Source organism: Spermophilus citellus (genome assembly GCF_964194105.1).
Source record: "Spermophilus citellus genome assembly, contig: SCAFFOLD_114, whole genome shotgun sequence".
NCBI classification, from domain to species: Eukaryota; Metazoa; Chordata; class Mammalia; order Rodentia; family Sciuridae; genus Spermophilus; species Spermophilus citellus.
The window spans coordinates 1,256,486-1,328,574 of NW_027672907.1; the positions used below are offsets into that span (position 1 = coordinate 1,256,486).

At 40.4% G+C, this 72,089-nt stretch overlaps 2 protein-coding genes across 2 annotated transcripts; one reads left to right on the top strand and one right to left on the bottom strand.

Moving 5' to 3' along the window:
• Window positions 1–631: 631 nt before the first annotated feature.
• Window positions 632–31,432, bottom strand: LOC308640378 (uncharacterized protein). The gene is made up of 4 exons (XM_081312309.1): window positions 31,303–31,432; window positions 18,497–18,636; window positions 17,933–18,058; window positions 632–1,168 (listed from the first exon to the last, which is right to left on the bottom strand). The coding sequence occupies exons 1-4, from the start codon at window positions 31,350–31,352 to the stop codon at window positions 807–809; spliced, it is 678 nt and encodes a 225-aa protein (XP_081168435.1). The 5' UTR covers window positions 31,353–31,432; the 3' UTR covers window positions 632–806.
• A 29,368-nt stretch (window positions 31,433–60,800) lies between these two features.
• On the top strand, window positions 60,801–68,434 carry LOC308640374 (intermembrane lipid transfer protein VPS13C-like). The gene is made up of 9 exons (XM_081312306.1): window positions 60,801–61,026; window positions 62,238–62,330; window positions 63,093–63,458; window positions 63,876–63,962; window positions 65,269–65,418; window positions 65,581–65,845; window positions 66,255–66,414; window positions 67,350–67,471; window positions 68,182–68,434. Exons 1-8 carry the CDS (start codon window positions 60,832–60,834, stop codon window positions 67,426–67,428), a joined length of 1,395 nt encoding a protein of 464 aa, XP_081168432.1. The 5' UTR covers window positions 60,801–60,831; the 3' UTR covers window positions 67,429–67,471; window positions 68,182–68,434.
• Window positions 68,435–72,089: the final 3,655 nt, after the last annotated feature.

A 72,089-nucleotide genomic window follows, 5' to 3' on the forward strand; every position in this document is an offset into this window, starting at 1 on the left:
CTGCATATATTTATATACACCCTTCTATTTTATAGTATATTTTGTCACTTAAACAGTACTTAACAGTAGTGTGTTAAGACCTTTCACTATGACCAAGAAATTGTTCAGTATAGCTTTACAGTTCTACCAGTTTTTGCTCATGTATTTCAAAGCTATAGAAAAAAGTACTATGAATATTAAATCTGTTTGATGGAAACTTCATATTATTAACAAGAAATATATTCATGACTGTCCACTTGAAGCTTTAAACCTTAATCCCATCTTGCCTGATAACAATACTGCTATCCAAGTTTTCTCTTTCTCAAACGTTGGCTTGATGCATAATTTATGCATCATCTTCAACATTGCTACATCAATTATTTGAGGTGTTGTTTAAAAATGAGTCACAGTCCCTTAGTCAATAAGCTTAACATTTGACACAAATACTAATGGTTTGAGTTTATTCCTGTCATGTTATTGTCTTAGTATTTAGTTTAAAAAAAAAACTGACTTGAAATACTAAAAAAAAAATTCCCCCTATTAAGGCCATTTATTCCCATTTCTGTTGAAAATGGAAATGCTTGTGCTTATCAGATATTTCAGAATTTTCTAATAAAAACAATATTTTTATGTAACTGCAATACTCAAGAATTTTTTTAATCTGTATTTAAGAAAAACCCATTGCTAGTTTGCTAACAGTATTATTTCTAATATGGGCCAATAAAATTACATCTGTTACATTGTTTTTAAAAAACTACATAATTTTAGTTTTAAAGGCATTCATATCTGAAAATTCAATTTCATATATTTTTATTTTCTAATTTATATCACACTCTTTTACAGTCACACACCCAAAAATGATCATGTAATGAATAATTTTCCAAATTAAGTGACATGGCATGCGATATTTTAAAAATTTGGGGTGGTGATATTAGTACTCTTAAAAACAAACAAACAAAAACAAAAACATAAGGAGTATGGTTCATGTATGCATACCTCCCACCGCCTTCTTTACAGTTGGGACAGGTGCAAGCTACCCTCCGAAGTCTTTTTCCTTCTTGATGTTGTTGGTCCCCTTCTTCATCTACCACCTGTACTCTTAAGTGTGTTAGATCATTGGTATTCAATGTAGAATCACCACTGAGCTGCCACTCTTCAGGATCAGGTTCTTCTTCCTTGATCCTAATATCTAAAGAAAAAAACAAATGCAAATGAGAAGCAGCCCACTGGCCCTGAAAGAAAGCATGAGAGCTAAACTTCTCTAACTGAATATTAGGTAAAAACTAAACAAAACAAAAAAGTAAGTCTTTGTTCCTCCTGGCTTATTGTTTTCAAAACAATTTTATTCTAAATAGCAAAGATAGGGCTGGGGATGTGGCTCAAGCGGTAGTGCGCTCGCCTGGCATGCGTGCAGCCCGGGTTCGATCCTCAGCACCACATACAAACAAAGATGTAGTGTCCGTCGAGAACTAAGAAAAAATAAATAAATATTAAAATTCTCTCTCTGTCCCCCCCTCTCTCTCACTCTCTCTCTAAAAAAAAAAAAAAAGAAAAGAAAGAAAAATAGCAAAGATAAACCAAAAATGGGAATAAAGCCAGCAGGACAGCTTACTTTTTAAAGAATTCAATTAGAGTGAAATTTCAGTTAAGAATTTATTGGTCAATAAATCCAGTGATCAATGTAAACTGACACAAATTCTAATGCCTTTAATCTCTCATAATTTACATCTATAATCTCACAGTTTATATCTATTCTGCCTATCTGTAGGTAATATATGGGATGCAAAAGGCAGCATTCATTTGAAACTATTGCTTACAAACTCAAGCTTTAAAAGTCAACCATTAAGGGCTGAGGCTATAGCTTATTGGTCAAGCGCCTGCCTGGCATGTGTGAGGCACTGGGTTCAATCCTCAGCATCACATAAAGATAAAGATACAGTGTGTGTTATCTACAACTAAAAAAATATTTAAAGAAAAAAAAAAGTCAACCATTACTACCAGGCGCAGTGGCACACACCTGTAATCCCAGCAGCTCAGGAGGCTGAGGCAGGATGATTTCGAGTTCAAAGCCAGCCAGCCTTAGCAAAAGTGAGGCGCTAAGCAACTCAGTGAGACTCTGTCTTAAAAAAAAAATCGGGCTGGGGGTGTGGCTCAATGGTTGAGAGTCCCTGCGTTCAATCCCTGGTACCAAAAAAAAAAAAAGTCAACTATTATTAAAATGATCTATAATGTCCACAACATTACTATAAGAAGGACATATAGCAATAAGAGACAGTTTCTATTTGAGAAGTTTTACCATCCTGGGGAACAAAATGAGCATGCAATAATTGAAGAATAGGTATGGCAGGAAGCTGTGTTACTTTCTCAGCAGAAATGACTATTATAAATAATGCTGTAATAATACAACATCATTTTCTAAGTGAAAGTAAGAGAACTAATCAAGTTTTTTTTTCATCTCAGAAAACTGATTTTTTAAAAAAATGATGATTTAGAACACTGAATTAACCTCCTTTGATAAAACAAATTCCTGCACATTTTTAATGTAGCTCAATAGAAGATCATGTGCTTAGTGCATTTAAGGACCTGGGTTCAAACTCCAGCACCATTCTCCCACCCACCAAAAAAAACCCTGTCAAATAACTTCTGACTTTACATTAATAAAAATTAGAACATATAATCAACAATAAAAAAAACTGCATCAAACAGGTTTAAACTATTTTTTTTAAACCAAAATAACCACTCCAAAAATCAAGGGGGGAAATTAAATGAAAGATTTTGGCCTAGGCAACTAAATAGATGGTAAAATAGGAACTACTACTAGATAAGGTCCAGGTGGAGAAGGACAGTTGTTAATTCGATCATTGAGTTTTAACTATTTGAGATATAGAGAAGTAAAGAAACTAGTCCTACAGGTTTAGAGCACAGAAAGAGATATATGCTTAGAGATATATAGTTGGAAATTCTCACTATGCTACTGAGTTCATCCACAGTAGTTTATATCACTCAGGCACTATGAGAATGAGGACAGAAGGTGAGCTATAAGGAACACAAACATTTAAGGGATGAGAAGGAAGCAGCCAAGAAAATATGGTAAATAAAAAGGAAAGAATGTGTTTCAAGAAAGACAGGAAATACACAACATCAGATGCTGCAGATGTCAATAAAGAAAATGACTAGTGAGCAAGAAGTGACAGAGTAAAAACAACAACTATAGACCTAAACTTTTCATGAAGTTTGAGGAAAAAAGAGAGAAACACAGCAGTGGAAGCTAGAAGGGGACATAAGACAAAAGGTGTTTGGTTTTAAAAATAGGAAAGACAAACCTTTAAAATGCTTATGAGAAAGATTCACTAGAGAGGGAGAATGAATTTCCAGCCAGTAGGACATGATAATCCAGAGCACTTACAGGTTTAGCTGATGGAGCAGTCATCTTTTCCTTTGCTGGATGAGGGACCAAAAGATAAGAGCACATTCATTCATCTAATAGATATAATTATCTACTATGTGCCCAGATATAGAATGAATTTTATTTGATGGCTAGGAATTAAGGCGCAATTGAATAGCTCTAATCTGCTGTTTCTATGTTCCCAGTGAAAGAAGTAAGTGGGAATCAGATATGAACAAAAGTCCTTCCACATACTATGTAAGTAAACCTTAACCTATGTTACTTTATAATCAGGTACTCAATAGTATTATTATAACAAAAGACTGCACAAATATTGTCCAGTACTAGCCTTTACAAGATGAACACAGGTTATCACATATATAGTTCTGGATATTTAAGTCCATAAAATGAGAAATCTTCCAAATATTTTAAAAGCTACTCATTTTAGTTTTTTTTACAATCTTCTTTTTATTTAACATCATTTGTGATAAGATGGTAGGGAAAGGGGAGGCAAAATAATAACAAAAATGGATATAAAGACCCCGGTGCAGTGGCGCATGTCTATAATCCCAGTGGCTCAGGAGACTGAGGCAGGAGGCTGAGGCAGGAGGATGGGAGTTCAAAGCCAGCCTCAACAAAAATAAGGCACTAAGCAATTCAGTGATACCCTGACTCTAAATAAAATACAAATAGGGCTGGGAGGTATGGCTCAGTGTTGAGTGCCCCTGAGTTCAATCCATGGTACCCCCACCCACCAAAAAAAGAATGGATAAAGAGCTCAGCATGGTGGGGGTGGGGGTGGGGGTGAACGAATGACACTCACCAACTTCAGTGAGGTCCTAAGCAATTTAGCAAGACCCCATCTCAAAATAAAAAAGGGCTGGGTATGTAGCTCAGTGGTTAAAAATCCCTGGGTTCAAAAAAAAAGAAAGAAAGAAAAAGAATGGATAAAGAGTCAGGCAACATACCTGAAATCCCAACAACTTAGGAAGCCTAGGCAAGAGGATCCCAAGTTAAGTCAGTCAATAACTTAGGCAGGCCCTGAACAATTCAATGAGACCTTGTCTCAAAATAAAAAATAAAGCACCCTGGGTTCAATCCCCAGCCTCCTGCCCGCTAAAGAAAAGAATGGATGAAGAAATCCAGACAGGACCTATATAAGAAGAATTAAGGACAAGCATAGGGAACAAAAGAGCAATTGATGAGTGGGAAATGAAATGCAACCTCACTGAGAAGATGAAGATATTTTAGGACATTCTTGTTATTACAGAAACCTACAAAGAACATGTTTGAAGAATGAGTCATAGAAATGAATACTCAAACTTAAGTTTTCTTTCTTACTGCATCTGGATAAACCATAGGCAAAAAGAATTTAAGTCCAAACTGAACAATCTTGTCCACCCAAAAAAAAAATCTTTGGAAAAGGAATCTTATGAAAATAGAAGGGAGAATAGCAGGGTGAGGTGAAGTGGTGGGTAGGAAAAAGCAAGGGGAAGAACTGAACAATAAAACTGAGCAAAGTATGTTAATGTGCATGTACAAATATGCCACAATGAAACCCACTATTCTGTATAATTAATATGCACCAATTTAAAAATATCTCCCTGCATCAACCTACCTACTCCATCTATCAACTTCAAGTAAGCCCTATTAGTCCATCCCCAGGCTCTCATCTTCAATCCCCCTTCTACTCAGCTTCCCAAATTTTCTTCTAAATAAGAATCTTATTGCATTACTTTCCTGATTGAACACTTGCACTATTCCTCTAGTTTCAACAGGATCAAGTCCAATCTCATGAACTCGGTATTCAATCTGGCTCCACCCTGCTCTTCCAACTTCAAATATTAAAAAAACTGCAATTCTCAGCATTTTTTAGAACATATGATTTTTCAATGTCACACCCTTATATGAATTATTCCTTCTGACCACACTGCTCTCCAGTTTTTTTGCTCTTCATCTAAGTAGCCTCTATCTCTCCTTTAAGACAGATCAAAAGTCATTTCCCTTTATACATGTTTATGGTAGAATTAATTACATTTATTTGTCCCTGTATCTCCTTACATAACAAATGCTTTGCTCAATAATGCTCAGAAAATACAATCTGACTAAAATGAACTAACCTTCTTTAAGGAAGAATTTCCAATACTGGTAATGATCTACATAGGAAAACTTTGTGTCTACTTCTTTATGCCCAAATATTATGTCTAACTAAAAAATAAATGTTAAAAAAAAAAAGTTCAAAGCCAGACTCATCAACTTAGCAAAACCCTAAAGCAAAGTAGAGAGACCCTCTCCTCTCTAAATAAAATATAAAAAAGGGCTGGGGATGTGGCTCAGTGGTTAAGTGCCCCTGGGTTTTATCGCTGGTACCAATAAATAAATAAACATAAAAAATTAAGAATCAACTCCTATAAACAGGACCACAAAGTGCTCACTAAAGACAATAAATTATTGCCCATCAAGTATTACCAACAATTTCCAATCACTGTATTTATTCATATGCATTTCAGCTTTATTTAAAAATTCTAATCATAAATTAATGTCCTTAATACTTCCCCTCTGTCAAATGCATGCCAATTTAAGACAAATACAGGATGAACATCCCTATCTAAACTGTAAAAATCTTTAGTGCTCCAAAATCCCAAAAAGTTTCAGATTTGGAGGATTTTAGATTTAGGATGCTCAAGTGGTAACACCTATGCAAATATAAAGAGATCCAAAAAACTCCCAAATCTGAAACACTTCTGGTCTCAAACATTTTGGTAAGGTATACTCAACCTGAACCTTAAGTTTTCAGTATTAGTCAATCAAGTTTACATCTTCTTCAATTTCTTTATGTAGAGAAATCATTTTCTAACTGTGCTGTATTAGTGTCCTCAATGGTACTTAATTATTCTGAGATCTGCTGGATAAAGAGAAAGGAAAATAATAATGCATCAAAATGGCCCAAAGAAGTATGAAAAGGACTGAACATCATCAGTTACTAGGGAAATAAAAATGTAAGTCAATGAGATATTACTACATTATACCAAAATGACTAAAAACTTCTAAAGAGATAACTTTTAACTGTTGGAAAAGAAGTAAAGCCAATGACACTAGGATCCTACACTGCTGGTAGTTATGTAAATTAGCAGAACCACACTGGAAACTCTTTCATCCATAATCCATATCTTCTAACACTGAATCTATCTATACAATTATGGTCCAAATACTTTCACTCCTAAGGATATATCCAACAGAAATGCATATATGACACCAAAGAATGTATAAAAATCACAACATTATCTGTAACCAGATTATATCCACTAGTATTGAAATGAAAAAAAAAACATCATGTATTCATCTGTATAATGCAACATGCTAAAATAATGAAAATTAACAATTTAACATGCAATGATAAGAGTGACTCTAATTTTGAACAAAGGATGTCAAATCTATATACATACTCTATTTAAATATATACACATTAAAAAATACATGTATAGTTCCCCCTATACAATAAGATCACATGATTTTTGTAAATTAGGAATTCCATCTATATAAAAAGGTATTGTGTCCAACTATAACTAATTGAAAACTCAGAATAGGCAATGGCTCCAACTAAAATGCTGTAAAAATGCAAAAGCTCTGAAGACAGTAAAATAAAATAAAAAAACAAAATAAAAATCAGTTTTTGCCAGGGGATAGGGAAGGACGAATAGGTAGGGCAAAAGGAACTTTAGGGGAGTGATAATACTCAATATGATACTATAATGGTAAATATATGTTACTTATTTACCCAAAACCACAGACTGTAAAACATCAAGAGTATGCAGAGTATGAGCTTTGGGTGATAATGACGCGTCATTGTAGGTTTATCAAGTATAACATACCACTCTAATGGAAGATGTTGATAATTGAGGAAGCTATGCATGTGTGGGAGTAGGGGATATATGTGATATATCTGTACCTTCCTTTCAATTCTATTGAGAAATTATAAAAAGGTTAACTTTTTCAGAGAGGGAATAGCGGACTTTGTGGTCAGAAGAGTGGTGACTTCCTACTTCTGAGAGAGATACTGAAAAGAAATATTTCTTGGTTGGTAATATACATTTCATGATCTGGAATCAACTTTCTGATCTGTGTGTTCTTCTGTAAAATCATCAAATTATACAAAATGATCTATAGATTTTCTGGATATATGCTTCAATATGAAGACTATCCTAAATAAAACATTTTATATTAAAATATAGGTAACTTAGGAATTGTTAAGATACAATTTCTTTTGTTGAAGTATGAACAACACTAAAAATTTTAGAATGACCATGCTGCCAAAATGAAGTTCAGTTTGAAGTTTAGAATATAATATTATTCTCAACAAATCTATCAGCAACCCCACTCACAGTTCTACATTCTAAGGAGAAAGCAGTTAATAAGTTCATGACTTTAGCAAGTCAGCTTGCTAAAAAAGAAGACAGAATAAATAAACAAATACACAGTACTTGGGCAATGATTAATTGGGGGGGGGAGTGCTTTTGGCAACAAAGAATAGGAAATGGAAGGAAAGTGGTAGTTGTCATTCTTTTAATTTGTTCATTTTTTAGACAAGGTCTCACTATGTTACACAAACTAACCTCAAATTCGTATTCCTACCACCTCAACCCCTGCAGTAAATTACCACTGTGCCTAGACAGTAGTGGCTTTTTTTTATTTGGGGGGTACCGGGGTTTGAACTCAGGGGCACTCAACCCCTAAACCACATCCCCAGCCCTATTTTGTATTTTATTTAGAGACAGGGTCTCACTGAGTTGCTTAGCGTCTCTCCAAGGCTGGTTCTGAACTCACAATCCTCCTGCCTCAGCCTGCTTCCCTTCAGAGCCACAGGAATTACAAGCGGGCACCACTGCACCCAGCCAGTATTGGCTATTTTAAATAGAGGGGACTAATGTGGTGACATCTGACCTAAAGAAGGTAATAGACCAAATGTGGTTAGCAGAAAGAAAAGCAAGTTGTCTTAAGTTTGGTGTATTCAGAGAAAAAAGTGAAGCAGGTTGTATGAAAAAAAAAAGTACTTTCACATAAAGAACCTCTGAACGGGTCTTGGGGACAGACCACACTTCAAGAACTGCTGCTCTAAACCCAGACTCAGAAGGCACAAACACAATTGAAGAATTTCCAAATACAGATCTGAGATTCATGGGCAATTCCAACATTCTAAGCATATATCCCAAATTTCTCACAAGGAAAAGGAGTTTGGCGTGATAGGGCATGCCTGTAATCCCACCAATTTGGGAGACAGGAGGATCACAAGTTTGAGGTCAGCCTCACCAACTTAAGTGAGAGAGATTCTGCCTCACAATTTAAAAAAAATAAAATCACCTGTCTGGATGAAGAAAACAAAAATGTTGTGATATATTTTGTGGTATGTTTAAACCAATTCTTAAAGAAAAAAAAACTCTAAACTAGTATAAATCCTACTATCTAAGAGTGAAAATCCCCTTAATAACATAACAGGACTAAAATACAAAAGTAATACTGTACAAACTACAACAATAATCCTTACAGTTTTGTTAGTTATTGTGAAGACAGCCCATTCTATTTATCATGACCTGATCAAATTTTTTCTTAATGTTTTGGAAATGGAGTCTTGCTATGTTGCCCTGGGCAGGTCTTGAAATCGTGCAGCAAATGAGTCTGGGACTATGATCTTCCAATTACTCATCTATAATCACTAATGTTTATAGTGTTTTTGTTTTTTATTTTAAGTGGAGGTGGCTAGAATAGATTATAAACAGTTCAAACCAAACATGACAACTACTAAAGAGCTAAGAAAGTGCACAACCCACTAAAAAGTATAAAAAAGTATACAACCCACTAAAAATGTCAATAAATCCAGAGTACTATAATTGTGAACAGTGCAGTGTTAAAGTTATCTGAGTTAGAAAAATAAGATTTGTATATTACTGCTATAAACCTTAAATCAAATAATTAAAGCTATTCTTTTATGATATATATTAAGGTACTTCAGAATAAACTCATGATTAGTGGAATTTCATAAGCATACCCATCAAGTTCTTCACTTTTATCATGAACTACTAAAAAAAAGAAACTTTATAAAAACTTCGTAAGGAAAGGTTATTATTGCCCTGTGACTACAGAGTAAAGAAGCCCCATCTGAAAAGCTTTTCTAGAATCCAAAAACTGGAAGATTTAGACTTGGTTTGGTTTTACTTACTTTTCTAAGATTCTAGTAGAATGCCAGGCATATATGTTTTGTATGCTGTAACCTGCTAGAAATCTCTGGGATCACCCATATGGTCACATAGGCAACATTGGAACAATGCCAGCAGAAAAAGCAGAAAGAAAAAAAAAAAAAACCTCCATATCAGGCCCAGCACAGTGATGCTCCACTGTAATCCCAGTGACCTGAGAGGCAAATGCAGGGGGATTACAAGTTCAAAGACAGCCTCAGCAACTTGGTAAGGCCCTGTCACAAAATAAAAAATAAAAAAATCCTGCATGCCAATGTCAAATGGTAGATATTTTTTAAGCAAATGATCTAAGCTTTTCTTTATATGCCAAATACTGTAACAAGGTTTAAGACTCTCTCATTTGCTTTTTTTGGTTCCAGGGATTGAACCCAGGGGCACTTAACCACTGAGCCACATCTCCATCCTTTTTTTTTACATTTTATTTTGAAATAAATCTCACTAAATTGTTTAGGGGCCTCACTAAGTTGCTGAGGTTGGCTTTGAACTCACGATCCTCTGGCTCAGCCTCCCAAGCCACTGAGATTACAGATGTGCACCACTGTACCTGACCAGCTAAAACAATTATATTTTATAGAATTTATTATCATCCCTATCTTACAGATGAGAAAATCGAGGGACAGTCACATTGTTGTCAAGTGACCAAGACAGGATTTAAAACTAGGCTAAAACTAACTCCAAACTCAGGTCCTTAAACACTATGCCATACTTGGACTCTACTAATAACAGGGGTAAAGCCACTGGGAATAGGATCCTATATGATTTACTCACCATCAAAATCAAGCCATCTCTATTCCACTTATTTACAAACCTATCTATAATTTTCTCTAACTCCATATGTCACTAGATAATGAGAACATAAAAGCACATCTAGCCTAGCATTGTCAACCTAGGATATATAACCGGGCTTCAAGGGAATTTCTAAATCCTATAAAAAGACCATATCAACTTTTTCAAAGTTGGGGAGGGGGAAAATAATCTAGGGTTTTATCATATTCCCAAAGGGGGTCCTGTAACCATTAAAAAAGGTTAAAACAAATACTGTTTTCCCAACTTAGAAATTCCATAAAACTCCATAAAGTTTAATGCAAATAATATAGCAAAAGATCTAAAATCTTTTAAGGAAGCTCCTTAATTTTCTGTAGTTATTTATATATAAAGGATGAACCATAGTTTAATGACTCAATTCAAACACTGAATATATCTGCCAAAATGAATAAGGATGAATGAGTAAACAATACAACCCTATATTCAAATGGTTCACACTCCATCCAAGCAGACATACACAAACTAACACAATGTGAAAAGTGGCATATACTAGCCACCTGATGAAAATATTATGTGGGAACATAAAGATTGGAGGAGAGATTTCACATGCAATATATTTGAAGTATTAAAATATGTAAGATTTCACTGTTGTCAGAAACAGAGACATTTAGAAAGGTACAGAAACAACATAATTACAGACAAAAAGAAAAAGAATAATATGCAGTTTTGAGTTTGAAGTTCAAAACAAGATCCAAAAAGGCTCCTATTTATAGACAAAAATAATGGGAGAACAAAATGACATTTTTATCAAGGTCTATAAATGGCCTGTAGATCCTACTACATGGCTTGGACTTTGTCCTGCAGATAGTGAATGACAGCTATAAACGCTTAATAAGCAAGTGCAATCACATCTGTATTTTATAAAGATAAACTAAGGTCCAAGGAAGGAGACTAAAAGAAAGGCAGAAGAGACTAAAGGCAGAGAAACTGTGGACCCAGTACAAATCTCCAAGCCTGAACTAAAATAATCTGTCTTTAAAATACATACTTATTAAACTATATAGTTAAACTTGTTGATTTTAAATTTGAAAATGAAGCACCAGATATTTAAGTCACATGTCATTCAACTTCAATTGGTATCAAAATTAAAATTTTATTTCATCTTTCATGTTTCACTTCAGCCTTTTGGCATTTTAAGTAAACTAAGGATATTTAAAGTCTATATACTAAAAAGTAAGTCTAAAATCCAATCTTTACCGTAAGATTATTATTTATCTGGAGAATCAACTATTAACTATTTCTAGCCTGAATTAAATTTACAAGTTTTTTTAATATTTATTTTTTAGTTTTAGGTAGACACAATATCTTTATTTATTTTTTTATTTGGTGCTAAGAATCAAACCCAGGGCCTCACACATGCTAGGCAAGCGGGCTACCACTTGAACCACATCCCCAGCCCCAATTTACAAGTTTTTTAAATAAAAGAATATACTATCTCGGGTTGGAGTAGTGGCTCAGTAGTAAGAGCACTTGCCTGGTATGTGGGAGACCCTGGGTTTGATGCTCAGCACCACATATAAATAAATAAATAAAATGAAAGATCCATTTACAACTAAAAAATATTAAAAAGAAGAAGAAGAAGAAGGAGAAGGAGAAGGAGAAGGAGAAGGAGAAGGAGAAGGAGAAGGAGAAGGAGAAGGAGAAGAAGAAAAAGAAGAAGGGCCAGGATTGTGGCTCAGTAGTAGAGTGCTTGCCTAGCATGTGTGAGACACTGGGTTCAATCCCAGGAACCACATAAAACAAACAAAATAAGGGTATTGTGTCTGTCTACAACTACAAAAAGAAAATTTTAAAAAATATATACTAGCTCATGCATAAATCATTTTACAATACTGGCATTCTGACCACTTTCCTTTCTTTAAAAAAATGTCAAATTTATGGCACCTACAGTTTTACTTTTTGAGACAAAGATATTCAACCACCAATTTCTAGTCAAAGAAATTCCTTGAAAATACCACTCAAATAACAAATCTGAGTAAATATGCCCAAGTTATCCCCTCTGCAGAAGCTAAATAAACAGTAGGGCTGGGATTGTGGCTCAGTGGTAGAGCACTTGCCTGGCATGTGTGGGGGCTTGGGTTCAATTCTCAGCACCACATGTAAATAAATACATAAAATAAAGGTCCACTGACAACGAAAAAAAAATGTTTAATTAATAATAAAAATAAATAAATAAACTGTAGTATCATTTTCCCCAGCAAAACAGGTCACTAAATGAAAGCAAAATCTCCAAGACAAAATGAGAAAGCATTATGAACTTCTGTGAATAAGCCCAAGGTAAAAAGAATATATTTTTAAAAATCTGTGAAGCTCAAAGATGGGAGGCAGCAACAAATAGCTTAAGCAAAAATTTCAGGCAAACAAAACAAATATTTTATGCAGCAGATATGTAGTTTTTAAAATCTTCTGTAAAACAGATTTTTTAAACAGAATGGGGGTGGGGGGTGTCACCAAATCCAACTTTGATTTCAACTAAAACTATGCTTAGGGAAAGGGAGAATATTACATGCTCACAATGGGCAAAATGTTATCTTACAGGAAAGGTCAAGAGAACCAAAAAGAAAATATTAAGCTTTATAAACTTTAGAGCACGTCAAAATCCCAAGTTTTGGTGATTACTAAGATTAAAAGAAAAGATTTAGAAAAAGCCTCCATTAGATAGCTACCACAATTGCTGGCACAAATTAAGATCAATATATAATTTATTGAATGAATAATTACTGGTATTTTACCTTAAACCATTGCAAAGAAAATGATAGAAATGGAATGATAAAAATGGATCAATAAAATCAACTTTGAGGTATTAGAACCTTCTAAAAGGGCTATAAGTCCATTTTAAACCTGTTATTTCCATAATTCCACATGAAAAAAATCCAAATATTTCAAAATTAAAGTTTTCTAAGTCCACTCATTTTGCAAAATAAATTTCATCAGCGAAATTTCATCTAAGAGACAATATAAAATAAATAATAGGAAAGGGATAAATTAGAAAGTCATCTGCCACCAAAAACATTATAATATGTTGTGTTGAATTATTGGAAGCACTCGAAAATCAAAGGGAAACAGACATAAAAACACAACCCTGCTGGACATGGTGGCACACACCTGTGATTCCAGATACTCTGGAGGCTGAGGTAGGAGGATTGAAATTCAAGAGCAACCTCAGCAATTCAGCTAGACCCTCTCAAATTTTTAAAAAATAGGGCTAAGAGGCTGGGGTTTAGCTCAGTGGTAGAGAATTTGCCTAGCATGTGTGAGGCCCTGGGTTAGATCCCCAGCACCACACAAAACTAAATAAACAAAATAAAGGCACTGTGTCCATCTACAATTAAAAATATTTTTTTTAAAGAGAGAGGAGAGAGAGAGAGAGAGAGAGAGAGAGAGAGAGAGAGAGAGAGAGAGAGAGAGAGAGAGAGAGAGACAGAGAGAGAGAGAATTTTTAATATTTATTTTTTTTTAGTTCTCGGGGGACACAACATCTTTGTTGGTATGTGGTGCTGAGGATCGAACCCGGGCCGCACGCATGCCAGACGAGCGCGCTACCGCCTGAGCCACATTCCCAGCCCTAAAAATATTTTTTTAAATAAAATAAAATAAAAATAGGGCTAGGGATGTGTCTTAGCGGTAGTGCACTTGCCTAGCTTGCACAAGTCCTGGATTTGATCCCCAGCACTAGACAGATAGATAAGAGTTAGGGATGTAGCGCAAAGGTAAAACACCACTGGGTTCAAACCCCAGTATTAAAAACAAACACCCATAACCAAGACAAGAATTAATATTGGTTTAGGTATAAGATAACCCCCTGTATGAACTTAAAAATTAAAGAAAAGTCCAGTGTTTTTATTAGTAACTCTAGTATTCTTTTTGGACAATTAACAAAATATCATTTGGCCATGAAAGTGTCCCTCTCTATATAAACACAAGCCCAAAATGAAGAGGACCCCAAACTACAGCAGCCTAGGCGGAGGGGAGGGCATCAAAGGTTGGTACCAGCAGTGATGTTACTATAACAAATTCATTACAAAGGCATCCTAGGATGCAATTGTGTATAAAAATGAGGGGGATGGGATTGAGAGAAAAGAAAAAAAAAGGATGAAACTTCTTATAAGATACCTGTGGAAAGGGAAAAGAAAATTCATACCATTTATTGCTTAGTATTTTGAAAGGATAATTAACTTTTCAGTCCCCACAGATGGCTATATAAAAAGCCAGAAATAGGGCTGGTAGTTCAGTTGGTACAGTGCTTGCCTTGCATGCACAAGGCCCTGGGTTCAACCCCCAGCAACACTACACACACACAACTGAAAACAAGAACAAGTGTGAAGCTAAAGTGGAATCAAACTAAGAACCACTCTTAAGCAAATACGCAGGTTGAAACCTTAAAGGGAAATTAATAGAACTCAAACAGACTTCAATAAATTAATTACAATGATACTGTAGGTCTTACAAAATGGAATAATAACCTTTTCTTGAAATAAGCTACTATTCATTTATTTTAGTTCACCAACATTTATGTGCTAAACTAATGAACACTAAATTTACAACTTAAACCAAAGATCAGACAATGACTCATAATATTTATCTGTTCAGTTTATTTCACTACAGTACAAATGAAACAGGCATATAAATAATCCATAAGTTCACACAAATGTAGTTTGCACAAGTTAATACTTGCATATAGGTGTACTTTTTTAATTTCCAGACATTTTTAGTAATAAAGTATAAAAGAGCTCTGCTTCCATCTTTGGGAATCCATGCTTTGGGACATTATACATAGGTGAGAACACTTTTAACAAATTCCAAATTCATATTCTTTAAAGCAAATCTTTAGTGCAGCTGATTGCCTTTCAAGGCCCTTTGAAATCTTGAAATATCAAGCTAAACTGGCATAATGTTGAACTGTATATGTATATTTCCACTATATGCAATGTGGTTACTGCAAGATGGATCCTATAGAGCTGAAAATGAACATTCGTGGAAAACCTGACAAAATCCAAATAAATCCTGTAATTACTTTAGTTATTACTATACCAATGTTAATTTCCTAATTTTGATAAATGTACCACAATTATGTTAACATGAGGAGAAGCTGGGTGAAGGGTACAAGGTAATTTTCAGTTCTCTATTTTCAACTTTCCTGTAAATCTAAAATTATTCCACAAATTTTTAAAAACACAACTACAAAAACACTCTGATTTCTCATGATTCTCAGAAATTTAAGTAACTAAAATGAGGTTATTATCTATGTCCTTTTTTTTTTTTTTTGGTACCAGGGATTAAACCCAGGGGGGGCTTAACCACTGAGCCCCATATCCAACCCTTTTTATTTTGAGACAGGGACTCACTAAATTGCTCAGAGACTAGCTAAATTACTGAGGCTGGGCTTTCAACTTGCAATCTTCCTGCCTCAGCCTTCTAAGCCACTGGGATTATAGGACTGCGCAAATGCCCCCGCATCTAAGTTCATTTGGGGGGGGCGCCCATGAACTGGAAAAAAATACTTTATTATTGCTAAGGCAAACATCTAAGCCAGACTTATCAACTTTACTCAAAGTGAAAAATATTATGCAGATGTGCCAAACATACATGTCCTAAGGGTTTGCCGGCAAAACTAATTTTCAATATACAAAATTCTATTTTGAAAAAAACTAATTTTCATTTTACTGTGATTGCCAAATTATGAGGTGTCTGATAAATCTCAGATATCTCAGAATGATTCTATTTAAGATGGGGTGGTAAATGTGTTGTCAGTGATTATGTGATAATTCAGAGAAGATCTAAAGAGACATGGAAACAGTTGGAGACAGTATTCTAATCCTAGGCTTGAGACTAACACATAACATTTTCACCCATAACGTCCTTCTTCATTCTTCACTTCTCCCTTCCCCCATCTATAAGGTGATACGTAAATCTGGCAAATTAGGAAAAAGATTTTGGCCTATTTGAAATACTTAAAAAGTAGAAGAAGTCTAATTTTCAATTTTACTTGTGCAGTGGTTTATAAACAGTTAATGTGTTTTGGCACTCTGGGGTCTGGAGGAATATACTTTTAAAAAACTGGTTTGCCAATCCACACATTTGTTTAAATAACAATGCTTCTTACAAACATGATTTTATGCTTTAATCTACTTAAAAAAGCACAATTAAGACATTAAGACTATTCACATCCCCCATAGCATAATCTGAAGCACTAAAATTCCAAATATAACTTGTAATGCCTACATATTCACTATACCAAATATCAAACTTTTCTTTTTACAGTGACCATTCAACTCAGGCCAACATGGTGGCCAATACCTCCAAAAGAGAAGCTGAGGCAGGAGGATCCCAAGTTCGAGGTCAACCTCAGAAACGTAACAAGGCCCCATCTCAAAATTTTTATATATATAATATATATGTGTGTGTGTGTATGTTGCTCGGTGGTAAAAGGGCCTCTGAATTCAATCTTCAGTACCAAAAAATAAATAAATAAAACCACCACCACAAATTAATTCTTATAATCCACAAAAAATTAAACTGAAAAGCGTTTCAACTAATTTAACAAATGTACACATGTACAGGTTACACTAAAGCAACAGCAACGATCCAAACAAATATAAAATTAGTAAAAAATACTTTACAGTGTGTTACTAATTTTGTCTTACACCATCATCTAACACTGCCAGTTCCTCCCCATTCCCCAGACACTAGAAACACTTCCAAAAGAAACCCACCACATCCTATAGGACTAGCAGTCATTTAATACAATGAAAAAAGTTTTGCCAACCAAATTCTACTGTATGATATGCATTAACGAGCATGAAGATAAAATTCTTCACCTGTACTTGTTTCTAACACTGATATTCGTGTTCAATTTCAAAAACTTAAGTACTATATAAATAACTGCTAATTTCAACGGTTGCTAAACGGACGTTTCATTTACCACGCTTAGAAAAAATTAGTACAAATTTGTAGTGGTCTGCAAAAAGTGAAATTCAACCATTTTGAAAGGTCACTTAAAAAAAGCACTGTGTTCATTCCTGCATACAAAGAGTTCAAATTAAACCTTCTCGACTTAAATCAGTTTAAGATCTAGTAACTTCCAGCAGAAAACGCTCCAGACTCAAAAATTCTAGAAACTAAACACTGCCTTTCTAGTTGATACTATCTATGGCCGATAGGCTGTGCTTGAAAATGTAGTGTTCAGCGAAGGAGTTTTCAGCAGAGATATGAATTGCTCAAACATCCATTTTGGAGTCCTCTACCCCCGCCCTCTCAGACTTCATTTTGTTGAGCATTTTCAGCGAGGTACCACAGTGACAATTTCGAGAAAGCCTGTGCTTACTTGGGATCCAAACAGGGATGCACAGAGCAGGAAAGAAGCCCTGGCTCCGCGACCCGCGCGTGTCGCGGCCGCGCGGGCGCCGGGGAGGCCTTTGGGGCTGGAGCGGCGCAGGCCCGGGATGGCGGGCGCAGGGCCGCGGCGGGGGCGGGCCGCGCGCGCTGGACTTACCGCTCCGGCGGCGGCGGCTGGGGCCCCGGCTGCGGCGGCCGCCTCCTCCTCGTCGTCGCCCGGCGATGGCGGCCCTATCTTGCTGCAGGTAGCGGCCAACAGAGCAAGCGGTGACGGCTGAGTGTCCTACCCCCGATGGGCGGGTTCAGAGAGGGAGACAGGGAGGGGGTGGCGGTTAGGGCCGGGCCGCCGCTCGCACAGGAAGTGCGGCTCGGTCCTCGCCGGCTGCGCCCGGGCGAGCCAGCCCGCGCTCTCCTCCTCCTCCTCCTCCTCCTCCTCGGCTTTCCTCCCGCTCGCACGCACACCGGCCCCGTCCGCGGCAGGCGGGCGGCGGGCTGCGCGGGCCTCCACCTTCCGCCCAGAACCCACCCCGGGAGGGCGCGCACACTCACACACGCACAAAAAGGCGGCGGGCGGGGGAGCGCGGGCGGGGTCGGAGCGTTGGCGCCTCGGGCGGGCAGCTCCTGGGGCGGGGGAGGGGAGGGGAGAGGAGGAAGGGGAGCGGCGAGGGGAGGAGAAAGCGGCGCGAGGGGGGAGCCGGGCTGGGGCTCAGCCTCTCCTCACCTGGGCCGCCGCCGCCGCCACCGCGCCGTTTCCGTGCTGCTGCTGCTGCTGCATATACTCGCCGTGGCCGCCGCCACCGCTGCCGCCGCTGTCCACGTCCAAGGCAGCCATTTCCTCTTGTTTCACGGGCTTTTCGGGAGCTGCAGGCACAGCGCGGGGGGGGGGGGGGGGGGGGGGGGAGGCGGGTGGAGGAGGGGGGGGGAAGGTGGGTGGAGGAGAGGGATGGGGGCCCGCGGGCCGCGGCGAAATTACTCTGAGCCCCGACCCTAATCTAACTACACTGACTACCTAACTTTAAATCTGGCTTCATTCCCCCCTCTAATTTGGGAACTCCTTACTGCTGTGAGGAAGGGGGACGAAGAGGATCTCTCTGGCTTCTTCAGGCTGAAAAGGGTCGGTGTGGGGCAAACAGTTTGGAGTCCCCCTTAGAAATATCGGGTCTATCGAGTGGTCCATGCTAAAAGTCCAATTGAGAAGTAATAGGCTGGAGGGCCATTCGAGTGGTAGGTGGTCTATAAGAGAAACAAGAATTCATTAGTACTGAAACCAGATTGATGCAGCAAGAAATGCCACAGCACAGAAATATGCCAATGAGTATAATGGCCAAGAAAAAGATTAACAATGTTTTCCAATAAGGCAGTACCAGGAACTAGGAGCTAAGATATTGTTTTCACAACAAAGTTGCTGAGGACATGGCTTCCATCTGAGCATGTAAATCTTTAAGGATATTTTGTCACATTGTTAGAAATGTCAGGGATGTCAACACAACATTTAGGGTTACAGATGTCTTTTTCCTTAAGATATAGTCTAATAATCTAATGCCATCTGATCCTTCAAAATTCTTTGCTAGTATGACCTCTGTGTCTAATAGAGAAATCTTTAATTCTGCTACTCAGGGCTGAATAACCATACTAGCAAACATCAAGCCTACCTGCGTTGGTTAGAAATAAAGGCCTTAGACTAAAACTACTCTAGCAGTCCCTTTGACAGTTATCAGGCATTTCTGTCTAAGAATCTCTTTTGTAGCCTCCAGTCTACTTATTTATGGAAGTTACATTTAACTATTATTATCATTTAAGATGTCCAGGAACAGCTGTGCTTTGGCTTTGACTGTCTTTGCTAAGTGTTTAAGATGAAGCAAGTCAAACTGACTTCTGTTTCTACCTATTGTTAACAGTCAGCTGAGTCTCTGGGAAGTCCTCGGGAACTTCACAGCAGCTTAGTGCCATTTGCGCTAGGATGGGTCCAGGCCTTGCTTGACACGGCTTACCTCAGAAGCATCAGGGATATCTCCCTTTTCTGATGACCCTCCTCTTCACAGCAAATGCACTGACTGGCTTCCTGTCCTCCACTGGTCTCATTAATCTCCCTGATCGGGAGGTTATGTGGCCTAGAGTTGCAGAGCCCTTTGAAAAAGTTCCCTATCCCCTGATTCAGACTGACTCAGAGGGCAAGAGCCAAATTTTTAATTTTAAAACTTAATCTTAAACATCTAGCAAATAAGTCAACAGTCTTATATTAAGGGTGCTGAACTTTTATGTCTATCTCTCTATCCTGTAGGTGATAACTCCTTATCTTAAGTTAACCCAGGTTGTGAGTTCTTAAAGCAGTACCTCTTAAAAAAATTAACAGGCAATTCTTAAACCATCTATAGGCAAACTACAAAACAAAACTAACTAGGGTAAAAACATATTTAGTCTATGTAATAGCTACCTAGAATTTTGGCAGAGTACATCCCCTGTTTGGTATCCTGGCAATCGTGACAAAAACCAATTTTTGGACACAATCTTAAATGTACTGAAATCTAGCCTACTTCTTTCATAGTCACTTTCACATGCAGTGAGTTGGGACATAGAGCCTTATCTCAAGTAAGGCGGGGCTCTTCATAAGTCTTAAATCATTTTACAAAACTTACATAAATTGTTGCTCAAGTTCACATGAATATTAGCTAACACAACATAATATCACATCTAAAACATGAATTAAAGGAAGGCTGGAAGCTTCTAACCTCTTGTTGGAAAGTAGCAAAGTATTTCTGTGTCTCACAATAAAACCTTCACCCAGATTAGGCTCTCATTGACTTAAAAATACATTTAAATTGTATCTCAGTGTAAAAAGTAACATGGAACTTTACATAACTTATTGATAATAAGTACAGTTATAGAACACAAGTGATATAAATAAATTTCCAACATGTTTTTTTTTTCTTTGAACCTAAAATTACCATACAACTTTAGAACACCAGCTTGTAAAGCTTCTACCTTACAGACTTGTATACCTGGAAGATATGAACACATTAGTAACATCACAATTACATTGATGATTTTATGCTAACCAAGTTTGGCTTTTAAAGAAATAACATAACACAATTCTCTAAAACAATAGCACTTGTTTAACCAGCTGCTTAATTTCTTTAAGATTACTTGCTCAAAAACTTACACAGACCTTCTTTATATCATTTACTTAAACTCTCTTAATTACTTAATCATATAGACTCTTATCCAGAAATCTAGAACCTTTTAGTTTCTCTTTTTATCTGTTAACCTCTTTTTGTTCACATTTTGAAACAATACTTGTAAATTTTTGAATTTAAGCAGATTATTTCATAGACATCAACATTTTATTAGGGCCTTTTTGAACACCTAGAAAAACTTATAAGCTTAATTCAAGACCTCTTTACTTTTATCTGTTTACCCAATTTAAATTGAGCCATTTGAATCACGTGAATCAAAGATATTTGGATCCATTTTTAATTCTTCATGAGCGCTCCTCATCTGTCAATTGTCATATCACTGCAGGATATATGGACATACGCACATACAGACATACCGACATTCAACACATAACAAGAGTGTGCACACATAACAATAATAAAGGCCTCGTAGTTTTTCGCAGATGAAATCTCCATTGCAATGTTTTAAAAAAACTCCAGTTGATCAAAAAATAGAACTTATCAGAAAAACATTAACTTGTCTGTAGGATAAAAATCATGAGCTCAAAAAAAAACATAGAATCTAAGAAAAGGGCAAAAGTCCTTTAATCTAGTTTGAGTTCCCATAAAAAGATACCTTTACCTTTTTTTTTCCTTGGGCCTGAGTTCCAAGCTGCTTCTGTTTGCATATCAGCTTAAGCCCTGGCTAAGGTCTGGAAGGAGCAGGGAAAAACTGCTATTTTGAACAGATACTTTAGGCCTGAGGCATTTTAGCCATAAGTCATATTTCCAGGTTTGGATGTCGAAAATTATGATACAAATTTAAGAAGCAATTCCCAAAATTTTATATCTTTTTACACTAGAAAAACTTGCTCACATAAAACTGGAAATAGGATCTCTACCATCAGAAGAAATTTCTTTAGGACCTCTAAGCCACTTTCCTTGTTCTGAAGTTCCTAAAGTAGCATTAAGTTACATTAAATTTGCCTAAAAAATTTTAGAAAGAACCACACACTACCATGCATATCTGAATTTAGGCTTTTGAGAATTTCCAAGACTGTTGTTATTTAATTATTTAAGGTTATTTTAATGAGCCAGACCAACGTTTTAATTCAACACTTTTTTTTCTAAATCTTACACACAGAGAAACAGATACCAAATCATAATTTACTATCCTTGCCCAAATCAATGCACTGTATACCTAGTGAAATCTCCTTAGACTACCCAGTTCAAAATTCAAACTCTTTAGAAGTATCTGAAATCAAACTAAACAATTGCTTAAACCCAACTTTTAACTGCAAGATAGTGCAATGCTTTAGAAACCCATTCAGATACCAGATTGTTACAATAAAGAAATTATTTTTTAGACACACATTTAACCTAGTTTATCTTTAAGAAACAATCAGACAACCAGATAAGAATATATCCCTCCAGGTTTTGAACTCTCATTTAATTATGACTCCCATCAGTGGCACCATAGACTTTCCCACAGGTGGACCAGATGTTTTCACATAGGGGCAACTATAGGTGTAAAATCAAGGGTCTCAGTGTGACTGACTTTACTGCATTTAGGTGGAGTAATCCTTAAGTGCAGGGAAATTATGAGGAAATTTTCCCCAAAGCGAAAATGGCTCTGGCAGCTGCTGGGAATTCCTCAGTTTCCCTTTCACTTGCAAGATTAGCTCCTCCAGTTTGGTTTGACCTTAGGCACTAGGCTTTTTTTTTTTTTCTAACTTTTTAGTAGCCAGCTCCCAAAAAGCTCATCCTCTGCTTACAGTTATTTCGAGTGCTAGGCTTCCCCAATAAAACATCTCTAAAGCCAATTAACACCAATTTAATAATGAGGACAGGGCTTTGAGAAAAGTCAAAGCGAGATGTCAAAGTTGTTAAATCTCCAGCAAGCATCTCTATTTGCACTCAAGCTGATTACGGGAGGGAGAGAAAACATCGCTTTCCTAGTCTCAGTATTAACCTTAGTTGGAATCTATCATCTGCTTTGGGCTTCATTTTTAAGCAGCCCGACTCGAGGAAGACCCATTCGATTCTTTTGCGCCGGGATTTGGTGATTGCAGCCGGGGAGGGCTGTAACATTCGGGGGGGGGGGTTTGGGGACCCGGTCCCTTTTACCCCCACGAAGGAGGGAAAGGGCCAGGTACTCCAGAGCCGCCTTTTCTGCTCGCCGGGAGGACGGAAGGGGGGGGCAATCCCCCGCCAACTCCGCCCGCTCTGCTGTGGTGCTAATGGGCCCAGTGGCAACTGGTTGCCGGCAGAGGAGGGGGAGGAGGGGCGGTCCCCCGCGGACCTCACCCCTGATTCCGTCCGCCCATCCCCCAAACCTGCGGGAGCATTCCCCCTCCCCCCCCCAGGGGAGACGGCCATGGGCGGAGAGGACAGATGGGTGGAAGGGCCAGGAGGAACAGGGACAGGATGAATCCGCCATACCGCGGAATCCTCCCGGCAGACTGCGCAGACCCCACCCATACAGGAGGAGATTCGCAGAGGTCCTGAAAGGTTAGATCACCATGATCTGGATGGCCATGCGGCCCTGGCTGAAACGGGAGGGACTCTCCTGGGGGCCATTCAACTCCGAGGGTGGGCCACTCTGAAGCGCAGGGAGACAACACAAACGTGACGCAAACGCGGACACACAGTAAACGTTTAACACAAATTCAGAAGCAAAAATTAAAGACAGACAGTGAATTCAACAGAAAGAGTTGCCGGCAAAACCAGACGGGTTGGCAGTAAAATACACCGAGGAGGGTTCATCCGCCCCTCTACCTGATGGGGAGCACCTCCGTCACCCCGAGTCCCCCAAAGCGTCCCTTGGGGGCGTGGCCTGTGACTCCTGAGGCACGTCTGCCAGTCACCGCCAGGGGGAGCTTACGCTCTCCACTGACAGCCACACACACACACTGCCAACCCCACCCGAGGCTCTGAGAGCTTATGCCCTCTGGGGACTTACGCCCACCATTGAGCCGCCAGAGACCAAACCTGAGCGATCGCACCTGAGCAATTATGTTCTTTGGGGACTTACGCCCACCATTGAGCCGCCAGAGACCAAACCTGAGCGATTGCACCTGAGCAATTGCGAAAGAAGAACAAGGGGGAGAGAAGGAGAAGAAGGAGAGGGGAGAGAGAGAGAGAGAAAGAGAGAGAAAGGCGCCTTACTTACCCCCAAAGCAGTTCGTAGGTCTCCCTGTCCGGCGATGCGCAGTTCCCGGCCAACGCACCAAATGTAAGGGTCAGGCGAAACGTCGGAGAAAGAGACCACGAGACTAGCTTCATGCAATTGCAAGGGGGATTTATTGGATCCATTCCAGCGCGCTGGGACTCCATGCTCACTCAAGAAGGGAGAGCAGCCCGGAGCCCAGAGCAGAGGTCAAGCAGAGCTTAAGTACACTTTTTGGAGAGGGTGGGGGGCTTTGCATACATCAGAACAAATCATCATGAGGCGCGGGAAAATTGAACAACAACTCTGATACATGATTAGTCCATTCATTGGCGGGAACAGGCTGGGCAGGGGTGATTGGTCACTTCTAAACTGGGTACACATTCAAACTGATTGGTTCGGGCCCTGTGACGAACTGCACAGGGCCCTAGGCTGAATGGCCAGTAGGGCGTTGTCTTAACTATCTCAGGAATCTGGGTGTAACAGAGAAACTTAATAGTACCTAATCTTTTACATTTTAATTCAAACTTTCCAGCTTAGAAACTTTACCCTTTCACTTCCTTCTTTGGCTTCCTTGACATTCTTACTATCAACCCTGGGGAACATACTTAGGTTTTATTGTGTGTTCTACCAAGTAAGAGACATCTCTGCCTATTATCCTTAGGTTTGGTTGCCAAGAAGGTTAAATTCAAGAAGTGGGAACGGTGCCCACAATATGCCTTTTATTAGAAATCAGGGTCAAATCAGTTTCAATTATTTTGATTATTATACTTTGTGTAATAAGTGAGGTTGTGCTGAGGGAATGATGTTGTAAAGTCTAAGCACTTGAACTGTGTGCACGAACTAAAAAAATTCTGTATCCATTTGCCAGAGACCAAGTTTGCATCTCACTTCCAAAACATGCATACATGCCACCTATCATAGGATGAGAAACTTGTATTTGGCTGCTAATTATGCCCCCAAAAAATCAAATATTCAGGGAATTGACCTAAAAAATACAACCATGAAAAAATACTCGAAATTCTGAGTCCTAGAACAGGATTCATCTAATATTAAGTTCTTTTGGTTTCATATTGAACTAAAAAAATCACGTCGAATACTTGAATAGTACAAATGGTATACTATTTTACACTTAATTTGGGGGGGGTGTTGTTGGTTTTTTTAATGTCAATACAGTTTTCTTTTCAAAAAAAAATTTTAGTTGTCAATGGACCTTTATTTTTTTATTTACTTTTTTTAGTTGTAGTTGGACACAATACCTTGATTTTATTTATTTATTTTTATGTGGTGCTGAGGATCGAACCCAGGGCCTCTTGTGTGCTAGATGAGCACTCTACTGTTGAGCCACAACCCCAGCCCTACACTTAAAAATTTAAAGTGTTTAGAATAACATGATGGGGGGAATAGAAAAAATGACTGGGTAATTTGTAGAAGACAGAGATTAAAACAGTGGAGTATGGGAGAAAGGGAATCTCAGTACTATCACTTTCTCCTTACCTGAATACGTTGGATAGAGGGTAGCTTTTCCCCTGGAAGGGCAATTTTGTGTATTTTTAGATGTTTTTCCAGAAGTAAGGGTATGTTTGGGGAGTCTAAGAGCATTATCTCTTGCAAAAGGTTAGTCCAGCTACCTTAGAAAATAAAGTACTTGGCCACAGGAATTAAATTCTTCTTTGATGCCAATTGAGAAATGACATGAAAAATTTGTTTTGGTCTATAGACCATTCTGACATGATGCTCTTAAAAGATTCATAGATTAAAAATATTGTTCACTGCTACAGTTATATTCAGAAAATCTCAGACCACACTTGACTTTATTGCCATGGGAGTATTTTAAGATGGCTGGAAATGACAGTCTCTTGAAAAATAACTGTTCTTAACTATTGCAGTATGGTAGTCAAATCTTGATATATTGTATAATTGATCTTTTTCTTTTTTTGGAACTGGGGATTGTACTTGGGGCACTTGGCCACCGACCCACATCCCTAGCCCTATTTTGTATTTTATTTAGAGACAGGATCTCACTGAGTTGCTTAGCACCTCGTTTTTGCTGAGGTTGGCTTTGAACTCCTGCCTCAACCTCCTGAGCCACTGGGATTATAGGCGTGCACCACTGCACCTGGCTATTATATGTTCTTTCCAAAATAATTTGAGGAAGCTCTGTGGTAGCCACTGTTGATATAAAGAGATCTGTGTGTCACTTTATGTCTGCTTAACTCAATATTCTCACCTTTGGGCTGGGATTGTGGCTCAGAGGTAGAGTGCTCACCTAGCTTGCACAAGGCACTGGATTCGATCCTCAGCACTATGTAAATATAAAATAAAGATATTGTGTTCACCTAAAAGTTAAGAATAAATATTTTTTAAATATTCTCACCTTTTTGTTTTTTTATAAATTTTCTCAATTCTTTGGAATTGTGATGAAGGTTAAAAGTCCCCATAAGCATCTAGGTACTTACTGAAGTGGTCCTTTTTCCTACAAAGAAATGAGGCAACTAAACTTAATCTACATCTGCATGAACCTAGCCATTCTGTATTAAAAATAAGATTGCCCTGGTTAATTGGACCACACCTGAAGAATTATGCCCTTTCCTTCACAGTCCCTACTTCTGCATTTTTTACCTCTCAAAATACAAGTGGACCATATGTAACTGCCCATATTCTATGTGTTTCAGCCAAAACAGTGGCAATTTTGTGAAGTTCAACTTAAACCAATGTCTCATGAATGCAACCTTCAGTGCTATAATTGGAACCCTACTTTTATTTGCCCTGTATCTTTAACCTGTTCACATTAGCTTTCAAGAATCTTAATTTGTTCTTCATGCTTACATAATCACTATCACATTTCAGAAATACTCAATTTTACATTCACTGTATACTTAACACTTTGTTAGTTCACATCTTCCATATTCTGTCAAAAGCGTACCTTGAGAGCTATATCTCTGTTTCTAAATCTACTAAAAGGTGATTTTTTTTTCAGTATTTACTATATGCCAAACATTCCACACCTTTAACTTAATCCTCACAAACCTACAAGATAAATATTGTAGATTTATCATTATCAGAGGAAGAAAAACTCTCATCAATCAACATCAAGTCTTTTAAGTTATCACCTTAAAAATCCACCAACCTATCATCTGAAAAATTAAAGATAAGACACAATAAGGGGTAGGATTATATCTCAGGGGCAGAGCATATACTGAGAACAAGCTGGAGGCCCTGGGTTTAATCCCCAGCACCAAAAAATAAAATAATAAAGTAGATAAAATCACTACATGCTGCAAATCTTCCTTAGAATGTAAGCATGCTGTATTAGGGATCATATATTTTGAATGCTTTAACCTACGTCTGACATGTAGATGTTTAATAGTGAACAGAAAATCATCAAGACAATTGTAGGAAAATTGAATGACAAATACAAAATTAACTGATAAATACCGTATGATAAATTTGTTTGACCTATAATAAATAGTTCACCTCTTTCAAGATCACTTTCCCTATACAAGTTAGACCCTCGTTTCCATTCAAGATCCACACCAAGGATATTACTATGGTACAAAAAGGACTGATGTGCTTATAATATAAGAAATCTCATTCTCTTCATTTAGGCCATTGACATTCCTTAGTATTCTAAAATTTTTAATTATCCACAATACTCCTGAAATCACCTTCATGTTGGTCCAGGAAGTTTAATCCACTGACATTAGATTTCTAAGTTGGGCCAATATTTCAAGAAAAAAATGGCTTATATATTTCTACCTCATTAATAACCTGTCTTAGAAGGAAGGATATAGAAGGTTAGCAATTCTGATGGTTGTAAATTTGTAATAAGAAATAACCTGACATTACTGAAGTGTGTGATGTTTTTAAGTGATGAGCAACATCCTTCAGCATAATGTATTCGTACTTTATTTCATGATTCAATCTCTATGTTATAATAGAACTTTTTCCTTTCTTTTAATTGATTGTATAAATCAGACACATGACATCAACTAATATCAAAAAAAGCCAACCATATCCAAAGCCTTGCTAGAAAAGGTAAGAGGGAGGGGGTAAAATAAAGAATGAGGTGGCAAGGAGAAAATTGAATATAATTGTAGAAAATATTGAATACCATTTTTATCTGCCTTGGAGAAACAGAATTTTTTTTAACTTTGCCTGAAATGCTACATCATATTATCACTCCATTTCAACCCAAGAGCTAAAGTAAAATATAAGTGCAACTATGTACAGTGCATGGTAGCGCACACCTGTAACCTCAGCAACTCAGGAGGCTAAGGCAGAAAGGATTGAAAGTTGGAGACTAGCCTCAGCAATTTAGTGAGACTCTGTCTCAAAAAATAAAGGGCTGGGGATGTGGTTCACATCCCCATGACAAAGCAACCTTGGGTTCAATCCCCAGTACAGAAAATAATAATAAACCATAAATGTAATGTGTGTGCATGTGTAGTCTTCATCTATTTTGTGTTTCTGTAATAAAACAATTGAAGCTAGAATTTTTTTCTATAAAGAAAAGAAGTTTATTTAGTCCATAATTTTGGAGACTGAGAGTCCAAGATTGAGCTTCCTCTATTTAATCTCTGGTGACGGTCTTCTGGCTGCAACTACAACATGGCAAAGAACAAGAAAGGGAACCAACTACATGCAGAAAGGTCACATGGCAAGACAGATTTAAGAACCAGACTATGTTTTTTGTAATATCTGCTTTTAAGGAAACTAAAGTTCCTAAAGAACTACATTAATCTTGCCAGGCATGGGAGTATATTCCTGTAATCCAGTGATTTGGGAGGCAAAGGCAAGAGAATCATAAATTTAAAGCCAACCTTGGCAACTTAATGAGACTTGGTCTTAAAAAATAAAAGTGCTGGGGGTGTAGCTCAGTGGTAGAGCATCTCCAGGTTCAATCCCTAGCACCCAAAGGAAAAAAATCTCTTCCAAGGGTGATGCACCCTCGACCTAATTAACTCCTTCTAGGCCCCGCCTCTTAAAAATTCCATCACCTCCTCTATACATATAATACACACAAAGACAGATACATAATATGCATATAGACATATGTGACCCACCATGAATAATACATTGTGATGTATTCAGTAGATGGAATTTAAAATAAGTGGAAAGAGAGATGATAATTCTCATGGATAAATCACACAAAAAATATTAAGTGAAAAAAGTAAAGTTAAAAAAAGATAAACAGTATAATATCACTTACATGAAGTTTTAAAACATACCAAATTGTATCCTATACTATATATAGACACAATCATGTAGTAACACTATAATATCTTGCAAGGGAATGATAAATGCTATATTCAAAATGGTGATTACCCTTGGTATGAAGAATAGAATGGGATTTGTGGTTTAAATGGTTTTTCCAGAGGGTTTGTATTTGCAAGTTTTACTTAAACCAGGGTGAATATAACCTCTTCCTCCTCCTCCTCCTCCTCCTCTTCATCATCATCATTTGCTCTATACTGCTTTCTCAGCCTGAAACTACATAATAATTTTAAACTTAAAGGGAAAAAAAAGTAACAAATGAGAACATGATAGAAGTAGCAAAACAAGTATTTCCAAGCAACTAATTGCTTACAGAGAGAGCTAAGGGAGAGAATGATTCAATATGACTAAGTGTTCCAGCATTGCTAACTGGAAAGATGAACTGAAATAAGGAATGACATGAATGGGACTGGCTGCCGGTGGATGATCATGAGAGTGGTTTTAGACAGGTTGAGTTGGAGGTCGAGTTGGAGTTGCTAGGACGGCAACCATGAAATGACTCACAGACCACAGACATACCTTTACATCTGGTGGAGAAAAAAAAAAGGCAAGCGCAAAGTGTAGATTTGGGAGCCCTTACCATTTTGACAGATCTCTGTCCATTTATCTGCAAACATGAACAATTTTCTTATCTTTAAATACCTCCATGTGATGCTACCATTGCTTCTAGCAACTGTCTTCTTTCTTTCCTTCCTTTCCTTTCCCCAAAATCTCAACAGCTTGCTCTCTTCCTCTGCCCTTCCCAATTTAATTCTGGACCCAATTTCAACATTTGACACTTCCTCCTTAAAATGCTCTCCTCCTTTCAATATCATCTGCTTCCTGGTTTTCCCTCAGATGAGTATTATTCGTATCTTTGCAATGTTGTCCCATAAAAAAAACTAGCTTTGATCATGGAAATATTCTATGTTTTCCTAGTCCATTCCTGTAGCCACTAACCACATGTTGCCAGCAGGCCCTTGAAATGTGCCTATTGTGACTAAGGAATTGGAAGTTTTCATTTTATTTATAAATGGCCATGACTATGATATTGGGCAGTGCCACCATTTTAGTCTCTTCTCCTTCCAGCCCTTAAATATGAACATGACTCCAGGCTATTTTTGATTCCTTGCCTTAAGCTTTCCTTTGAAGGCTCATCTTCTGGTTTTGTTTTTGCTTTGTTTTTTTGTTTGTTTGTTTAGTATTAGGGATTGAACCCATGGGCGTTTTACACTAATCTACATTCCCAGCCTTTTTTTTTTTTGGTACTAGAGTTTGAACTCAGGGGTGCTCAGCCACTGAGCCACATCCCAGCCCTATTTTGTATTTATAGACGGGTCTCACTGAGTTGCTTAAGTGCCTTGCTTTTGCTAAGGCTGGCTTTGAACTCATGATCCTCCTGCCTCAGCCTCCTGAGCTGCTGAGATTACAGGCGTGGGTCACCAAGCCTGGCTTTTATTTTATTTTGAAACAAGGTCTTACAGAGTTGCTAAAATTCTCACTAAATTTCCCAGGCTGGACTCAAACTTGCGGTCTTCCTGCCTCAGCCTTTCAAGTCCCTGCAGGTTTGAGTTTAGAGAGGCGGGCTGGAATTGCAGGAATGTTGAGCTTCCAGATAAGCCTACAAAACCAGGTGTTGTGGTGCACACCTGTAATCACAGATACTCAGAAGGCTGAGGCAGGAGGGGTCCAAGTTTAAGGCCAGCCTCAGCAATTTAGTGAGAACCTGTCTCAAAAAGTATAAAAAGATGGATGATGTAGCTCAATGATAGAACACCTTTGATCACCAAAATCCTCAGTATTGAAAAAAATAAAATAAACTCAAACTTTATCTTTAGTTGTCTTCTGTCACCTGAGATCCTGTTCCACACCCTTAAGCACCATAAATTCCTCTTGACTGTCTCACCTTGCCTCAAACTCCCAATGTTCAACGCTGAACTCATAACTTACCTGCTCTGCCCTCCCTTTGGACGCTCTGTCTCAGACAGTGATGCCGTCATTCTCTCGGAAGCCAAGTCATGAAATCACCTTTGACACATCTCTCCCTGCCTCTCCCATGGACAGCCAGTTATCAGGTGCCGTCAAGTTTTCCTGCACAGTCTCTCTCAGATTAAACCAAAAAACTTACTGAACCCCAATCTGCAAGACAAAAAGCAGACAATTTATGTAAGAAACAAAATATAAACATTCACAACTTCCAATAATGAGAAGAGAAATAACAAAGTCTAAAATATATCAGATCCATTGCCAAAACACTGCCCTCTGAATTCAGAAATCCCTGACATCAGTCAGCTCCTCCTGGAAGGCATCAGAGCATGCTTTGCCCTGAGGAGACTTTCACAGGACAGGACTCCAGGCTTTCCTGCCCCTCTGTGTTCTACATCTGTCATCATAGTAACCTTCCTTTCCCTAGCTCAAAACGTTAGTGATTCCAATACAAGGACATCTCTTGCAACTCCCACTTGTCCCACAGTTGATCACTGTCTGCCACCAGGATTGGCTTTCCCTCTCCCCTGCACTCCTGCAAATTTTAAGGAGCCTTAAAGTTTCAATTGGAGTCATAGCCTCTTTCCATAAAGCCTTTGCTTTCAGCTATTAGTAATTCCTTCCTCTTTAATTTCCTGTTACTCTTCCAGCACACCCCTCAAAGGTACACTTAATTCATGACTTAGCATGTCAACCACAATTGACTGATAAGCACTTTGCACAAGCAAAATACCTTACTCTTCTGTGGTTCTCTTTGTTGTTGTTTTGGTTTCTGTGTTTTGTTTTGTTTCTCCTCTGATTCTTAAGAAGTGAATTTCAAGGAAAGAGAGAGGTATGCTTTGAAAACAAAACAACAATTGCTTTGTCCCTCACAGACTTCTTTATATATATATATAAGCTGTGACATTTGGCTTACTTGAATTTCAGACATTAAAGGAAAATATGGGTTTGTTATGCTTTGGCAAAAGAGTCATGTTAGCTGGGCACAGTGGGGAAGGCCTGTAATCCCCTTGGCTCTGAGGCTGAGGCAGGAGGATTGCGAGTTCAAAGCCAGCCTCAGCAAAAGTGAGGCACTAAGCAACTCAGTGAGACCCTGTCTCTAAATAAAAAATACAAAATAGGGCTGGGGATGTGGCTCAGTGATCCACTGCCCCCCCCCCAAAAAAAAGTCATATTATTTAATGAATGAGATCAAGAAACATTTCTACATTGTTGAGCAAATAGAAGATAATCAACAAAAGCCTATTGAACAACTCATCAATTTCAAAAAGCCATGGATTTGTTCTTTTAGGACTCATGTTTCAGACTTTTTATGTTAATAGAGAAACAGCTATATGACCTGTTGATTGTAAAGGGGCCACAAAACTAGTGACAAAATTGAACAAATTGGTCTGGGAGTATAGCTCAGTGGTAGAGCGCTTGCCTAGCATGTGTGAGGCACTGGTTCGGTGCTCAGCATCACATATAAATAAATAAAGATCTATTAACAACTAATAAAATATATATTTTTTTAAATTGAACAAATTATTGGGCTGGGGATGTGGCTCAAGTGGTAGCATGCTTGCCTAGCATGTGTGAGGCACTGGGTTCGATACTCAGTACCACATAAAAATAAAATAAAGATATTGTGTCTACCTAAAACTAAAAATAAGTATTTAAAAAAAATTGAACAAATTATTTAAAATTTATAAGGAAATGTTTAAATGTTCTTATTAGGTACCATTTGATATATATAAAATAAATATAATACATATCTAAGTTACAAAACATAATAAATTAGGTGACTCCATCACTTAAGAGATTTCTGGTAGTAGTAGGCTCCTCATAATTTAAGGGTTTGATCATCTTTGGCAGAACATGTCTTCATTTTTGCTCTAATTATATATGTATTCCTCTGAGTTGTTTTCTTAGTATAGTTTACCAAAGATATATTTCTTTAAATTCTATAGTCAATATTTTTGCCCTACTCATAGCATTTAAATTATTTTATTTACAGCATACTTATTTACTCATCTCGTAAGTTTTTCCTTTTTTACTATTTTAAACATTCTGACTTCACGTTCCTGAGATAATCTTTCTACTTCATATTTCCTCCACACTGGACTGAATAAGCCACTTATCTGCTTATGTTCCTCGTCTACAAGTCATTTCATTTCTTCTTTGTATTGACTGACCCTCCCTCTTGTTTTGTACAACAAGCTTACCGCATGTTTCTTCTTCCAAGTCATTGACACATAAAATGAATAAAATTGGTCCTAATATTGGTCTCTGGAGCTTTGTAACCCATCCATTTCAAACTATTCCACACTTTGATATGAAAATCAATGTTTAATCGACTTAAGTAGTTCATCCCTATGCCATACTTACCTAACTTCTAGATTAGTTGCTTGAGTAATATCTTTTCATAGAATTTTATTTCAAAGCTCAAGGAATTGGTTCATGTCTTCCCCTAGCTGATACTTAATATGAGACCCAGAAGTTATTTCACATCAGTCAAATAGGTATGAGAATCTGTGCGACTCCTTTTAAACTAAATCATGTGCTGGGATGGTGAAAATCCCTGGCATCAGTAATCCCTGTAATCCCAGGTACTCAGAAGGCTGAGGTAGAGGGATCACAAGTTCAAAGCTAGCCTCAGCAACCTAGCAAGATGCTATCTGAAAATTAAAAAAATGGAGTGTCCCTGAGTTCCTGATACAAAAAAAAAAACCCTAGTAGAGGACTTAAAGGAAAAGGCTCTGTGAGAATAGCCTAGGTAGAGTGGGTGCAGGTTTTCTCCCCAGAAAGTTTAACACTGGCTGTTTACTTGTAGAAACTTTTTTGAGGAGATAAAAGCATACAAACAGTCTTAGAAATGAATGTTTTGAAAGTAAGTAAAGAAGTGGAATGGGGCTGGGGATGTGGCTCAAGCGGTAGCGCGCTTGCCTGGCATGCGTGCGGCCCGGGTTCGATCCTCAGCACCACATACCAACAAGGATGTTGTGTCTGCCGAGAACTAGAAAATAAATGTTGGAAAATTCTCTCTCTCTCTCTCTCTCTCTCTCTCTCTCTCTCTCTCTCTCTCTCTCTCTCCTCTTTCACTCTCTCTAAAAAAAAAAAGAAGTGGAATGGACAGAAGCAAAAACTTTAAAAAAAAAAAGCTTGTTTAATATATGCTAAAAACTAATGCATAAAAGGTCAAATGAACAAAACCAGAGAGCACCCCACAAATATGCATGTATATCTCTGAAAATGTAACAGAAAGGAGAAGAGCAGCGTATATTTGCTTGCATCTGGGTGGTTCACAGATGCAAGCAGGGATCAGCAGAAAATTTTGCACATAGTTGGATGTCAATAAATTTGAATTTTATCAATCTATAAATTTTAATAGATGGATATTTAACTTTTTTTAGCCCTGTTACTTATTATTAGCCGCTGTTCCTAACTTGTTTTATTTATTTATATTATATTTTCTTAGCTGTTGATAGACCTTTATTTTATTTATTTACATGCAATGCTAAGAATCGAACCCAGTGCTTCACTCATGCCAGGTAAAGGTGCTACTGCTGAACCACAGCCCCAGCCCTAATTTATTTATTTTTAATAAACTTTTTATCTTGAAATGTATTAGATTAAAAAAATTACAAAGGGGCTGGGGATGTGGCTCAGCGGTAGCGCGCTCGCCTGGCATGCGTGCGGCCCGGGTTCGATCCTCAGCACCACATACCAACAAAGATGTCGTGTCCGCCGAGAACTACAAATAAATAAATAAATATTAAAATATAAAAAAAATAAAATAAAAATGGCTAAAATGGCAAAATTTAAAAAAAAAAAAAATTACAAAGATAATAGAAATAGAGTGTCTGTGTATCTCTAACCCAGATTCCCTCAGCATAGTCTGACCAATTGTCCCAGTTTGCCTAGACCATCCTGGTTTTAGCACTCAAAGCCCCACATCCTGAGAAAGCCCTTTGCCAGGCAAACCCATGTAGTTAGTTGCCTCCACTGTGTACATCACCATGGTACATTGGTCAGAACCAAGAAATCCACATTGGGGCTTTACTACTAAACTGCACACTTTGGATTTTACCAGTTTTTCCATTAATGTCTTTTTTCTGATTCTAGATACAGTTTCCACATTACTGTTCCAAAACGGGCATAATCAAAATTGCACCAAATTTTTTTAAATTATTTTTTTTTTCTTATGGTTCTGGGGACTGAACCTAGGGAAGCTCTACCGCTGAACTACAGCCCTAGCCCTTTTTATTTTATTTTGAGACAGGGTTTTACTAAGTTGGCCAGACTGACTTTGAACTTATGATCCTCCTGCTTCAGTCTCCCAAGTAGCTGGAATGACAGGAAAAAATTGCTTCAAGTTTTAAAAAGTGTTATTTAAACTTTGAAAATGACAGAGCTTGTTTTTCAATTTACTTTTGAAGCCATGAGACTTTAGTCTTTTTTCTATACATAACATTAAAAAAATACTTAATCTTTAGTTGTAGTTGGACACAGTACTTTTATTTTATTTATTTACTTTTTTATGTGTTGCTGAAGATAAAACCCAGGGCCTCAAACATGCTAGGCAAGCGCCCTACTGCTGAGCCACAGCCTCAGTCCCATAATATTTTCTTTTGAAAAGGTTGTATTATAAAATGTATGTGCTCATTTTAATTAACTTTAAAATATCTATCATGGATATCCTTTCACATAATTAGACATCTCTGACATCACTTTTAATGTTTGTATAAAATTTCATAGTATGGGGGCTGGAGTTGTGGCTCAGTGGTAGAGCACTTGCTTAGCATGTGTGAGGCACGGGGTTGGATCCTCAGCCCCACATAAAAATAAATGAATAAAATAAATGTATAAAATAAATGTCCGGGGCTGGGGATGTGGCTCAAGCGGTGACGCGCTCGCCTGGCATGCGTGCGGCCCGGGTTCGATCCTCAGCACCACATACAAACAAGGATGTTGTGTCCGCCGCCGATAACTTAAAAATAAATATTAAAATTCTCTCTCTCTCCTCTCTCTCTCACTCTCTCTTTAAAAAAAAATAAATAAAAAAAAATAAAATAAAATAAAATAAATGTCCATCAACATCTAAAAAAATATTTTAAAAAAAGAAAATGCTTTTAAAAGATTTCATAGTATGGGTGTATTACTTAACATCTTTGTAGATGAATATTTGCATAGATTCATGATAATTTCTTAAGATTAAATTCCTTTAAATGGAATTGCTATATCAAAGGGAACACACAATTATAATAAAATAATTCTGTTTTTTTAATTCATTAATTTTTTTGTGGCACTGGGGATTGAACCCAGGGATATTTTACCACTGACATTTCCAACTCTTTTTTTTTTAATCTTTTTTTTTTAGAGAGAGAGAGAGAGAGAGAGAGAGAGAGAGAGTGGGTTTTTTTTTACATTTATTTTTTAGTTTTCTGCGGACACAACATCTTTGTCTGTATGTGGTGCTGAGGATGGAACCCGGGCTGCACGCATGCCAGGCGAGCGCGCTACCGCTTGAGCCACATCCCCAGCCCCAACTCTTTTTAATTTTCTTTTTTTGGTAGGATTTCAATATATATACTTGGGGGGCGGGGTATTACCAGGTATTAAACTCAGGGGCACGTGGCCATTGAGCCATATCCCCAGCCCTATTTTGTATTTTATTTAGAGACAGGGTCTCACTGAGTTGCTTAGCCCCTCACAGTTGCTGAGGCTGTCTTTGAACCCTCAATCCTTCTGTCTCAACCTCCCAAACTGCTGGGATTACAGGTGTGTACTACTGCGCTCCGCTAGGGTCTCCCTATATTGCTGAGACTGTCTTGGAACTTTCGATCCTCCTGCCTCAGCCTCCTGAGTTGCTGGGATTACAGGTATACACCATCTTTCTTGGCTAATTTTAAGGTTTCTGATATGCATTGCCAACTTGCTTTCCAAAGTCACCAGTTCAATACACTCAAGCAATTTATACAAGTATTCATTTCTCCACCTATTCACCAACTTTATTTTTATTTTTAGTCTGCCAGTTTGACCATCAAAATGTTTTTGAGTTGGTTTTATGTTACATTTCTTTGATTTCTAGTTAGAATGGACTTCTTTTTTTTTTTTTTTTTTTTTTTTTTTTTTTTTTTCGTGGTGCTGGGGATTGAACCCAGGGCCTTGTGCATGCTAGACACTCTACCAACTGAGCTATATCCCCAGCCAAGACTGAACATTTTTTTTAAAGGGAGAGAGAAAGAGAGAGAGAGAGAGAGAGAGAGAGAGAGAATTTTTTAAATATTTATTTCTTTTAGTTATTGGCGGACACAACATCTTCGTTTGTATGTGGTGCTGAGGATCAAACCCTGGCCGCATGCATGCCAGGCGAGCGCGCTACCACTTGAGCCACATCCCCAGGCCCAAGACTGAACATTTTTATATAAACTGATGCCACCCACAGCAGGTGTCATCCCCCACATGACATAAACCGAGTTCTCTTCTCTTCTACTTGACGGGTTTTCTCTGCACACAGCCCCATATCTGACATGAGAAATGTGAGACAACTTGGACAATGTCCCTGCCCCTCTCAGGAGGTAGTAGGCCAGCCCTCCAGCAGAGGACGGAGCCATCTGAACCACAGGAGTCCGAGTCAGGAGGAAGATGCGCTGCCTGAATCAGAGCCAGCTGCGTAGAGCAGGTGAAACTGAGCTGGGCACTGGAGTTAGAGCTTTTCAAGAAGAGAGGGGATGGGAAATGGCATTCAAGTCCAGAGCCAGCATGCCCAGGTTCACCATGGGCGAGGGTATGTGTGCGTGAAGGGAGGGTGGCAGGCAGGAGGAGTGGCTGGCAGTCCTCAGAAGGCAGCAAAGGTGGGGTGCAGCAGGGTGGGGCAGACCTGAGCTGGGCTCTGGAGACAGCACCTCATTATGGTGTGTGGGGGAGGGGACAGGCAGAGGCAGGGAGGCCAGCTGGTACTCATGGGTGCTTAAAGAAAAAAAGGTGGAGTGAGGGGGTGAGAAGGTGCTGGGCTTGAGAGGCAATGTGTGGTCATGAAGGGAGGGCAGCAGGAAAGGGCAGGGGCCAAGGGTAGGTCCAATGTTGAGACCCCTCCTCACTGAGGCTAGGGGATGGGAAGATAATGCTTTAGGTTTGAGTCAGTGGGACAGCAGACCCTGTCCAGGCTGCTCCCAGGTCAGGGTGGGAGCCAGGGGAGACTAAAGAAGCCAGGGAGGGGCAGGAGGGGGAGGAGGCCCAGGAGGGGCTGGGCAGGGACTGAAAAGGAACAGGAGAAAACAGGGTGGGACATACATATAGAAGGGGCCTTGGGAGAGGATCAAGTGGCCACCAACTGGAGATAGGAGTCTGCCGAGCTGGCCCTGGCTGGGGATGAGGCCCTGGGGGTGGTTCAGGGGCAGGGAGGGGGTGCTGGGCAGATGTCCTGTCAGATCAGCCTGAGACTTCATGGCTGGAAAAAAGGCCTACAGAGGCTGGAGAGGGATCAAACCCCAAACGATCCCGGATGACCGTGCTGGCTCCCCACAGCCAAGCAGGCCTCTGCCCAGAGGTTTTGACATCCAAAGCCCTGGGTCTGCACAACTCCTCACACCCTGGGCCATGACCACAAACTCCAGGGGGATGCTGGGCCTGGGCTGCAACGTGTGAGGATGGGCTCCAGCTTGGAGCCAAGAGGCCCAGGGCAAGTCCCAGCTCTGCCACCAGCGTGCTGGTGATGGCGGATAGGCTACTGTTACCTTCTCCTAGAACAGGCATGTGGGCCAACTTTTGGCCCAGGAAAGGCCCTTTGGGTTCTGATGTCAGCTCTATGACACCCTTTCTTCGCCTCTCCTGACTGCCCACTCCCTACCAGGATCCATGCTGGACAGCAGGGTGTAGGGGTCATTATGTGAGGAAGAAAGGCCTGGTGCAGAGCCAGAGTGGGCAGTGCAGGGAGGCTGAGGTGGGGTCAGAAAGGGGTGACAAGGCAGGGACCCACTGGCTCTGCCTGGGGAAGCAGGAGGCATGCAGAGAGAAGGGGTGCAACGGCCAGGTGGGCAGGATGTTCCAGACAGAGGCAGCAGTGGGAGCGGAGACAGGTGGCAGAGCAGCAAGGGCTCTGTTGGCAACACAAGAGGGCTGCAGAGGTCTGAGCCAGGGCCCTGTGGGGAGTCGTGGGAGGTCCAGCGGGGCATAATGTGGTCAGGGGCTGGGTGGAGCACTGGCCCCAGCTGCCCTCAGAGGGTTCGACAGGGCAGGGAGACCTGGTGTTGGCTGCTGTGCCCATTTGGCCAGAGGCTGGCAGTACAGGCCCTCAGAGGAGGGTGGTGTGGGGAGGTGGGGTCTCCCTGTGTCCCTGGGGTCCAGGCTACAGAGCAACCTCTGCTCCTGTCTTCCAGCCACTGTGCAGACACTGAGCAGATAGAGTGGAGTCAAATTCTGCCTCTTCTGCTCCTTACTCTTTGTGGGCAAAATTCTTCACAACTCAGCCTCTGTCTTCTCACCTACAGACTGTACTCAGGTACAATGACTTGTACCAAGGTCTAGGCAAAGTGCTGGGCCCATGGTTGTGCTCGGTTGCGGTGCCTAGGATGATGTGTGATGCCCATAACAGCTGGGCCCGGTTCTGCCCACCTGGGGTGGCCGCCACCCTGGGGGATATGGTGCTGGATATGTCTCATTCTAACCCGCACAACCATTCTGTAATGGAAGATACTCAGGTCAGTCCCATTTTACAGATAAGAAACCAAGGCCCTAGGACTTGCTGCTGAGACGACATCCAGGGCCAGGCCAGCTCTTACCCTGTGCCCTCAGCTATGGCTCGCCTTCACACCACACCATCCACTCCTCCAGACCTAAGGTTCTACAGCTTGGGGGAAATTTCTGCCTCTTATGTTGAGAAGTCAGCACTGAGGGTGCCCCTGGCGCCGGCTCGAGGCCAGGCTAGAAGTGCGTGAAGCTGCCTTACCAGCCAAGGGAGTTGTTTATGGGGTGGGAGGCTCGTAAAAAATAATGGGCTGGATTTATTGTCCCCGCCTTGAGGGCCATTCCGGACCGCACAGGGCCAGGACAGGCCCCCTCCAGTAGCTCCATAAATCTCCCAGCTAAGCGTGAGAGCTGTTTGTTCTCCCGCCCACCTGGTCTGCAGCAGCAGCAGGCTACAGCCCCATGTGGCCTGCCCCAGCCCCCACAAGTGATGATGGAAAGCCCTGGAAATGATGTTCTGACCCTGCAGGGGACACACAGGGGTCCCTGGAACCCAGGCCTGGTCTAGCTCCATGATGTGGGAATCACATTCTGGGAGCCAACAGGAGCCCGAACGGCCCACTGACGGAATGCTAAGCCACCGTGTGGCTGGGCAGCTCAAGAGGGACTTGGGAGAGCAGGAGAAAAAGAGCTGGCTTTGGCTTTAGAAATCCAGCTCCTGATCCTAAAGTGCTCCCTCGAAGAGCAGCAGGGGAAGCTGCTTCCCTCCTCAAGGGCATGGCAGTGCTCATGTGACACACTTCACAGGGTGGCTTCAAGCATCATCGTATTCCTAGGTGGGAAACCACAGCGAAGGGAGGTGAAGGTGGGCCTGGCAAGGGTGCCTGTGGCTGAGGAAGGGCTGGGCAAGGGTGGTGTCCAGTCAGCCTGGAGGCCCAGGACTAGGGAAAGGAGGAAGGGCAGAGCTGAACACAAAGTCAAGAAGAGGATCAAGGACCAGCCCAGAGGAGGTGGGGTGGGAGGGCTGAGAATGAGCTGACCAGAGACTGCTCTTGTGGTGAGAGCCACCAGCCTTCCGCCCCAATCCAGACCCACAAAGTCTGCACCCAGAACCTCTCAAGTGACCTTTGCCAAGGAGCCCCAGTTGGTCCTGACACTGCTGTGGGCTTGGAGCTGTGGGCTCAGGACTCAGCAGGGAGTGGCTGGCTGTCAGTGCAGCTCTGACCACAGCAACTGGAGCGCCTGTGCCACATGAGGCCTTGCCTCCAAGTCCTCAGGAGCTGGAGTGCCCGCCAGGAAACACTTCACTTTGAAACCCACCATGCAGTAAGTATGTGCTCTAGTTTGAATGTTTGTGTCCCCTCCAAAATTCACATGGAAACAGACTCTCCAATCAACAGGATTAAGAGGTGGGGCCTTCGGAGGTGATTAAGCTGAGGACTCCGCCCTCATAGATAGCATTGGTGCCCTGTACAAAGGCTGAAGGGGACTAGCTAGGCCTCTTTGTACCACATTGAGGACACAGCAAGAGGTGGCACATCTGTGAAGCAGAGTCCTCACCAGGCATGGAATCTGCTGGTGCTTAGTTCTTGGACTTCTAGGCTCCCACAACAGTGAGAAACAAATGCCCACTCTCAGGTGTTCTGCTGTCACAGCGGGGTCTAAGCAGCCTGCAGTCTTCTTTGCTGAATGATGGGCTGAGGGAGCTGGGGACAGGCCTGGCTAGCTCTTGCCTGGCCTCCTGTGGCTCTGGTGATGCGCCTCCAGAGCCCTCCCTGCACCATTTGGTGGGCATCTGCTTCAGGTTTGTCTCTCTTGTGGGTCCTGGGAGGTGTCCCCTGGCATGAAGGTGGGGCTTCCAAGTGCAATGTGTAGAGGTGGGATGGAGCAAGCTGGACCCAGGGTCATCTGAGTGCCTACCTATGCCAGGCAGAGTCCTGCTTCCCCTAGCCCTGAGAACACGTGCAGGGAGATCTGAAACTCCACAGTGCCCAAGCTCCTGACTCGGTGAAGCCCTAACTCCTGAGCTTTTCCTGTCTCACATGCCAGGTCCCTGTGATCATTTCAGACCCAGCTGGGGCCAGGTGGGAGGAAGCCATTCAGGAGAGGCAGAGTGGCATCGACACTTGGCACAAGTCTTTCCTGAACACCGTCCATCACACGCTGAGTGAGACAGTGGGGGAGATGAAGCCGTTCAGCTTCTTAAGAAGCAGAGACCTGCCCAGCACGCACAAGCCCCTGTGGTCACCCCCAGCCCAGTAAGAAGAAAAACAGAAAGGAGAGACTGGCTGATCACTCGGCTCCGGTGACCTCTGCTTCCCATGTTACAGAGAGAACAAGGCTCAGCCTTGTCCAGAGACTCCACCACTGAAGTGTTCTGCACCTACGTGACAGGGACAGGACAGTCTCAAGAGCCGCTGCCAGGCAGACAGGGCTCTGCTGAAGTTCTGCCAGCCTGCCTCTCGCCTCCCCCAGCCATTCTCCCGTTTCATCTCGTCATCTTCCCCTCATCCTGTCACCCTCCCCTCAGACATCCTGTCACTTCCCTCTCAGCCATCCTCCTGTCACCTCTCCTTCAGACATTCAGACATCTTCCTGTCATCTTTTCCTTAGAGATACTGTCACCTCCCCCTCAGTCATCCTCCTTCCACCTCCCCTTCAGCCACCCTCCTGTCACCTTCTCCTCAGCTATCCTATTGTCACCTTCCCCTTAACCATTCTTCTGTCACCTTCCCTTCAATCATCTTCCTGTCACCTCCACCAGCCATCTTCCTGTTACCTTCCTTCCAGTCATCCTTCTGTCACTTACCCTTCAGTCACCATCTTGTCCCCTCCTTCTCAGTCACCTTCCTGTCACCTTCTCTTCAGTCACCCTCATCACCTTCCCCTCTCCAACACCCTTTTGTCACCTCCCTCAACCATTTTTCTGTCACCTTCTCTTCAGTCACTTCCTTGTCACCTTTCCTTCAGCCACCTTCCTGTCACCTTCCCCTCAGCCACCGTCCTGTCACCTCTCCTTCAGCCACCTTCCTGTCACCTTCCCCTCAGTCACCTTCCTGTCACATTACCCTCAACCACCTTCATGTCATCTCTCCCTCAGCCACCTTCCTGTCACCTTCTCCTCAGTCACCCTCTTGTCACCTCTCCCTCAGCCACCTTCCTGTCACCTTCCCCTCAGCCACTGTCCTGTCACCTCTCCCTCAGCCACCGTCCTGTCACCTCTCCCTCAGCCACCTTCCTGTCACCTTCTCCTCAGCCACCGTCCTGTCACCTCTCCCTCAGCCACCTTCCTGTCACCTTCCCCTCAGTCACCTTCCTGTCACCTCCTCAGTCACCCTCTTGTCACCTCTCCCTCAGCCACCTTCCTGTCATCTCTTCCTCAGCCACTGTCCTGTCACCTCTCCCTCAGCCACCTTCCTGTCACCTTCTCCTCAGTCACCCTCTTGTCACCTCTCCCTTAGCCACCTTCCTGTCACCTTCCCCGATGCCCCTGCCTCCCCATGGCCACCCTGTTCTCAAGCGCTCGTCTCTGTCCAAGCCAAGTCAAGTGGCGTCTTAAAACGGGGTCACACTTCTCTCCTCACGACTGACAGGTGCCCGTTTCGCAGCAAGGTCCCAGTCCTCCTGAATGTGGGTTCTGGTGCTCTCGGTTCTGCCAGCCGTGGGAGTGGCTCTGGCTCCGGGGCCACCCTCTACAATGGACAAGAAGCCTCTGGAACGCCAGGACCCAGGTGAAATCTTAGCCATGGTGAGAGGCCGGGCTGGCCTGGACAGAAGAGCCCCTGGCCCGTCAACAGGGTGAGGGGAGGAGGGCCCCGGGCAGGAGAGGCCGGCAGGGCAGCCCCTCTGGAGACAGCCAAACGCACCATGCCAGGAAAGCCCTGGCCCCAGGCAGGGGTCTGAGCAGAGCCTCCAGTGAGAAGAGTCTGTGCAGACAGGAACTGGGGCAGGGGAGCACTGCGCCCTCCTGCCAGTCTCCCCGGCCCTGGGGCAGCCACCAAGGGATGGTGTCTGAGGGCTCTCCCTGCTCTGGCTCCCATCCTCTCTGCCTTAACCAGCCCACTGACTGAAGCCTGAGGCCCTACCCCTCAGGGCCCATGCTGACCACCCAGCATACCATGTCCAGGCCTGTGCAGGGCTGGACTCCACCTCCTCAATCCAAGGAAATTCTTCTCTTTAGAACTCAATGTGCACACCCAAAGAGGGAGGGGGAGGGAAGAAGATAGCTATAGTTCCTTTAAACACTGGGGTGCAGCCATGGGAGGTGATCATGACTTGAACCCAGACCACCTGGGTCCTAGTTCTACCACCACCCCTAGGAGTCATGTGACTCTGGGCACACAGTACTTACCTGTCTCTGACCCACAGATTCTGCATGGGTGTGGCTGGTGCCCCATTCCTAGGGCTCAAGGGGTCAAATGCAGAGATATTAGGGGATCATCCCTGGGCCTGCCTGGACCCACTTCACACCTGCTACCTGGCAGGGCTACTCACTGTGCCTCCTTTCACTCTTGACAGTGCACTGGCTTGGACATTAAATGACACAGTCCTCCTAGTCCCAGCCCAGTGCTCATAACAATGCCTGGCAAAGAGTATCTGGTCATTCCTAAAACATGAATTCTTAATGATGGTGGCTGTGTGAACCCATGTGTAATAAAACAGCACAGAGTACTGCCAGGTGTGATGGCACAGGCCTGTAATCCCAGAGGCTCAGGAGGCTGAGACAGGAGGATCATGAGTTCAAAGCCAGCCTCAGCAACAGTGAGGTGCTAAGCAACTCAGTGAGGCCCTGTCTCTAAATAAAATACAAAATAGAGCCGGGATGTGGCTCAGTGGTTGAGTGCCCCTGAGTTCAATTCCAAGTACCCCACCCCCACAAAGCCAAACAAACAGCACAGAGACAGGTACACACACTAAAGTCAGTTTCCAGTGCTCAAGTGACGTAAGCAAGACACTGCTCTCAGAGGAATGTGTGGGAAGGCTACGGGGAATCCAGCTTTAATATTTTTGCAGCTTCTTATGAATCCACAATTGTTTACAGATAAAACGTTTTAAAGATTCCTATTATTTTTCCCCAATTAAACTTGGGGTATTCACCCTTATAAACTTTCAAATAAAATGAAGAGATCTCCAAAATACTTCTTCCATGGCTTAATAAGCACCATAACTTAGTCTGATTTAACCAGAGGCCATCGTCACAGAATCCGGCCATCCACAGCATACCTAGATACTCGGAAATCCGTGAGGCTGGCTCCACAGCTCACAGCACTTTGGCCAAGCTGGCAGCTCCTTAGTCTTTGATCTGGATGTTTATGGAAAAGGTGGCTGCCAATCTTCAGAGGGAGATCCACCACAGGACAGTGGCAAGAGATAGCCAGCAATGGCAATATCCAAAGAAAAGTGTTCACTTGATTCCCACAGGTCTGAGGACATTCAGCATGGGGACAAACATTAACAAATATTCTCTGTCTCTAAGAGGGGTGGCTGTCTCTAAGTTCATAATAAAAATTGCAAATTATAGGAAAAAAGAGGCCAAGCCAACTCAGGCTGCCCAAAGAGAGAAAGGAAGCATATGAGACATTCCAGAAAATTTCTACCACAAAATGGTTTTGGAACATTTGGTGCTTAAAGAGGCACAGGGGTGTCTCCACTGTACCTCAGGGCTTTGCTGGAGTCTCACTATACCTGGGCCAGGCACCAAGAGGGGTTCCTGGAGCCTTTGCAGTGTCTGCTCTCTGCACAGCAGGTGCTCAGAAGCCTGGACCTTGGGGCCAGACTGGCAGAGCACTGTCTCTCAATGCCTCTGGTAACCTTGTGTAAGCTGCTCAACATCTCAGAGTCTTAGTTACTTACTCTGGAAAGTGGGGCACCATGAAGATGTGGCAAGGGAACACGGGGACTGTGCTCAGGGCTGCTCTTGCTGGGCAGCTTTCTCCCCACCACCAGCCCATCCAGGGGAAGTGTTCTGGAAGCCAGGTTCTCCTACTCCTGGACCCCCCTGAATCTGGCCAGAGCCAGTGTCACTCATGATGCCAAGCCTTGACCTTTGTGGACACATGGCCCTGAGTCCCACAGGAGTGCTGTGGAGAAAGGGCAACGGAGTTTCCTACCGGAGTTTATACAAGTGTTTAAACAAACTCAGCAGAACTTTAATCGCACCATGAAACACACTAAGATCAATGTGCAGTGTCCTGGCCGGAGGAACAGGAGCCTGCATGTGTGCGGTATAGGCACCCTGTTCTGGGGCAGATGCCCAGGAGAGCAGTGGCACTGTGGTGAGCGGAATGCTGTTCTGATGCTCCATACTGCCTGTCACCTCGTACTCTTCTTCCCTCCCTCCCCACTCACAATGAGGGCTCTGAGAAAACTGAAGCCACAAAACCACAGAAGCTCTGGGGCTTGCCTTCCTGGCTCTGATTCCTAGATCCTAACTCCCAGACCCTTACTCGGCACTCCGTCCCCTACTAGACTGAGCTTCGCCAGAGCCAAGCCTGAGGTCGGAGGTCGCTGAGTATCTGGCGGATGGCGAGTGAGTGCACCAAGGGCGGAGAAGGAAGTCTGAGCCTGCTGTCACTAGGCCTCCAGAGAACTCTCCAGCCCCACTGATGCTGGCAGATCCTGAGAAGAAATTCTTCACTGGGAACCTTCATCCCCAAAGCAAAGTCTTCTTGGAGCACAAATACGACATATTTTAAAGATAAGAGAGCTAGTGTGAGAGAGGGAGAGAGGTGGAGGGACCGGCTTCTGGGCAACCAGGCACCTCCAGGGGCAGCAGAGGCCAGGGCTGGCCCTCATGGTCTTGGCTGTGGGCCAAACCAAGGGTAGCCAGCCCTTGCTGGGCTAGAGGCTGGGCAGAGGGATCGGCCAGGACTCAACAACTCAGGGTCTACTCTCACTTAATAAGGACAGGAAGCAGCCTGGGTGTGTCCCCAAATCAAACCTGAGTTCTAAAGACCTGGAGAAACTATCTACATGTGTCCTACCCCTAGGGGCATGTGCTGTACTTGCTGCCAGCACTTCCCTGATGGTACCCTCTGGCCACAGAGGGGTACCTGGGCCCCTATTACAGGAAACAGACCCAAAGAAGCAGGAGTGATTGCAGAGACTTCACAGAGAGTTGGAGCTGGGAGCCTGGGACAGCTCTGGAGTCTCAGGTAATATGTGCTGGCACCTGGGAAGTGGGGCCACAAGGAAGGCTCAGTCCATGACCTTGTTTTTCAGCCAGCAGTCTGAACTGACCCTGCCTGACTCCCCTCATGCATTAGCTCCATGTAAACAAAACCAGCCTGTGTGCCCCGCCCCACCTTGTTTTTGGGAGGCCCCAGAGAGCTAGACAGGCATTAGAGGAATCAAGTGACACAAGGGAATCTAATTTGCAAAAGGCTCTGGATCCATCACTCTCAGGAGCCACAGAATCAGAGGTCACTTGAGTGCAAAACTAGCTCAGTCCTAGCACCTCCAGGCAGGCTCTGATCTTGAGCTATAACAGTCTTTATTGTGACTGGCACTAGTAGTAAGCAACTGTCACAACTACAGAGAGGCTGTTATGATTTGGATGTGAGGTGTTCCCAAAAGCTCATTTGCAAGACAACACAAGAACCTTAGTGGTGAAATGATTATAGATTATGAGACTTAACTGATCCACTGATATAGATTAACTGGGAGGTTAATGGTGGCAGGCAGGGAGGGTATGGCTGGAGGAGGCAGGTCTGGGGGTGTGCCTTTGGGGTTTATATTTTGTCCCTGGTGAGAGGGGATCTTTCTGCTTCCTGGTGGCCAGGTTCTGGGCTGCTTTTCTCCTATACACTTTTCTGCCATGATGTTCTGTCTCACCTCAGGCCTGAACAATGGAGTCATCATCTATGGACTGAAAGCTCTGAAACTGAAAAATAAATGAAATAAAATTTCTCCTATTTCTTGTTAGGTCTTTTGGTCACAGCAATAAAAACGCTGATTAAAGCACAGGCTCAGGGAGGTGGGCAAGCTGCCAGGCACCCAAGTCCCTGTCTTTTCCCGGGCATTGATGAGCAGGTGGTCTGTGTCCAGTGAGCTCGTCCTGAGCCCTGGCCCCTCCACACAGCCTCTGCCACAATGCTCCTGCTTATGTTTTGGGAGGCACCAAAAAAGTTCTCTGGTTTTTTTTTTTTTCTTTTTGCTTCGTTGCTCAGATTTACAAATGGGAGATTCCACCAAAGATCCTAATGAAAGGAATGTCTTCTTGAAACTAACACATCAGTTAATGCAGAAAGGGGTTGAAGCCCCCACATCTGTATTCTGATTAAATCTGGATTTCTGGTTTCACTTAAAAATCAGGATATGGTCCCCCAGGGGCCTTTGGGTAGAGTGATCCACATGCCCAGGGTCACACTATACTTCAGCCAGTGCACAGTTCACCTGAGGCCCAGCCCCTGGTAGTTCCAGAGCCTCCTAGATCCCTCTACTCTCCCTATGGCCTAATTTCTATAGTCTTCAAAAGCTCCCCACGGCTGCCCTATGCACAAAACCAAACTCCTGCCCATGGCCTACCAGCACACCGGGGCTCAGGCCCCTCTAGCACCCTCATCCCGGGCTCTTCTCCTGTTGCTCACTGCTCTCCACCATCATGCATGCCTTTTATTCTGCACAAGGTGACTTCCCACCTCAGGGCCTTTGCACAGGCCCTGCCTATATACTGCCCCTAAACTTCCAAGTGGTGCTTTCTCAACATTCCATTTCTGCACAAATGTGGTCTCCTTTTCAAGAAGGAAGCTCTGGCTAATGTGTCTCACTACCTGTTTCTTTCCTCAGTAGTTTTATGCCCTAGACAGCGAGCCCCATAGCAAGAGTGCCTGGGCTCCCCTCCAACTCTGTCTTCCTAACCTGACTGGCTTCCATTTCCTCCCCATCAACAGGGTTGAGTCCGCCTCCCTTGAGGGCAGCTGGGAAGCTGGAGCATTCAGCCTCACAGCAGTGGAGCACCTCCTGATGGGCTCCCCACACCAACAACTCCCCTGACTGCCCCTGCCGACACCTCAGCCCAGTGATGCCGACTGGCCAAACAGGTCCCTGTGACAAACAGGCCCTCTGGTCTCTTGCTTGTGTCTTTCCTGCCCATCTTATTTTAACTAGGGGTCTCAGTTCCCTCCAGCATCTGCCAGGGAGAAAGGTGCTCTTCAGAGGAACAAGCACACACCACCTGCGTGTGCTAAAAAGGTGCTCAGGAGCCTGGCCTCAGGAGTGTCACAGCTACCAGAAGCAGTCACCCTGGGGAAGCCCCTTCCCTGAGGAAAGCTGGACTCTCCCTCCCACACTCCTTCTCCGCAGACATGCTTCTAACACGTCTCTAATGCCAAGTCAGACTCCATCGTGGGCAGCTCCACCCTACAGTGCCACAGCTGGGGTCTGGAAGGTGCCCAATGAACTGCTGCCAGCCCAGATGTGCCCATGGGCCTGTGGGGTGGCTGTGGGCATCTGCATGATACTGGTGCAGCAAGGACCTGGGAGCCATGGAGCTCATCTTTTAGGTCCTCCTTGGGACACTGCCAGGTCAGCAACCAGTATGCCTGACTTGACTGTGAAGAAATACCAGAATAAATAGATTCTAAGACGCTCCCTGAGGCATGAGTGCTCTGTCGCCGAGCTCTGCAATCTGGATGCTTTCGCCTTCACCTTCTCAGGACAAGACCTTTCCTAACAAGACTACACCCAGGTTCCCAGAGAGCACCCAGGCCTTCTGCACCCTCCACTGGATGCAGGTCTCCTTCCAGCTCCGACACTGCTGGTCAGCACCATGGGCCTGTTTTGTGGACGAGGCTGAGGCTCAGAGAAGTTCAGGGAGTTGCCTGAGGAACGGCAGGGATGGGGTGGGGGCTGTGTTCTGGCTGGTCCAACGTGGCCCTCTCTGACCCCTGCCTTCTGTGTGAGCCACTCCTTGGGGTCTGGTGTTAGAGACAGCCCACGCCCTGGCCTTGGGCTTCCAGCCTCCTGCTCGAGGATCAGTGATGGGGAAGGGGCAGTGGGGCTGGCCTGTCCTTTTCCTCACATCTTCCTTGACCACTCAGAACAGCCAGGCCTCCAGAGCCTTGGCTCTGGCCACTGCCTTCCTGACTGGCTCTGCTGCAGCCCACAGCCCTACCAGGGACTCTGGCGCTTACTTCTGTCTTAGCCAAGAGAAAATCCCCTGTCTTTGCACATAAGGCCCCTCTCCCTGGGAGCTTGTCCTACAGGCCCACTTTCCTAGGCCCAAACTTCAGGATTTGATCACCAGTGCCCTGACACCAAGTATCTCCACGTGCTGGGTTTGGCTTGTGGCCAGGCTCTGTCCCAGGCTAGGCCTGCTCCCCCTCTGGCCAGAATCTTTCCTGGTCCCTCTGCACCTCCAGGCAGGCCTGCCATGCCACCTGGCCTCCAGAGGGCAGCAGGCTCCAATCACAAGGATATTCAGCAGGCTGGTACCCCAGTGAGCATGCAGACTCAGAGACAGGAAGGTGGCGCAGCCTATAGACCTCGAGCCCCCTTTGGAGAAGGGGATCATATTTGCCATTTGTGTCCCCTTGTCTCCATACACACACAGTGGAAATCTCAACCACCTAGTGTAGTGGCAGAGGAAAGGAGCCCAGAAGGTTTCCAACACCAGAAGCACAAGACAGGCCACCTGTGCAAACTCCCTTGACTCTGGGGCCCCTGGAGTGCACATGTGGAGAGGGAGATTCTGGGGGCCGCCTATTTCTGTGGGGCGGGTGGTGTGCCTGCTCGGAAGAGGCTGTACTCACCATTGGAGCGGTGGATGCAGGTGTGCTGGTTGTCACTGAGGAAAAAGCCACTGTGGCACTGACACTCATAGCTACCCATGGCATTGATGCAGATCTGCTGGCAGCCACCATTGTTGTCCTGACACTCATCCACGTCTGTGAGAAGAGGAAGAGAAGGCAGAGAGAGATCACCACCTGAGATGGCGGGACACTGATGCCGCCGATTTCTCTAGACTGTGCTGAAGGACCCCCCCAGGGAGGACTTTGGTGCTGCCAGAGGGGCACCCCTGGGCGTGCTGCATGGTGGAGCTCACATGGGGGTCTCCAGACACATGCCATGGCATCTCCGAGGCTGTGAATATAGTGATCAAATATCTTATCATCCAAATTGGAACAACTCTTTGAATGAAACACGTGCTACAGACATTAATTCAAGGACAACAGGCACAAACATAAACTATTTTGGGGAACCCAATGCATGCTTCACAGAATGTATCCCTTTTCTAAATATCCTAAGCAAATGTAATTATTTGAAGTTTAAGATAGAATTTTGAAATAGAATATCCTTCTCTCTTTCAGTTGGACATGTTTCAATGCTTTAATGTGCTCAAGTTTGTGAACTACTCCATTTTCTCTTTCCAGCTTCACCTTTACATTTTTACTTGTCAGTATACTGATTAAATCAGTGGCAGAAATAGAAAAAAATGAGGATGATAAATCTCTAATTTGTGTCCCTCACCAGCTGTTAAATGCTCACATGGTTTTTTAAAGCACAATTCTTCAAAGTCTAAGAGAAGATACTTCATTGTCTTTTATTTTTCTTAGCTTCCAAAACAGAAATTGGGATCTAGTCCAACAAAATCTTTCATAGCCAAGAAAAATGAAGCATTATTAAAATAAAAAGGGGAAATGTTCAAAGGCATGGTACAGGGAAGTGCCAGACTGTAGAGTTTCAATGGATTCCTGAACAATGCCACAAAACTCAGCTATTATTCAAGCAGGAGGCACATTATTATTCTTACAGATTGATACCTTTGCTTATTATCCCCTTGATTGCACACAAAACACAGCAATTTGAGTCTAATAACGTCTGTAAAAACTTCTATTAAAATATAAAATGGTATTAAAACATAAAGGAATTATCTATGACCAGTTCTAACTGATTTTTTTCCTATAATTGATGGGCTAAGTTATAGAGTACTCAGGACAGCTGACTTTGATAATAAAAGGAAAAAAAATGATTTCTGATTTCAAATGCACCAGTTTGTTTTGTCAAGTTTCTTAACTTCCACAGAGAACAGCACCACAATACTCCGGGTAGATGACAGTAGATCATGGGTACATGTTTCTTAGTTTTATATAGTTCCATGATAATTAAAATCATCAATGAAAGATTAATCACATGTGTGGCCAATTTATACAAGTGGTAAAAGTAGTGTTTCTTGGTTGAATGACTCCTACTGCCTTACTGAATGAAATCCAAGGAAACTGTATCCATCCATAAGATTCTCTCCATGGTCTGAAACTACAGCTCATTTCTATGTTAACTGCTTGTAGCCAGCTATGTTTGCCTCCAAGCTTTTACTTTTGTTTTCCTTATGTTCAGACACATTTCCCACTTTCACTCATTGGCCAAACTTTTTCAATCTAGCAATATTTAGCATGGGGTAATAATCAGAAATTTTTTTCTGGGTCCACAGATTTACTTAAATGTATTTTTTCTGTGCTCTGTTATTTTTATTTATGTGACTTCTTATTAGCACTAGACATTTTATTTTTGATTTACCTGTGTCTGGAATGTAAGTTCTTCCAGGACAAGGAATTACTTAATAAACAGTTTCCAGCTCGTATACTAAAATGGGTGCAAAGGATATATCACCTAATTTGAATTAAAATTAAATGTCTGTATACAAAATATTTTGCAGTTAGATGTATGGATAGTTAAACCATATAGCCATTTCTAAGAAACAATAATTCTGTACTATGAAAAGAAAATTCTTGTAACTTAGGTAAAACTAAATTTGAATCTCATTTTTACCTGATCAGTCATGTAATCCTGAGCCAATTATTTTCCCTACCTGAGCTTCAGTTTCCACAGTTTGTATAAATGAACATACAATTAAAACTATGGCAACAATCCAATGAAAAGTGTACAGAGATAAGTATATATCACATGTATGCTCCATAAATTTCTATATTTTACTTCCTTTTTCTTTAATTATTTTAAATTTAAATAAAGAAGGAAAATATTTACTTTCTTAGGAGCAAAAAGTAAAGGGGAGCCTTTTGGTAGATAATTATTTTGTATGCATAGATATACAAATTCACACGATATAAACTAGAGTTACTCTGTGTCTTTGCTGCTAGCCATTCATTCACTACGGTTCCCTTCCCTCAGTCCCCATCTCTGTTTGGCAAATTCCTACTCTTCCTTCAATGCCCAATTTAAATCTCACCGTCTCAATGAAGTCCATGGAAATCAATTGGAAAATCATCCAGGTTTCTACAGTACCTCTTTTCTGATTTCATGTTACATATTATTAAATCAAAATTGTAGTGCAAATTACCCTAACTTTCAAACATATTTCAATCTAGGATGAGCTTTCAACATAAAGAGTAAAATGGAGCATCTATTGAAAGAATCTGTTGTTGAGCAAGACATTTCATTCTTATATAAGGATTAAAATGCAACATGAAAATATTATTAAAATTAAAATACAAATCAAGTACATTTTAGGTATACTCATTGATTATTCTTTTGTAGTCCAAAGTTAATTCCTTTTAGTAAAAAAAAATGTTTCAAGACATAATAAATTATATTATGTAGAAATATGAATATATTTAACTAAAAATTTTATTATATAGAATTATAAAGTTGCTTTAGAGAAAAGCAGTATAGTATATTAAAAATGTACCTAACGTTCTTTTTTAATCAAAAAGTTGGTTAATTGCTATTCACATTCATTTTAATATTTAAAACATAAAAGTGCCTACATTAGCCTCTGCTTTTCTTTGATTAGCATTTCATAAATACAAGGAAATTAGACATTAGTTTAATTTACCTTAATAACCAAATCAAATTTCTGATGAAAGTCTCTGTTTACAGGCTCCAGCAGACTAAGTTCTGCAGTCCTAGGATGCATATGGAAAAACCGTGGGTAATCCTCAGGAGTCCCTGGAAAACATTGACATTTCAGCACATAACTGAGAACAAAAATATGTGTATCTGCTTTGTCTATTTTCCTTCATTAACTGAGCACCAGAATTACAATTTCATTAGTAAATTAAGTTTCAAAATTATGCAGTCTAGGGAAAGCAGACATAAATGTGGTATATAATTAATTAGTTTATGAGTAAGAGAATGGAAAATATTTGTTTGGATGATTTTCCAATTTTTTTTTATTAAGAGAGCTCTTTAATTAATTTGGAACCTCATCACATGAAAAGAGATATTAAGTAGAAGAAAATAAAATTTTGGATTATAAGATTACATTTTAATGGTGCATAAATCTTAATTATAGCCTGCCTGGTCTCTCTACATATCTGGTAATAAATAATGACTAGTAATTTAAACCAAATATCATAATGCCTGGAAACTAATATGAACATGCTCTGTTTCATCTCAGTAATTTTTTTTTTTACAAATAATTATTTAGTTTATTATGTGAACCACATAATTTACAATGTAGGTTTTGATGATACTTTTAATGACTAGGGTGAATATTTCTTAAACATTGACATTTTAGTAGAGTTGAAATACCCTTCTTGCAGAAATTCCCTTCAACTGTATATCTTACACTGTGTAAATACAACATTTTTTGTTCTAAAGTAAAGAAAATGTTAAAGTCAAATCTTGGATGTCAAATGTAGAAGTCAAATCAAATTATACTGATGATTACTTAAACAGCCAATCATAATCACCCCATAAATCATTTCCATTTTACTGATAAGAATTTATGTAAGTAATCATCAATAACTCTGTAATTTCTATTTTATAGACAAGGATATGGGGAAATTGAGAGTATAATAAATTCTCCACATTAAAGAGTTACACTTATATCTCTGTATTCATATCCAAATGTATGAGTATTAACTACTCCTCTGTTTAGAAGAAAGAAAGAAAGAAAGAAAGAAAGAAAGAAAAGAAAAGAAAAGAAAAGAAAAGAAAAGAAAAGAAAAGAAAAGAAAGATTTTCCTGGACATTATATGAGAAAATAGAAAAAAATCACTAAAACTGACTTGAAAGTCCAGAAATAGTAAAACTATAGATGAAATTTACTGTATGATAAAGGATTACCTCTCCTAGTAGGAGAGTCATACAAAAAATGATAGGATGTACTCAATTCTTCATAGAATTTATTAGAATAAATCCAAAATGGAGAAAATATTCATGTATAATCAATAATAAAATAACATATAATAAAAGCACTAACAACAGGTAAAAAATATGGATACATTTTACTCTAATTTAAGAGTAGGCAAATCTTTGCTACTATGGTTCAAAGTCAGGAAGCAATAAGAGAAAAGAGAAATTAAATTATACTACAAAATTTCATGGCAAGAAAAATAACCAATATAAAGTCATGTGACAAACTTGGAAAAAGATTCCAGTTTACATCAGAGACTAAAGTTTATATCCCTGATATATAAAAATTTATCACTCAGACAAGAACAGAAACTAACAATGCATTAAAGTAAATCTTAAGGGCTCCTGATAAGGCTGCGCGGCGCTCCCACAGCCTTGAGCGGCGCTCCCAGGGTCCTCCGCGGCTCACAGGAAAGGCTGCGCACGCATGGCGCCCGGGGCGGAGTCTCTCGCAGCCAGATGGGGGGCCGTGTGCGGGGCTTCTTAGTAGCCTTCCAGGCGAAGGGCCGACCGGAGGCGGTGAGGACGCGGGTGCAGGAGCAGGACTTACGGCTGTGCGGCCGACAGGTAAGTGGGCTGCCGGAGAAGGGCCGCCCGGACGCGCCACCTGGTGCACACCAGCTTTTCGCCAGCCGGTCTGGAAGGAGGTTTCCCCGCGGGCGTCGGGGCTTCCCCTCCACCGGTAGTGGGTGGGCGCTCGCGTGGTGGGCGGAGCTCGGCGCGGGGCACTTCCAGGGAGCCGGGCGGTGGGCGAGAAAACGTGCCCGGTGGGGCGCGAAGCCCGGGTCCAGGGCTCCGGCTGTGCGGGTGGCGCTGCGGTCGGACTCGGAAGACGCACCGCCCCGACGACTCTCCTGAGGGAGCCTGCGCGGGCCGCAGGTGGCTGGCCGCTGGGTGGTTCTCCTCCTCGCGGCGTTCGGGCCACGCACGCTGGCGTCGTCCTGCGCGGTCAGTCGGGGTCCCGTCCTGCCCTCGGGGAGCCACTGCAGCGACCCTCGCCGGCCTCTCCGGCCCCGTTCCTCACGGGAGCCCGGGACCGTCGCGGCGCCCGTGGGAGGCGGAGTCGCCGTCAGTCGTCTCACGGAAGCGCTGGTGGAGCGCGGGCGGGGGGGTGTGTGGAGCGGAGCGCGCGGGGGGGGGGGGTGTGTGGAGCGGAGCGCGCGGGGGGGGTGTGTGGAGCGGAGCGCGCGGGGGGGGTGTGGAGCGGAGCGCTGGGGGGGGGTGTGGAGCGGAGCGCGCGGGGCGGGGGGTGTGGAGCGGAGCGCGCGGGGCGGGGGGTGTGGAGCGGAGCGCGCGGGGCGGGGGGGGTGTGGAGCGGAGCGCGCGGGGCGGGGGGGGTGGTGGTGGTGGAGCGCGGGGCGGGGGGGGTGGTGGTGGTGGAGCGCGGGGCGGGGGGGGGTGGTGGTGGTGGAGCGCGGGGCGGGGGGGGGGTGGTGGTGGTGGAGCGCGGGGCGGGGGGGGGGTGGTGGTGGAGCGCGGGGCGGGGGTGGGGTGGTGGTGGAGCGCGGGGCGGGGGGTGCGGGCGCGGGCGAGGTTCCCTCCCGGAGAGCGGCGCATCTCAGTGGAGAGCACTCGGCCCGCCCCTGACTGTGGGGTCCGACCCGTGCAGCTTCCCTCAGAGGGTGGTGAGCGGGTGGAGAGGGGCCTGTGTGCGCGGCTGATCCGCCGCAGGGACCCTGAGAGACTGCAGGGGACTGCGGAGGTGGAGGGTCGCCGGGGAAGCCTTGGGAAGAGCAGTCGGGGTGTGAACTACCAGGCCGTGCAGGGAAGAGGGGGACACCGGACCCAAGGGTAGCGACTGGCCATCCTGTTGGTTAAAGTAAATGGATATTTTGGGAAACTGTGAGCTAACATTTTTCTTTTCCTGGTTCCAGCAGTGGTGTGTGTTCTTTGTAAAACATTTGGGGAAATAGCGTATGCCTTTGGTGGGTTCCTGGAGTCCTGGTCCTGGAGGTAGATACCACCGTCATGAGCAAGTTCTGTGATCGTTATCCAGCACTTGTACCAGGAAGCTAAACCAGGGGCTGCTTTTCCAGCCCTTCCTACAAAAAATTTTATGGTGACCTAATTCCCTATATTAAATCCTTTTCTGTCTAACTTCTTTTTGGATAATTTATTTTTTTTTTTTACTTTTGCAGTCATCTTCTAAGTATTAAATACTGTTATCTTTGTATAGTTTCATATCATTTTAATTAAACGTTATTATATACTAATTATAAATTCACATGCAGTTTAAAAAAAAGAGGTCCCATGGAACCTTCCTCAGTTTCCCCAGTGATAATATCTTGCAAAACTTCTGTAGAATATCATAGCCCAGACATTGACTGGAGTTTTAGAACGGAGGCCTGACTCTGGAGAGCCAACAGATCATTTAGAACAAGAGGAAGCTTCAAACTGCCAGGCATCCTGATCTCACAAGAGGGGAAGGTTAATCATGGCAAGGTCTTTTGGGCGGGGGTACCTGGACTGCCTCATTATAGTCACCTCCTCCTAATCACATCTGGTAAAAGGTCCATTTTCTAAAGGTGTGAGTGATTAGATTGGGTAATCCAGGGTAACTCAGTATCGTCTCCCCACCTCCAGGCCCTCAACCTTAGTCAGGGCTGTGGAGTCGTTTTTGCCAAATAAGGTAACATTCACTGATTCTGAGGTCTGTGCATGAACTCTTTGAGGGTCACTCTATCCACCACTTCAACCTTTTACTTTTTTAAATATATATCTAAACCTATTAATTGTTCTTTCCCATGAACTTTTTCCTGCAACTTCTTAAAAACTAAGAGCAATGATACATTTTCTTCTATGACATATTAGAGATTTGTTCATTTCTGTAGTAGCTTACATATCTTCACAATAAAGGCTACAATGTAAACATCTTCCTGTAAGTGCCTCTAAAATGGTCTTCTTTCCACAAAGTACTATCCCAGCTTCTGAATATCCCTCTCCTTTGAAATCTTATTTTTCTAAACAGATACTGGGGAATTTATTAATTTTCTAATTCATTACCTTATTCTAGAAACTCTGTCACCTAATGTAAAACAACAAGATTTTTGTTTTCACAAGATCTGTTCTGAGACCTAAATCCTCATGCTTCTTCAGTCTATCTTACCTGATCATTCTGTTCTGTCCTATTCTATTCTCTTTTATTCAAAAAATATTTTGTTGCCTTCATTCAATTCACCCTCTTTAATCTAATCTTACCTAAACTTTCATTTCTACATTTTTTTGCATTCATTTTAATGATATTTATTGTGGACCTACTATTGTGTATTCTAGTATTGGTACAACTGTTACAGTTTGAATATGAGGTGTCCTCCAAAAGCTCCTGTGTTAATGGAGGAATATTCAGAGGTAAAATGTCTAGATTATGAGAGCTGCAGCCTAATGTAGGCAGGTGGGGCGTGGCTAGAGGAGTGCATCACTGGTGGTTGCCATGGAAGGCTTCATCTTCCCTGTGCCCCTTTCCCTTGCTCTGTTTGCTTGCTGGCTGCCATGAGCCAAGCAGATTTCCTCCACTGCCACCCTTCTGCCATGAGGTTCTGCTCACCTGGGGCCTAGAGCAATGAAATCAGCCAACCATGGACTGAACCTCAAACCATGACCCCAAAGTAAACTTTGCCTCCTCTAAGTTGTTCTTGTCAGTATTTTGGTCACAGCAGCGAAAACAAAAATCAACAACATCCTTTTCTCACATGGCTTATATTATAGTTGGAAAAGGCAAACACCAAATAAACACAAAAGTAATAGGTTTTAATGGAAAAAAGTAATAGGTTTTAAGGGTGGTAATAGGTTTTAAAGGAAAATTAAGCAGATTAACAGGATACAATCTGGAGGTAGAACTATCTAGAAAGCTTGGTTAGAGGGCCTTTCTGATAAGATAACATTACAGAAGATGCCTGAATAAAGACAGGGAATAAAAGATGCAAAAATCTGATTCATTATCCTGGGGAGCAGGCTAGGCATCAGCATTTTTAACATCTGGAAAATGACCTAACTTCTGTGAGCCTCGGTTTCTTTTTCTCTTAAATAATGATGCTGGCAATACCATTGCTTCAAAGGTTGTCTGTTAAAGATTATGAAAGGACCTAGTTCAGTAATGGTTGTTGTTAATTTCTCACACAGCTATGGAATTTTGTTGACTGTCAATAGGATACAATCATATTATGTGCTGAGAACTGTGTAAAAAGCATTTTAGAGTTTATAGCAAATTATGCCAAACTGATAATAAGAGAAGGCAGCATAATGAATTGAGAGGAATACAAGTTTGAGAAACAAATCTCTGAGCCTCAATACTCTAATTTCTTGGATGTAACATCTTGGGAAAGTTATACAAACCCTCTAAATCTCAGTTTCATTGTCTGCATAATGGGTTGTATTAAGGATTAAATAAATCGAGATATAAAAAGGGCCCATTACAATCCTTGACCTAAAAAAAAAGTTGGTTTCTCTCTCCACAGCTTTTTCCACACTTACTTAGGTAAAGTAGCACCATTTGTTCATATAATTTTATGCACAGAATTAAACATATTACCTTTTAAATGTATAATATTTCCAATTGTTTGCATAGTCACAATAAACTTGAGGTTACTGGTATTTTGCAGGAAGACAGAAAAGATAGGGGCTTGTGATCAAGTATTTCTGCCAAATACCCAAAAAGTTTTTAAAAGGAGAAGCCTGTTATGGAATTTTTTTCATCAAAATACAATATCTTTCTGCTGAAGAAAGTTTATCTATCAGGAGTTTTTTCATTATTCTATTATTTTATTCTATTATTTTATTCTATTATTTTTCTATTTCTACTTGTATTCTATTATTTATTCTATTTATACTATTATTCTATTATCTCCTTGTTTTTTAATTTTATTATTAAGCCAAAAGTTGAGAAGTTCTTGGAAACAGTTGATGGTTTCCATATTAATAATTCCCAATCTCACCAAAACAACAACAAATAAAGAGTTTTGAAATCACTAACAAATTATTGCATCATGTATTTATTAAAGATTAAAAAGATCAATGTGTCCAAAATCAATTTAAGAGAATAACTAAAGATAAAAGCATGAGATGAAATGGCACCTATTTGAGGAACTGGTTTGTAACAGGAAACAAGCTATTACAAAAGACAGAAAGGAGACAAGTAAGGAAAGCAGGGAAAAATTATCAAGATGCATGATGACAGGGTCTTGGACTACCATCTTATAACGAAGGTTTTATTCTGAGGAAATTCCTTTTCTAAGATGGAGAAGACAATGAAAAAGTAGTCAGCTGGTTGTTTGGTCTTGGAGGGTAGACTGGAAGCCTGTTAGGCATCCAAGTAGTATATGGCCAGTAAATAAAAAGTGGAATACATGTGTCAGGAGATTGGGGAAGTGGTCCTGGTTGGAAATATAAATCTGGGATTGTCCAGAGTAGAGATAGCACTTAAATCCTGAGAATATGAGATAGACCTAAAAAGTGAGTGTAGAAACAGGTGTTAGGCCAAAGAGCTTTGACTCAAGAAGATGAGACAATTAACAAAGAAACACAGAATGAGCTGTCCACGGATTAGGAGGACAACCAGAGAGTCTAGGTTCTAGAAGTTATGCAAAAGAAACACTTAAGGAGGAAATAGTGGTCTGTGAGGAAAAAAAGAATGAAAAGAATGCTTCTTCTATGACAAATTTACTTTAAAAAATTTTTGTTCCCTTTTTTGTTTCTTCAGATGATTCTATAAGACCAAATATAACTTTAAAGGCCATGATCACAGATCCGGAAGTGGTGTTTGTTGCCAACCTGACAAAGGCTGATGCTCCTGCTCTGACAGCTTCTTTCCAGTGTAACCTCTCTCTGTCAACATCTGAACTTGAGCAAATAATGGAAGCTTCTGTGAGAGATCTGAAAGTGCTCGCTTGCCCTTTTCTCAGAGAAAAGAGAGGGAAAAACATTACCACAGTAAGAATTGCCTTGGATCATAATTTTGAGAAGGGCAGAATTCTAAGTAGGAGAGCTCTTAAGGACTTTACAGATTATTTACTAAAACCTTGGGGTTTTTCAGATAAGGATACTAAGTTCCAAAGATGTTAAATAACTTAATTATAGCTGCTGGTAATAAAAGTAGGAGTTACCTTCAGACTAGTTTTCTTTATATTATCTTCTATTAAATAGTATTTGAATTGTAGTACACATCAGTATTTTTTGTTTTAGCTATTGTTTTGTTCGATGTGGTATGCCCAATAAGAGAATGAATGAGTATTTAATCTCGAAATGAAAAATTTACTTGGAGTCAGAGAACCAAAATAGATGGTATTCTTCTGTTATTAAAAGTTAATTTCAGTTATTTTCATATCATTATTGAAAAATATAATTTTAGTTAATTAACACTTAACACCAATTATTTTTTAATGTTAGTGATGATTTTTATGATAAAAGGACCACTGTTATTTGACTCATTGGCAGTGTTAGTTTAAATTTTTAAAAATTTGTGGGCTGAGAGATTTGCATAAAAATATAGTTCTAGGCTTCATCTATACTTTATCATGAAATGTTCTTTGACAGATCATCTTTTGATATGTCACAGAAGGCTTATAGTAATCACTTCATTGAAAGCTCATCCTAATTTTTTCAAAATTATTATGCCATAGTAATTACCCCATTTAGTTTGGGGCAAAATTATTTTGTTTCTTTAATTGTAAATAAGAATATAGACTTCATCATTTTAATCAGTTTCAAAGATTTGAGATTCATTCTAATAAGGACTTTTGGTGGTATTCAAGACTAAATTGTTAATTATCTGAAAATGGTCATTTATCTACCTTACTACAGTTATTAGTTCATTTTTATAGATATCTCAAAAATATATTTTACAGAGGGTCTCAATGAAAATATTTTAGCAAAAGGAAACATTTTAAACTTCTAATAATAAGTTGCATTGTTACTTAACAATTTAGAATGAAAAAAGTTATGAGAACTGTTAAATGTTCTTTAACAATGTTCATAGATTTGTCATAGTTCACAGAAGCCCTCCTACAAAGTTCTTAGTTAATTTGATTTCCTTTTTTGCTTTTAATAGTAAGCTTGAGTAAGAGGTAGCTCTCATAAGGGTCTGTTACACATTTACTGAAACTGTTACTAAGGAAGTGTGAATTTCATTTATTTGTTTCTAGGTCTTACAGCCCTGCTCATTATTTATGGAAAAATGTACATGGGCCTCAGAAAAACAAAACATAAACATTATGGTTAAAGAATTTATAATTAAGGTTAGTACCTATCATGTTCTTTGGGTGTAAATTCTTATTTTTTTAACAATGTTGTATATTTGCAGTTACTTAAAATGGTATCTTTTGATGTCTCTTAACACTACAGCATTATGTTAGTCATCTTGAAAAATCAAAGACCTCTAACATTAAAAGACATTTTCTTTAATGTAAATGTTTATTTTGATTTCCTTTGAAAGGATACTTTTTAATATTTTTTAAAGATCAGAGTGGTTTTCTCAATTATATTTGCATGCATGTGGAGGGGAGAGGAGAAATGGGGAGAAAAAGATGGAAGAAAGGGTGGTGAGATGAGGTTGCCATTACTTCATTTGAAATAAATTATTTTAGACTTTTATTTGATGTGAAATTTGAATCAGTTTAATAAGTGAGTGATTAAATGCTTTATTTGACTTACAAAGTATTTGTAATGACAGGTGTGTGCTAGAAATAACTTCTTAGATTTTGCTTTTTTAATTTAAGGATTGAAAAAATTCTCTATTCTTCAGTGGCATTCAGATTCTTTAAATATGACTTTGTGCCCAGTTACAAATGGAAATTCAGAATGTTTTCTGAAATCCATTTTTCTTTCTTTCCAAAGGATGCAAAAATTAGATAGTTGATGCCAATAATATGTTTTCTCTAGCTGTGAACTTAATGTATTTAAAATTTTAATTAATTTTTAATGCTCTATCATATATGTATTAATTCTTCTCATCTGGGAAAGAATCTGTTCTAAATGTTTTTCTGCTTTCCTTTATAAAGATCTCACCCATAATTCTTAATACTGTGATGACAATCATGGCTGCTATGTCTCCAAAGGCAAAAGAAGATGAATCTAAAGACATATCTAAGGAAATGGAAAATCTTTGGGATGTCAGATCTATTAGTGATTATAACGCTTGGTTTCTTGGTGTTGACTTCGCAACAGAATTAACAGAAAATTTCAGAGACAGTGAACAACCACGGGTAGAGGAAAATTGTGCTATTACTGTGGAATCAGTTCAGATTACCTTAGAATGTGGCCTTGGGCATCGAACAGTACTTTTATTACTGGCAGAGTCTAAGTTTTCAGGCAGTATTAAAAATTGGACTTCTTTGATGGCTGCTGCAGCTGACATGACACTACAGGTATGGATACATCATTTAGAACCTTCAGAGCCAACTTCTTGAAAGTACAATTGTAGAATCAAGAGATGAGATTTTTTGTTGCTATTGTTTATGCATGGTAACAACAAATACATATGAATAGATAATATATTTTTTGTTTATGCATGGTAACAACAAATACATATATGAATAGATAATATATTTTAACATTTAATTTGTATAAATTGATGTATAATTGTATTGTGAGAATTGATTTTAAGAAATCTTTGGCTAAATAATTTGTTTAAGACAATAAAGAAAGAATAAAGGGAAATACACTTGACACTTTTTGTATCTTTCAGTGGGGTTTATAAATGGTTTTTGACATTTTTTTTCTATGCTGGTTACAGAGTTATATAATTAAAGTTGAAAGACTAACTTATAATTCTGACTTTTCAGGTTCACTATTACAATGAAATCCATGCTGTGTGGGAGCCACTGATTGAGAGAGTGGAGGAGAAGCGACAATGGAATTTAAAGGTTAATGTAAGGAAACCATAAAATATTTTTGTATAGAGTGACACTCTGTATATTTATTAATATTTTTTAGTTCAGGGATTCGCAAGATGGAGTCCAGGATCCTTGAAGCCATTTCAAGGGTTCCATGTGATTAAAACTCTTTTCATGGTAATACTCAGGCATAACATATCATTTTTGTCTTCATTCCCTCATGAATGAGCTATGGAGTTTCCAAGGGACTTCTTGAATACAATATTGAGCCAGATTGAGTACAATAGAAATCAGAGTTCATCTCTTAAGGCAGGTGCTGAAGAGATTTGTAAATGCCCCATTTCTCACCATTTATATATTGTATATAGTTATTTTTCATTAAATAACTTAAATATAACATTTTCAAATGTGTATTAAAATCCTATATTTTCATTTTGAATAGTGTGGATACAGGTAGATGTAACTCAGATAAATTTAGAAGCTCTTTGAAATATTCAGTGATTTTTAAGAGACAGACCAAAAAAGTGGAGAGAGAATTTTATTATTATTTATGAACAAGTCTTTTGTATTACTTCTTTATGGTATTACTTGAGAGCACTTCAGAAGCCTATATACCAAAGCACAATTTCTAGAATAACGGGAAGGTGTTATATACTCTGAATAAATTGTCAATGCATACCTCCTAGGAAGCCTCCTGACTGAGGAGTTGTGCACTGAAACTGGCATAGCCAATTCTTTTCTTAAAGTTGAGAACTCACTTAACTTGTGATCCCAGTTTTCTTTGAATGAAGTAGAAGTGGTATTTGTCTCTCTGATGTAAAGAGGCTAACAAAGAATGTTTTACAGCTTTTTGAAATGTTATTAGAATAAAAACATGATTGTGATACTGCAACAGGTTGAATCTGATGGCTGGTTGAAAGCTAGTATTACTTTTGTATATGTGTTAATTGTAGAAAACAGAAGGAAAAAACTTATTTCCAGATGATACCACCATATAAGGACTAATGTAGACTTTGGGGCTGTCTTAGGTTGCTAATCAACTCATAATCATCACTTAGGCCACACTAAGTAATTAGTTGTACTCTGGGAGATCCACAGGAGGCAAGTCTAGTAGCTGACTTTGAGTGTTTCATGTTATGGTTCTAAAAAGCATCTTCCCATGGATTATGCACTGAAAGAAAGATTTCTCATCTGCACTAAGTCAGTGGGAAGTTCTGAATATTTTTGAAAAATGAGACTTGAAAAGCCTTAATGTAAAGCAACCAATTTAGAAGAATTTAATACTATATTTTAATTTTATTATTGACTGATAACTTAAATTTGTTATGTTGTTTAATTATAGGTAAGGAAGAACCCAATACAGGATAAAAGTTTGATGCCAGGAGATGATTTTATTCCTGAGCCACAAATGGCAATTCATATTTCTTCAGGAGATACAATGAATATAATAATATCCAAAAGTTGTCTTAGTGTTTTCAACAATTTAGCAAAAGTATGTTTGATTCTTGTTTGGAATATATTAAATAGAATTTGAAAATGAAACATGTATGGATATTTTTTGTCATCAAAATTAGTTAAAAAATGTGTAGTAGTGGTAAAATGTTTGAAAGAAATATACATATTGTAAAAATGATGATGATTTATTCCTTTTCAGGGTTTTTCACAGGGTGCTGCTTCTACTTTTGACTACTCCTTAAAAGACAGGGCTCCTTTTATGGTAAAAAATGCTGTAGGTGTTCCCATTAAGGTGCAACCAAATCGTAATCTCAGAGTGATGGGCCCCCCTGAGAAAAGTGGCATTTATGATGTGGATGCTGGTCAGAACTTGGAGCTGGAATATGCCAGCATGGAACCTTTACATCAAGGGAAAGTGTGTGTACTCAACCGTCAAGAAAGCTCCTTCTTCACACTGACCTTTGGTATGCTAGTTATTTTAAGAGTGTCTTAGGAATTGGCTGTGGGCTTATTTTTGATAAGAGATAAAGAAACATTTTGCAGCAGATATCTTGGGAGACAATGTTTCTAAAGGCTTAGAGTAAATAATTAATAAACTAATGTCTTATTTTCTTCTAAACTTGAAAAAGATTAAACTCAAGAAATACTTTGCAAAACTAGATTATTTCAATGTTCTTTAGTAATACAACTTATAGTATGCTTCAAAAAGAATAAGATTTCAATGAGAGAAAATAATGATATTCCGAAGTCCTAAAATATTGACAGTAATTACTACTTTCTCAAATTCTATAAAATATTCATCATTATTTTGAGGTGCTGATGATTATTAATGAGTAAATATTTTGACTTATTTTCACTTATGCTCTGTCTTAGTACCGCATGGATACACAGAAGTTGGAAACATCCCTGTTGCCAGACCTGGACGGCGATTGTACAATGTACGGAATCCCAATGCCAGTCATTCTGATTCAGTCTTGGTACAGATTGATGCAACTGAAGGGAATAAAGCAATTACCTGCGTTCTCCCCTGCAGGTAATGCTTTAGAGTGAATTGTGTCACTTTCTCTAAAGCAGAAAATATTGTTTAGCCGAATAGAAGAATATATAGTAGAACTTCATTATAGTGCACTGAAAAGGCTCCTACTCTATAACTTGATTTTGTATTATTCTTTATTTTAAATGTCTGATACATTTGTTATCTCCTGCTTTTAAATTAATGAAATTGTTTTGTATTCTTTTAAAAATTCAGAACTGAGGAATATTGTAATTATCATTAGTTGTAGAATAGGATAATAGTTCATTCTCTTTGTACAGTATTTGGAATCACATTTTTCAAGTGCACATGAAGAAATATTGGAATTATCTACTTTCCTGAAAAGAATTTAGCATTTTAATCTATAAATATTTTCTACTTTTAAGGCTTTATTAAACATTTTTCTTCTTTTGCACATTATTATAGATTTTGGAATCTGATCAATATATGATCAGCAAAAGGACATTTCTTCATTTCTATAACATCAGATAAAAATTGAAAAGATTTCAAATTTTGGCAATTAATCTCTCTTTATTATTGATTCCAGCAAATATACTGTAGTCAAGAATAGACTTATACTGTACTTCTCAAATAGCTTTTGCTCTTCTATTTAGTTTAGTCATATGATGCATACATAAATGGTTGTAATGGAGAAAATCTGACTGAAATTGTCAAAGAGCAATGCATATTTGAAAGATAGTATGATAAACTAAAATAAACATAAGCATGTAATTATAGGAGTATGTGAATATCTTAATTTTTATTTAGATCTCAAGTTTAATATACATAAATTGCACTTATCTATCATAAAATTTTCAATTACCAATGAAAATTCCAATATTGGGTTTGAAAACTTCTAGACCTAAAAGTAATTATGTGCAGCTTTTTAATTTGTTTATCCTTTTTAAACTATTGTATGTCCTTTTGTCTAACAGATTAAAAACCACTTCTCTATTGCATTTATCATCTATAAATTTGTCAAGAATATTAAGCTATTGGAGCGCATTGGAATAGCCAGACCTGAAGAGGAGTTCCATGTTCCTTTAAATTCATATAGGTAGATATTTCATTGAATATATAAAGCTTTAAAAACTTTATAATATATATTTTGAATTTTATGTTTTGTTTTTGTTTTGTTTTGTTTTGGTTTGGTTTTTGGTTTTTGGTATGGGTTATTAAACCCAGAGGTGCTTTACCACTGAAATACATCCCCAGTCCTTTTTATTTCTTTTTTTATTGTGGGGCAGAGTCTCACTAAATTGCTGAGTCTGGCCTTGACCTTGTGATAATCCTCCTTACCCTCCAGAGTCTCTGGGATTACAAGCATACACCATTGTGCCTGGCTAGGCATCTTTTTTCTGGAAAAAAATAACCTTATATTTTTATAATGTAAGAGCTATAAAAGCAGTTTTAGGTTTAAGACAGTTTATATTATTAATGAACTTGCAAGATGAAATGCCTTCTTTTTATATATATTTGATGTTTTAGAATTATCTGAGATCTATATTTATCTGACTGCCTTTGTATTTGAAATGAAAAAAATTTTACATTGCCCTTGTTTACAGAGTGCTTTTTCCCAGAAAGTGCCTCTGTGAGTTAGACGTGTGACTGTGGGCAAGTTTCCCAACTTTTCTTAGCTAAGACTTCCTAACCTGTAAAGAGAAGAATAATAGTACCTATTTTGTAGAGTAATCAAGAAGATTTAATGAGATTATTTTTCTTGTATCTCAATCAAAACTTTTTCTTCCCTTGTTTCTTTTTCTGCAGATGTCAATTGTTTATTCAACCAGCTGGAATCTTAGAGCATCAGTACAAAGAATCTACCACTTATATTTCCTGGAAAGAAGAACTTCACAGAAGCAAGGAAGTAAGATGCAGGTTGCAGTGTCCATCAGTGGAAGTCAACTTTCTGCCTCTCATAGTGAATACAGTTGCTGTGCCTGATGAATTAAGCTATATCAGCACACATGGGGAAGATTGGGATCCAGCTTACATTATTCATCTTTACCCTCCTCTCACTCTTCGGAATCTTCTCCCCTATTCTTTAAGATATTTACTTGAGGTATATTTCTTGTTTAGCTTTTATTATTGTATAAAATGAACTCTAGTTTTGTTTTATAGCATTTTTAGTTGAAGTCCGTGTTTTATATAGCATAGTTGATAATGCTTTAATAATATTAATGATAGCAAAAAGCAGCATAGCATTCATATGTCAGGAGCTGTATTGTGTACTTTACATGTATTGGCATGTTCAGTCTTTACAGTAACTTTTTGTAGTAGATACTGATGAGGAAACTGAGTTACGGAGAGGTTAAATGATTGGCCCACCAACCCATATCCACTTAGTATTTGAGCCAGGATTTAAACCTAGGCACTTTAGTTCCTCAATCCCTAAAACTTGTCCTTACTACATCTGTCAGAACCATAGTCATCTTTTCATTCATTAAGTAAAATTTTATTATCTAAAGGAGTGAAAAAAGTCAATGAGAAAATACTTCATCTTAAAGTTTTTATTTAAAAGAGTTAATATTATGATTATTTGTTCTACAGTTCTAATGAAAACAAAAATAATTACTGCCTTAAATAATAAGAAATATTTTCCCTAGTAGTGGGGTATGATAAATACTTTCGAATTTGTACATGCTATGATATTTTAAAGTCATAGTGTATGGAACCTCAATTTTTTTTTAATTTAACAATGAGCTATTCCTGAGTTGTGCAGACAAAAATTAATTAAATGAACTAAATAGTATTTATACAAAAGACAGTTTTAGTAAGAAACCCTGATTTATATTTTGCTATTATTTATTTTGAAAAATTACACCATAGATAATTTGTCAGAGTAGTTCAATATCACTTTCCATATTCTATCCTTATGGAACCATCAGGTGTGATATTTAAATAGAGGATGAAACTGAAGCCCAGGCACTTAAGTGGCTTATTTAATGATGTAGCTCTGGTGGACAATAGCCAGGATTTCTGAATCTAGCCCAGGATTCTTGACATAGATATGAATATTTTATCAAAACTTATGATTGTTTGTCTATTAATGGCCAAAAGACAGTGCTGCTTGTGGCTATGGCATAGTGTTTTCTTTTTTGTCCTTAATGATTACTGGGTTGTCATAATATTTGAACAAGGTTCTTGTTTGAAGAGTTGGTAGTTAATTTAGCATTTGTGTAAAACATGGATTTTGCTATTTCAAAAGTTTCAAAAATTGCTGAGCAAATTTTTTTGTGTTCTTATTTTTAGGGAACAGCAGAAACTCATGAACTAACAGAAGGCAGTACTGCTGATGTTTACATTCACGAATCAGTGGAGAGATCATGGAATTAGTCCTGGCGAAATACCTGGGCAAAAACTGGAATGGACATTTCCGCATATGTGATACACTTCCCGAATTCTTTGTTGTGTGCTTTTCTTCCGACTCCACAGATGTGATGACAGTTGATCTGTCCATACATGTCAGGCGAATTGGCAGCCGATTGGTGCTCTCTGTGTTTAGTCCCTATTGGTTGATCAACAAGACTTCTCTTTTCTTCAGTATCGTTCAGAAGATATTCACGTGAAACATCCAGCTGATTTTAGGGACATTATTTTATTCTCTTTTAAGAAGAAGAACATTTTTAGTAAAAACAAGGTATGTTTCTGTTCATAAAGCAAGTTTAAATAGGAGAATCTCTTCTCTAGAAACTTGGGAACCTGACACTATGCTTCCCTGTTTATTTAAGTACCATTGGTATGAATTAAGTCCAGTGGGACTTTAAGGAGTGCAAAATCAAGTGGGATGGCAGGAACAACAGCAGTTTGCTAAGACTCAGTTGCTCTTTCTCTCCTATCTGTAGCATTACTTCTGTTCTTAAATTCATGACAGATAAAATAGTTTTATTTCATATACTTTCCTGGTGATAAGGCATTTCTAAAGATACGGTGACTGAATTTACTTATATTAGCTGAGTCTTCGGTGGGCAAAGCATTAAGCTAGGGAAGAGAAGCCTAAAGCTTGAGCCTGATCTTTTATGTCCTGGTCCCTTCTTTCCTCTTCAGATGCACATCTGCCTTCTTTACTTTCCCATGTGCTCACTTCTAGGCTTTTGCATATGCCTCACCTTCTGCCTAGACAGCCTCTTCCCCTACCCTTTTCCTGTTTCCCTCATCTTTCCTGGTTATCTATAGTTTGACCTTTGGCATTCTGCTTAGGCCTGATATGTGTGAAGATTTTCTGACTATTTTAAATAAATCTGGACATACCACTCATGTTCTCTCAGAATAGTTCTCAAATTTCAGTGTACATTAGAATGGGCTTTTAAAGCTATTTACTGAATTATGTCCCCAAAAGTGAGTTTGATTCAGTCTTTCTGAGTAGGGCCTGAGAGACCACATCCTTAATAAATACTTTGGTGATGCTGATGCTGCTGGTCTGAGGACCACTTTGAGATCCACTGTTTTGGAGTGGTGCTTATCTGTTTATGTGCCTGGCCTCTGGTTATCCTCAGTTTTTTTTTTAAATAATCTAGTTGGGTAGATATGGGTGAGACTAAATCTGGTGCACAGGTATGTCTTCTTCTGTAAGACATTTTCTAAATCCTAGCGTCATTATCTTCTCCTTGATAGCATTTTGTACCTTTTGTATGGCTCTTGTCACATTGAGTCTTACATCATAATTACTAGTGTGTATTTCTTGTTCTCTGTTTGGTCCAGTTGCTCATTGAAGACAGGAACTGGGTCCTGCTTTCTCCCATTCTTACTTTCACAATACCTTTCATTTAGTGCCTGCTGAATAGTATTAAAGATGAATTCTCAGAGTTCTCAAACTGTTAAGAATCTGTTAACTCTATATAATAAATCTAACACTGGAACATAGCATTTTGCATTACAACTTCAAAAAAAAAAACAAAGTCTCTTCAGTTCACTATACTCATTGCTTAGGTAAATGGGAAAATCAGAGCTGTGCTGTGGTTGTCATCCCATAGTGTTTTCTGTGGTTCTGTTATTCATTTGCAGTATGGCTATCATTGTATTTTTGTGTCCTATGATACTGAAGAAATTTCTTGTAGTTCTTTCCATCAAATCAAATGAATATCATTTTTCAGGTTTTTTATATGATGATTTTATTCTCTGTTACAGGTTCAGTTAAAAATTTCAACTAGTTCTTGGTCCAATAGTTTCTCATTGGATACAGTGGGAAGTTATGGGTGTGTGAAGTGTCCTGCCAACAATGTGGAATACCTGGTAAGAGTCAACTTGCCTATTTACCCTGGACTCCATTCACCATTCCCACAATTCAGTTAAACAGCTTAGGTCCTAAAGAGTACAGATATCAGAATTGAAAGTATTATGTGGAGAGGTCTCTCTTACCAGTTTCTTCGATCACTGTTAATAAAGCAGAAGTGGAATTTGTCACAGATTAATACAGTGGGTTGAATCTACCCAAGTGAGTAGTTTGGTAAATATTGATGGCATGGTAGAATCTTCATTCTGTACAGTCCCTGCCAAGCATAAATTTGAATAATTGGATACCAACTGAACTGTTTTATGACTACTTCAAAATTTTTATTTTATTTATTTTATGACAGATAATAAAGCCACAAAACTTGAGCCTCTCCACTAATTATAAATCAGTCTGTGTTTGGAATATTTAAAGAGTCTAATAAATAACAGAGGACACTTTAAAT

Excerpts from the sequence above, each read along its gene's own strand:
- LOC308640378 (XM_081312309.1), bottom strand. The coding sequence starts at position 31,352 with ATGACGGCATCACTGTCTGAGACAGAGCGTCCAAAGGGAGGGCAGAGC. Across the intron at positions 18,637-31,302 it reads CCAAAGGGAGGGCAGAGCAG|CTCCCGAAAAGCCCGTGAAA; the intron begins GTAAGTTATGAG and ends CTGTGCCTGCAG. Across the intron at positions 1,169-17,932 it reads CAGCCGCCGCCGCCGGAGCG|ATATTAGGATCAAGGAAGAA; the intron begins GTAAGTCCAGCG and ends TTTTTTCTTTAG.
- LOC308640374 (XM_081312306.1), top strand. The coding sequence starts at position 60,832 with ATGATCACAGATCCGGAAGTGGTGTTTGTTGCCAACCTGACAAAGGCT. Across the intron at positions 63,459-63,875 it reads CAGCTGACATGACACTACAG|GTTCACTATTACAATGAAAT; the intron begins GTATGGATACAT and ends CTGACTTTTCAG. Across the intron at positions 65,419-65,580 it reads TTTTCAACAATTTAGCAAAA|GGTTTTTCACAGGGTGCTGC; the intron begins GTATGTTTGATT and ends ATTCCTTTTCAG.